This window comes from Chenopodium album, chromosome 7 (assembly GCF_948465745.1).
Source record: "Chenopodium album chromosome 7, dcCheAlbu1.1, whole genome shotgun sequence".
Lineage (NCBI taxonomy): Eukaryota > Viridiplantae > Streptophyta > Magnoliopsida > Caryophyllales > Amaranthaceae > Chenopodium > Chenopodium album.
In genome coordinates, this window is record NC_137840.1 from 70,354,868 (window position 1) to 70,412,571 (window position 57,704).

General features: G+C 34.6%; 7 protein-coding genes, 3 non-coding genes and 1 pseudogene across 12 annotated transcripts; 7 read left to right on the forward strand and 4 right to left on the reverse strand.

Moving 5' to 3' along the window:
- Nucleotides 1–3,036: 3,036 nt before the first annotated feature.
- LOC145641369 (small nucleolar RNA snoR20a) lies at nucleotides 3,037–3,123 on the forward strand. The gene has a single exon (XR_014115402.1). It is a non-coding gene; the product is annotated as a small nucleolar RNA snoR20a (small nucleolar RNA).
- A 134-nt stretch (nucleotides 3,124–3,257) lies between these two features.
- On the forward strand, nucleotides 3,258–3,341 carry LOC145641362 (small nucleolar RNA R38). The gene has a single exon (XR_014115395.1). It is a non-coding gene; the product is annotated as a small nucleolar RNA R38 (small nucleolar RNA).
- Nucleotides 3,342–4,176: 835 nt separating this feature from the next.
- LOC145641361 (small nucleolar RNA R38) lies at nucleotides 4,177–4,261 on the forward strand. Its single transcript, XR_014115394.1, has one exon. It is a non-coding gene; the product is annotated as a small nucleolar RNA R38 (small nucleolar RNA).
- Nucleotides 4,262–5,518: 1,257 nt separating this feature from the next.
- Nucleotides 5,519–6,997, reverse strand: LOC145640605 (uncharacterized). Its single transcript, XM_081691857.1, has one exon. It carries the CDS (start codon nucleotides 6,995–6,997, stop codon nucleotides 5,519–5,521), a length of 1,479 nt encoding a protein of 492 aa, XP_081547983.1.
- A 3,325-nt stretch (nucleotides 6,998–10,322) lies between these two features.
- Nucleotides 10,323–15,632, reverse strand: LOC145639362 (protein BASIC PENTACYSTEINE6-like). 3 transcript variants are annotated; one of them, XM_081690588.1, is made up of 4 exons: nucleotides 15,480–15,632; nucleotides 13,539–13,601; nucleotides 11,781–11,916; nucleotides 10,323–11,662 (listed from the first exon to the last, which is right to left on the reverse strand). In XM_081690588.1, exons 3-4 carry the CDS (start codon nucleotides 11,847–11,849, stop codon nucleotides 10,730–10,732), a joined length of 1,002 nt encoding a protein of 333 aa, XP_081546714.1. In that variant the 5' UTR covers nucleotides 11,850–11,916; nucleotides 13,539–13,601; nucleotides 15,480–15,632; the 3' UTR covers nucleotides 10,323–10,729. The 3 variants fall into 3 exon arrangements, with proteins under 3 accessions (XP_081546714.1, XP_081546715.1, XP_081546716.1); XM_081690589.1 differs by lacking the exon at nucleotides 13,539–13,601 and having other exon boundaries at nucleotides 15,480–15,625; XM_081690590.1 differs by lacking the exons at nucleotides 13,539–13,601; nucleotides 15,480–15,632 and adding an exon at nucleotides 12,039–12,118.
- Nucleotides 15,633–17,436: 1,804 nt separating this feature from the next.
- On the reverse strand, nucleotides 17,437–21,294 carry LOC145638288 (uncharacterized). Its single transcript, XM_081689254.1, has 3 exons — nucleotides 21,119–21,294; nucleotides 18,817–18,987; nucleotides 17,437–18,023 (listed from the first exon to the last, which is right to left on the reverse strand). Exons 1-3 carry the CDS (start codon nucleotides 21,218–21,220, stop codon nucleotides 17,940–17,942), a joined length of 357 nt encoding a protein of 118 aa, XP_081545380.1. The 5' UTR covers nucleotides 21,221–21,294; the 3' UTR covers nucleotides 17,437–17,939.
- An 11,621-nt stretch (nucleotides 21,295–32,915) lies between these two features.
- LOC145638289 (histone H3.3) lies at nucleotides 32,916–34,276 on the forward strand. Its single transcript, XM_081689255.1, has 5 exons — nucleotides 32,916–33,036; nucleotides 33,156–33,252; nucleotides 33,544–33,620; nucleotides 33,710–33,800; nucleotides 33,891–34,276. The coding sequence occupies exons 2-5, from the start codon at nucleotides 33,181–33,183 to the stop codon at nucleotides 34,059–34,061; spliced, it is 411 nt and encodes a 136-aa protein (XP_081545381.1). The 5' UTR covers nucleotides 32,916–33,036; nucleotides 33,156–33,180; the 3' UTR covers nucleotides 34,062–34,276.
- A 1,321-nt stretch (nucleotides 34,277–35,597) lies between these two features.
- On the forward strand, nucleotides 35,598–36,498 carry LOC145638290 (histone H3.2-like). Its single transcript, XM_081689256.1, has 4 exons — nucleotides 35,598–35,681; nucleotides 35,772–35,842; nucleotides 36,098–36,188; nucleotides 36,328–36,498. The coding sequence occupies exons 1-4, from the start codon at nucleotides 35,604–35,606 to the stop codon at nucleotides 36,496–36,498; spliced, it is 411 nt and encodes a 136-aa protein (XP_081545382.1). The 5' UTR covers nucleotides 35,598–35,603.
- A 2,059-nt stretch (nucleotides 36,499–38,557) lies between these two features.
- On the forward strand, nucleotides 38,558–39,545 carry LOC145638291 (histone H3.3-like). Its single transcript, XM_081689257.1, has 4 exons — nucleotides 38,558–38,641; nucleotides 38,722–38,798; nucleotides 38,940–39,030; nucleotides 39,137–39,545. Exons 1-4 carry the CDS (start codon nucleotides 38,570–38,572, stop codon nucleotides 39,305–39,307), a joined length of 411 nt encoding a protein of 136 aa, XP_081545383.1. The 5' UTR covers nucleotides 38,558–38,569; the 3' UTR covers nucleotides 39,308–39,545.
- A 1,725-nt stretch (nucleotides 39,546–41,270) lies between these two features.
- LOC145640606 (histone H3.3-like) lies at nucleotides 41,271–42,106 on the forward strand. The gene is made up of 4 exons (XM_081691859.1): nucleotides 41,271–41,342; nucleotides 41,498–41,574; nucleotides 41,755–41,845; nucleotides 41,936–42,106. Exons 1-4 carry the CDS (start codon nucleotides 41,271–41,273, stop codon nucleotides 42,104–42,106), a joined length of 411 nt encoding a protein of 136 aa, XP_081547985.1.
- A 2,826-nt stretch (nucleotides 42,107–44,932) lies between these two features.
- Nucleotides 44,933–46,573, reverse strand: LOC145638292 (aldehyde oxidase GLOX pseudogene; annotated as a pseudogene).
- Nucleotides 46,574–57,704: the final 11,131 nt, after the last annotated feature.

Below are 57,704 nucleotides of genomic sequence, written 5' to 3' on the forward strand. Positions count from 1 at the left end.
CAATATTCCCGAATTTTAGTAGTGTCAACTCGTTTCATAAACGAGCCGTACACGAACGGTTCGCGAACATGTAGTGTACTAAGTGAGCCAAGTTTGAACAAATTTTTGAGATCGCTTGAAAGCTCGAGATCGTACTCGAATTCGCCTAAGTTAAATGAACTTGAACTTGAACAAGGTATTACTCGACTCAGTTCGGCTCGGCTCATTTACACCCCTAGCTACACTTATTATCTGTGTATGGTTAATTTTAGGTTTTAACTATGAAAGCAATATCTTTATAAAAAATTAAAAAAAAAAAAAAAAAAAAAAAAAAAAAAAAAAAAACTATGAATGCATCGACTAAACACAAGTAATTAATATAACGTATTGTACAAAATAACTTTGTAAATAATTATGTGGATAATGATTAATGAATGAGTCTCGTAAAAAAAAATAATGATTAATGAATGAGGTAGGAGGATTGAGTAACCCTTTTATATATTTTCAAAGAAATAGATAACATTGTTTATATTTTGATGGGATTTTGACATTTTGTATATTGTGTAGGATGTATGTCATCGAATGAAGTTTGAGTATAAAATATTGAGAACGGCTATGTTTGTCATTTAATAATCAATATAAAAGTTTCCTACAAAAAAATAATTAATATAAAGTTTTAGTTTTATTGAAATGTTGACTTGTTAATAATTGTGGACATTACAAATTATTAAATTAGTGACACAAATTTTGGTTCAACAACCATTTGCATTATTATGAAAATCTATATCTATATCTATACTTAGTATTTAAAAACACAAACCATAATTTTTCATATGACACATGTCATCACAAGTCACTCACTACCACATATGACACATGTCACCCCTTTTAATCTTTTTGTTTAAGTCTTTATACATTCTATAACTTGCAAATTCAATTAAGAAAATGAAGTGTTTCATTTCCATCATAATAAAATAAAGTTGAACCAATTAATATACATCACATAAACATATGAATTGAATTATATTAAAATTGTCTTTTCAACTAATAGACTTAAAATATAACTTAAACCAATATGTCATTTCATATCCTATAATCTTCATGTATATATATGTAACTAAATTCCTTTATCTTTTTCCCCATTTCTACCCTCATTCTTTTTTTCCATTTAAGTTTTAGCAATGAAACAATTACTTCGTATTTCATATCAAAAGTTTCAACTATTGAAAAACATACCTACATATGAAATAACCTAAATATGAACTCGTGCATCGAACGGGCCAAAAGGCTAGTTAGTATAGAAACACGTTGAGCTAGCTTGACAATTAGGAGGCTAGTACAACGAATTACTGATGAATAATTGATGACTATCAACTACGGAGTATATAGCCATGAGCCCATGATCAAGGAGAATGGAGGCTATGTAACGATGGAATGGAATTAGAGGGGAGATTGATCTCTTCAACAATAGATAGATTTAGATGAATAACCGTTCATATTTCCTCTCCTCCCTTTTCCCTTCCCCTATCTTCCCCTTTTTTTCCATCCCTTTGTTTATACTAACACCCCGCAAAGATGAGATACCTCCTGACATCAATGACATGCTTTTACGTCTTAAGCCCCTCCCTACCAAGCGACTTATGTCTTGATGTGTTAAACCTCCATAATTGGAGATTATGGGCCTATTCACTTCAGTTTAATTTCAGTTCAGTTCAGCTCAGCTCCAATCAGTTCAGTTCAGATCCTACTTTCCTTTTCTCATAAAATATTTATTTCAGTTCAGTTTAACTCAGTTCATTAAATGTGAACAGACCCTATGTCATATTTATTACTATTATAATATATTTGTGTGGGGGCACATAATTAAGTTGGTACTTCGTATTATGTTTGTGATACTTGTACAAACAATTCAAGGAATGCATTTGACATAAGTAAAGGCTCAAGTTTATTTAGGCCAATAAAAACAATTTGTCAAGCTATAAACTAAATTGAATTGATTGGAGCTATAAACTATAAAAAGTACTAAGTATAATTTATTTGAAGTATAGATAAAGCTTGATGACCTAAATCAGAATTGACTTTCAAACCAATCAAGTAAACCGCTTTCAAGCATAAACTTATAATAAAATCCAACAGTTATACTAATATATAACTCATCATCAAAATACGACCCCAAACTTAACCAAATCTGATCAACTTGACTTCGACAAGTCCCACCATGGGTTGGCAATCCCTGACCCGACCCGATAACCCGACCCAAAGTTACTTAGAGAAACCCAAATCGAACCCAAACAACCCGAATTCAATCTGATTTGACCAAAATTTCATATTTCGTAATAAATATTAAAATTTACACTATTTTTGATAGTTTCTACACACAACCCGAAATTGATCCAAAATCTAACTCGAACCCAATTAACTAACCTAAATTACCATCCCTACCATACCGCCTATACAGATCTTGGACACACTTGAATAGTTGTAAGTTTTCGGGCCTTAAGAATCACCAACACCCTAAAAATACACAAGCCCAAATACCTTTTTTTTTTTTTTTTTTTTTTTTGAAGGAAGCCCAAATACCTATTTTATACAAATACCAAACACAAAAATTAAACTAAAATACAATTATTTTTCCGAATTTGGGCCTCAGCCCTTAAAAATAACACTGGCCGTCATTTTCCTCAAATTACAACTTTCTGAAAACCCTAATTTCCCAGAAAACCCCAATTCTCCCTCTCACCATAAATACCCTAAATTCATTCCAATTTTTCAAATATCATTCATCAACAGCCCCCAATTAGCAAATCCGCCGCTTTAATTTTATTAATTTTTCTGCATTTTATTGCTTTCTCTTATGTTATGAGGTCAAATGATGCGAAATTTTCATTGGAGTGATTGCTCAGAATCTTTCTGGGTGTATGATAATCACCATATTAGATAGGAAGATCTGATGCGTCCTCTCAAAAAAATTATTTCTTTTTCTCAAAATTTGCATTTTTTTTTTGTTTTAAATGAATTTAAAAAATTTGTTTTAATATTTTTTTTGGATGAAAATTAGCCGGTGATGATAGTATATTATTATGGTTGATAGCAGAAAATGCATTTGCATATTGTTGATAAATTTGTACTAGGACGGTCTGAGGCTAATTTTACTGGGTTAGAAATTTATTATCTTTTTCTAATATTTATTATTTTTGTTTTTAAAAATTATTTGTTTTGAGCAAATTTGATGAATTTTATTGTTTATTTTTGATTGCTAAATGAGCAGTGATTGAAATCAGTGTGAATGATGAGATTATATAAAATTCACAGTTATCCCTGTCTGAGAATTCTGTGCTGAACTTTTGTGATCTGACACACCATTTTAATCCACTCCCCATTTAACTGTATTTCTTGCGATTTTTTTTGGTTGCTTCAAAGTTCTTCTTTTAATTTGTTAAATTTAAAATTTATGTTTTAAGTTAGGAAAATTTGTCAGAAACAATCTTTTAAAGTGTCCACTTTATTTAAAACAACCTTTTAATTTTTTTTTGCAATTTCAGACCACATTATAAATTTTTTTTATCAAAGACAACCAAATGCTACTTTCCGGCGTTTGACTCTATTTGTCCCGATGTTAACCACTAGTGTGCAACGCACATGAACTCGTATATTGTTTAATACACCAATTTTCACTCCAATTCACTCGTACTAAAACAGGGATGAATGAGAAGCAGAGGTTTTAATAGGAGTTAATTGGAGGAAAAAAGGGTGTAATAAGCAATGTAGGAGGTCACGTGACTCGCACACTCGCGGTCAATATCGGCGAAAATTGAGTAACGCCGGAAAGTAACATTTGGTTGTCTTTGATAAAAAAAATTTATAATGTGGTCTTAAATTGCAAAAAAAAAATTAAAAGGTTGTTTTAAATAAAGTGGACACTTTAAAAGGTTGTTTTTGACAAATTTTTCTTAAGTTATTTGCCAAAAAAAAGTGTTTTAAGTTCAATTTTTTTTTTTTCATACTATAAAAAGTGAATGTGGTAAAATTTGCTAGTGGCTGGTTCTAAGTATAATTGTTATATGCATTCGGGTGCACGCGCAGGTGTAAGGTTTGCAATGATTTTAACTTGAGAAGGACCTTAATGGATCTTAATAAGATGATTTTTGAGAATTTTATTTTAGATTTTTTAAAAATAAGTTGGCAAAATGGTTGAAGTAGTGTGAATGATGAGAGTTGTATTAAAATCACAGTTATCCCTGTCTGAGACATCTGTGCTGAACTTTTGTGATCTGACACACCATTTTAATCCATTGTCCAAGGCTTTTTGTTTTGCTACTTTTGGACTATTTTAACACCATTTTCTAATTTTAAGTTAAAATCAAATTAATTTGACTTAAACATAAACATTTGGACTGGTCTTTAGTGCTCCCATAACTGAGCGGTCTGAGTCTCTGAAACTTGATAATTGCTCGTGTATGAGCCAATCTATGTAGGGCCTATTCTCATTAACCGAACTCAACTGAACTAAGCTGAACTGAAATGAAATTAATATTTCAACGTAAGAGAACAAGTCTGTAGTATATTCGGGTGCACAATACAGAGTCGAAGCTATGTATATTCAGGTGCACTATACAGAGTAGATTTAAAAGAAACGTAACATGCATTAGAGGGATTTTGGATGATGAATATTTTGTCCTGTTCAAAATGATTTTTAGTACTAATGTACTATTTTAAACTTAAGAATGACATTGTTAGTACTACGGAGTAATTTATTTGTACCCAAATGCCTATTTATGTCAATAACAATGTAGAGTTGCTAGAAAAAGGTTTTGGACATGAGAGACATGAATTGACACAGCATTTTTTTTTTTTTTGAAAACTATTGACACAATATATAATACTTCATATCATACTATATGAATCAAATGAAGTGTTACTATGGAGTTATTACTTTGATTGGTCATTGGTATTAGAGAAAAATTGAATACTCAATAATTTACAGTACTAATGGATTTAAGGAGCTAGCTTCCCTCTCCAACCCGGTTATATAACCACCTCAATAGTTTAGAGCATACACAATGGTTGCCCAACCCCATCTTGGTTATTGATTATTTTATTATTTTATCCATCTTCCACCTCACTTATAACCACTCTTATAACCATTTAATAACCAATGTATGCCAATAGTTAACCATAATATTTTGGTTATACATTTTCTCTCTCCTACTTTTACCCAACCCCACCACACAATTTATTACTTAAATTCTATTATTATTAAATAATGCATTTGGTAATAATCATTCAAAATTAATAATTATTTATTAGCATACATTAATTAGATAAAATCTCAAAAATTTAAAAATAATGCAATTTTGATATTAATTAGTACGTAATTAGTCGTTAATTAAGACACAAACAATAATTGTAACCCTACTACATTCCACAATAATAAAAATCATACATATATATTCTATCAAATGACAAAAGTCTTTGAAAGATAATAACGAACCGCGAACAAGTACAAACACAATGATATAATATTGCGATTACACATCTATTAATGCATATTATTGTCCCTACTTAGAACACCGAATTTGAGCCACATATGTTCAACTAAGTCTTTCTTCAATGCTTTATGCATAGCTTCATCACGAACACGTGCTCTATTAGACATGTAAGTTTCCAAACTTGCAATTCGGTTGTTGCTATTTTGGAACTGAAAAGGCTCTTCATTATTTTCATTACTTGAAGACGCATTTGTAGCTTGATCATATTCATTTGGATCGTAATACGTTTTATATGTATCTCTTTCATCCTCAACAATCATATTGTGCATAATAATACACGCTATCATTATTTTTCCTAACATTGATGCGTCACGAGCTAGCGCTGGATTCCGTATTATTGCAAAACGAGCTTGTAATACTCCAAAAGCACGCTCAACATCCTTTCGTTTAGCTTCTTGTACTTTGGCAAATAGACCTTCTTTTTCATTTTGTGGTAGTGATATTGTAGGAATGAATGCCGCCCATTTAGGATATATACCATCAGTGAGATAATATCCCATATTGTATGTGCGACCATTCACAACATAGTTAATAGAGGGTGCACAACCTTCAAAAACATCATTAAACAATGGGGATCTATCAAGAACATTAATATCATTACGACTACCTGGTGTCCCAAAAAAGGCATGCCAGATCCAAAGATCATATGATGCCACAGCTTCCAAGATTAATGTGGGTTTACCTGGTCTTCCAGAAAACATACCTTTTAATCGAAGTGGACCGTTTTTCCACCTCCAATGCATACAATCAATAGAACCTAACATGCCAGGAAATCCACGACGTTCACCAATCCTTAGTAGTCTTACTAGATCTTCTTCATTGGGCTTTCGAAGGTATTCATCACTAAAGTAAGAGACTATTCCTTCCACAAAATGCTGAAGTGAATCTCTTGCAAGAGATGCACTAATCCGAATGTAGTCATCCATAGAATCAGCGGAGGCGCCATAAGCTATTAGTCTCATAGCCGCGGTGCATTTTTGTAATGCAGAGGCACCAAATCTTCCTGTAGCATCTTGTCTTTGCTGGAAGAAGGGATGACGTTCTTCTAAAGTTTGCTTAATTCGGAGAAATATATGTTTGTTCATGCGAAATCTCCGACGGAATAATTGTGGAGGGAACACAGGATGGTCGGTAAAGTAGTCATTCCATAAACGACTGTGTCCATCCTCACGATCCCTTGGAACGGGAACCCTTGGTGGCCTTGGCACTTGATTAAACATTTGATATACTTCAACTGGATTGGACATAAAAACTTCATCCATCATTCGATCGAACTGGCGATTGGCTTGCCTTCGTCTTTCATATCGTTGGGTTTGGCTATTTTCTGAATTGGAAGAGGAATTAGAAGAGTTGGAGCTATCGTCAGATGACATGTTTTTAAAACCAAATTTGATATGAGAATGGAAGGTAGAAGTATAATAGGGGGAAATGGATGGTTGTTCAAGGGAATCCCACTCTGATGTATCCATCTTATAGAACAAGTGTGTATGATATGTAGTAATTTTTTTGTCTTATATGGTAAATTTAAAGTCTTGCATGCATGCAATGATTCATAAAGTAGTTAATAATTTTTAAAAGTAATAGAGATGCATGCCTTTGCATTGTCACTATCACCTTAACATTGTTATGTACGTCAAAGCATAGTGATGCATGCTACTATTTCCTTTTCAGTGTTAAGTACATCAGTGAACAAAATTCACTATTACGTTTTCAGTGTTAAGTACATCAATGTCTAGTATTTAATATTTGCTTTTCAGTGTTGGGTACATCAAATACTTTACAGTGTAATGTAAATCAATGTACATCTTTTGCAGTGATATATCAAAGTGAATCAATAGGTTTAGTCAGATCAATAATAATTATATGTTATTATATACAAACTTTAATGTATTGAATAATATTATTAAGCTTATAATACGATTATAAGAAGAGACATGTAATTTAACTTAATTTTTTTATTAATAATGACATTACAATATAAAATTCATTCACATCCTCAAACAACAACTTATTAAAAATATTCAAACTACAAATCAGACCTTAAGTACATAAAAAAGAACAATAAAAAAGGAATTATTTGAAATCAACCAACATTACGACAATAATCAACCATACACTAATACATTAGTCTGAGGGGAACAACTTCTTCAACAAAGTGCTCCTTAATTCTTGATCTTCCGAAGATAAGTTTGGCTTTGAATCGAGGTGTTTAAATAACTCCATATTAATTTTTCTTTGCTTCCTTGCTTCTTTCTCCCTTTCTAGTTGCAACCTTGTAAGTTCAACTTCATTTTCTGATTGCCTTATAAGGTTCATGTTCTGGGCAGTGTCCAACCATTGTTGCCATGCTCCACTTGGCATGTTTGGCACCTTGCTCTTTCCTTTATTTTTGCTAGATTCGTTGCTAGAAGGAAAGCCTGAATACCCAATATCACCACTGGTTGGTGTTTCTGGGTTTGATGAAGAGGAGTAGTTTCCAGCTTCATTGATACGAGATCTCTTTGAGTCACTTCCTTGAGTGGATGTCTTTTCCTTGCATTTTTTAACAACATCTTCACTTGGTTTCCATGCTTCATGTTGTTTTAAGATGTCCCAAACATGCTTGTCTTGAAAGGTTTTAGAGCATAATGAAGACTTTGTTTTGTCGTTAGCATATATACTATATGCTAATTTCATAACATCTTCATCATTCATACCACTTCCCTTTTTTGATTCAGCATGAGCATGTGAGCCACAAAATTTAGAACATGAAGCATTAATCCTTCTCCAACGGTTTCTAAGTTGCTCCGTACCCCTCATTTTCAACAAATCTTCTCGTGTTACCCGATCAGTACCTTCTTCGAAACACCTTTGTTTGTATAGTCTAACATTATTATACATTTCCTCAATTTTCCTCCAAAAAACATCCCCCTTTTGGTTAGTGTTAGTTTTTTTTATTTTGACTAACCTCAAGCCAAGCCTTCACAAGAACCACTTCTTCAGCTTTTGACCAAAAAATTTTCCTTCCATCTTGATTGCCTCCTTCATTACCTCTTTCATTACCTTCGCCTTCTTCAACTTCTGGTTCATTTTCGTCATCTGATGCATTCGATGTGTATGAACAATCGAAACTCGGAAATGCACCATCACCTTGTGACATAGAAAAATGTTGAGACATGGGAAATGTTGAATCAATTTGAGAGATTTGAATATTTTCAAAAGATGGGATAACATTTGGAGAATTTGAATAATTAGGATTTTGTGGTGGTTGAAAAGGAAACGGAGTGAAAGTACTTGGATTTGAGAAATTGAGATTTTGTGAACCGTAATTCGGAAAATTTTGAAAATTTGTATCTAAATCTGAGTTGAGATCAATTGGAAGATTAGAATAGTAAGGTTGAGGATTTGGATTATTTTGGGGCTGTGATGAGTTATGAGATTTTGTGGATTTTTTTTTTTCTGTTAGATTTTGGAATGTTCATCTTAACACAATTTGCTAATAAGAAAAGTAATTTTCACTTAAAAAAAAGTTGTTTCAAAATACTTCAATATTGGGCTCATTTTATAGAGAAAAATAAAATAGAGCCGTTGGTGTATTTTTTTTTTTTTTTTAGAATTGTATTTTAAAAATTATGGCCGTTACAAAAATTACAACGGTTATAAATTCAGAGCAAATCTCAACCATTGATATTTGTATTACGTGTCAAAATCTTAGCCATCCATGTCAACCAAAAAGCAAAAAAAAAATTGCATGACCATATACATAACCGGTTATTTGAATAACCTGGTTATTCAATTGATACCCCAATAATTTCTCTCTCCTCAATATTTTTATTAATATTTTCATTTTCTCTCTCTTAATAACCACCCAAATAGTTAATGGCTGTGGGTACTCTTACAGTATTAATGGACTAATGATAGGAAAAAAAAAAATCATTTCATTCGTTAATAAGGTCAAACAATTGGATCTAGCCTCCCAACCTTGAAGGTAGGGAGTTCAATATCCACTATGGGCACTTTCAGGGTAAGGATTTCATTTACCCTTCTCCCCTACTTATAAAGTGGCTAATCTACAAACTTGATCGGGTTGACCTGCAAAAGATTCCCGTCTGATAGGACAGTTCTTCTTACCTAAAAATAAAACCATTGAAGAGAAAGAAAATTTATAAATCTAGAATTCAAAGTTCAGCCATATACTAAGGAGTTTGCTGATCCTGCAGCCTTTCAGGCAGTTCTTTAGGCTTTAAGCCAGCAACATCAACACAGTATTAAAACAATAGACTAATGTTCGAAACTTTTATCAAACCCGAGCCTATTGGATCTTGTGATTAAAGACCTCAAAACACATTGATATAGGTATAGCTAATTAGGTACGACGATGGACTGGTTTTCATCACTTATCAAAGGAAGAGAATCATATAGCTTTGCATTCCGAAGAAAAACCGACATGTTTGGGGTAAGCTAGATGGTCTGCTAGCTTCGGTCCCACTCATGCCATGATTTAGGATTTGTTCTCTTCACCATTGACGGGAAACATCAATCTTACGTGGACTTTCTTTGCTAATACTGTCTTAGTGAAATCTATAGACTTTAAAATTCCTTGTAAAATATCCTAGCCATCATCTACTATCATGTGAAGCTCAACAAAACTCTGCAACAATGAGATTTTGCCAGATTGATTAAGCTTTCCTCAGAAAGTAATTCCCAAAGCTTAAGCTTTCGGCCTTACTGAAATCCTTTTGAGATGTATCATGCATATACCCTAACTAACATAGACAACAAAGTAAGGCAAATCCAGAAAATTAAAAACAAAAAGAAAGAAAACATGAACTTCAATTTTCCAACTAAGCCCTTTATAATGTTGACAAAGCAACTTTTTATCATAAAAGAAGGATGTTACAATTACCTTAACACTACGCCCACCATTACAGATACCTTCAAACACTAAATAGCTGCTTTACATGTACCACGTCACAAGAAGTGCCGAGTTGAAGGCCATGCTCTCTTACAATTGCATTTACCAGTTCATAAGCTCCACAGTTAGATCCCAAGCCAAGCAAGAGGAGGTAGTAATTTATGAACACAACCATGGGCCTCATGAAAGAGATTCAAGTAATGATAATTGTCTTTAAATCCGCCAATTCAAACCCTCACTTGTAGCTGGCATCCACTACTACATATAAATGGATCTAATCAATTCAAATCTCTAAATCTATATTGCACTACCTGATGGTGATGTAGCGATTTGTCCCATGTTTAGCCCAGTGATCTTTGAGGTCTACTGGAGTTGAAAGATCATGCCCATCGGCAGCAAGCCTACTTAGTAGTTTGCTGAAGGCACTACCACTCATCTTTCGACCACCAACTCGGGCATGCCGCTTGTTAGGTACTGCAGGTAATGGGTACACTGACATTGTTGTTGTGCAACATGAGGACTGCCATCCTCCATTGCCCCATTTGTAGCACTGCCGATAAACCCCAGTACAAGAGCAAACAGGTGGTGGCATAGTTGACTCGTCAAATGCTACTTGATTCAAGCCAAGATCTGGGCCCTTCCAGTCAGACTTGGGCCCACCCAGTTGCTTAAAGCCATCATCTCCATCCATGTCCGGCATTCCCTTCCACTCTTGAGATTTAGAAAACATAATCTTATTTAAGTCCTCACCTTCTCTCTTACCCTTGCGTCCAGATTTTGATGTTTTCTTGTTTGGGGATGCTGCATTAGGTTCTTTAGGCCGTTTCACTTTCCGGGGTTTTGCGCTCTCAGGAGCAACAGAAGTCAATGGTAGTGCATCTGGTACCTGAACTTCTCTCCCATCATAAGAAGCTTCACCCACATGAGGAGGATGCTGCATATGTTGCTGAGGATGGTGCATGTGTTTCACACCACGTGAAATTTGGCAACTGGGTGGGCAACTGTTACTACCGTTCATAGAATTTTGTCGAAACTGGAGTGTTGCTAGTGCATTATCCCGCTCCATAAAGGCTTCATTTCTTTCCTGCATAGCAGTATCTCGTTGCATAATTGCCATGTCTCTCTCTTCCAAGGCCTTGTTCTTTTCATTGATGGCCATATTTCTCTCTTGGATCGCAGCATCTCTTTCAGCCATAATGGACATTATATGCTTCATTGACTGTGGTTGTTGCATCAACCACTGGGGTTAAAACAAAAAAATTCACAGCCATCAGAAATGGTATCCGACAAAGGAAACAAAGTCTACAAGCAGAACTTGGGTAAAGAACTAGGAAGATGACCAATTTTCGTCACTGTACCTGACTATGTGGTGGCTTATACATTTCAGGCTTATGTCTACCGTTCTCACGATGCCCACTATCATCCATTCTAAAGCAAAAATTGAGAAATGTCACAGATCACTAATGTTGCTACCTCTATGCTTATTGCGACCACCTGTATAAAAAGGCCAGTAAAAACAAAATATAAGAAATCAAAAGTAAGAAAATTGAAATCCCAGTTGAAGGTAAACAAAAAAGTTTAACATAAAATTGAAAGGTAGCACCAAAAAGATATACCACAATACCCACTCTATAGCCTGACAACATAATCTCACATGAAACTAAGTTAAGGCTGAGCTGGAATGTAAAGGCTGTTCTATAAAGGATATTCAACTCACTTTTCACAAAAAAGCCACCCTCAACACACGTCTTATATACACAGCAACATCTGCTAGACAGTCATGTTAATTCAGCCATTACATGTATTGATATTAGTCAATTTCACATACATATTATAGTAGTTATTACAAACTTTAAGAACCTCAATTTTCTTCCAAAAATAAAAATCAAGGAGTACCTCATATAATTTAGCATATGATCAACAAAAATATCTTCAAAACCTATTGCATTACGATGAAGATGTTACTGACACGCAAATTTTTCAACTCGTAAACTCATGCTGTGAAGCAAGATGACACAGTGACTGTTGCACTTACTGCGATCTTGACCCATCCTAAGATAAAAACCTTAAGTGGGATCCAACATGAATAGAACGTTATTGCAAACTTATGACACAATTTATGATAACACAGAGAGTAATTACTAATTAGCATAGCTAAGTGGATTTCAGATACTTCTTGTGCTGTAGGAAAGGAGAACTTCTCCAAAAAAAAAACGAGCAGATACAAGGAATTACATTAACAATATATGAGCCATCTTTAGAACTCCGTACAATTCATCAGCTTTAAGTGGTCTAAGTTAGTTTTTTTTTTTTTTTTCCTCTCAGCAAACTCTTGGAGCTTTACTATTTGAAAAAGGCAGATGCTAACATCAACATAAGGCAACAGATCAAGAAATCATGTGCAATTGAAGAATTCCACTAACAAATCAATTACTTTTTAGGGTTAATTGCAACTGCTACTCTTAATTAAGAATGTACAAAAACAAGGATACTAGGAAAGGTAAGAAAAAAGGGGAAAATATTCCAGAAAGGAAAATGCAAGGAAAGGAGTCTTCTAAACAACTGCCACTGCTTTATTCCTTAATTGTGTCCAGGAAGAGCAAGAAAAATCAACTGGTCGCATTGTTAACTCCACTAAAGAGTACATTTCATAAATTAGCTGCTGGAATTGAAGATAAAATCAAGATGTTTACACAATTGTGGAAGCACAGAAGTACTAGCATGCAGTCCTATCCTCTACATAATTAATGCAATGCATCAGAATATCCCATAGATATAGCATAAGACAGAAACTTCCATTTGCCCACAGATTTCTATGAAAATTGTAGTAGAAGAACTGAAGAAGCCATGAGGCCATGACTATGATTTGCAAATTACTTTAAAAAAAAAACAACAGTAGAAAAGGCAAAATAAGTGAGAAAGCATAATTACACTATAGTGATTTAGCTGCGAGTTCAGAAGAGAATACCACAAGTACACAGCATAATCTATCAATAAGACTTTGAATATATATTTCTAGAAATCTAGATCCACAGCAGTCTAATAAACAGCAAATTTACCATGCTTCTGAAATAGCAATATATATTAGGAAGTGGTGACTGGTGAGGTGATATTACCTCAACTATGGAGGTGTTCTAGCATTAAATTTGCAGAAGAGAACATGTTGGTCAGCAAGGAATCTGCATTACACAAGCAAATCAATTTTTTTCAGAAAAATATAAAGATAAAAATAAAATGGAGCCATTATCATAGAGTAATCCACATATTTTCGGTAATATTAAGAAACATCTTTTTTACTGTTTCTATTATTTATTTTTCTGTAAGAAATGCCATTCAACTACTCGTTTCAAGCATAAATGGAGTTGCTGATTAGGTCTCCATGAAAATTCAAACAAAACAATTACAACAGCACATTAAGCTCTGGCAACACAGAAACAAACAAACAATCTGTTTTTATGCAGTTCAATTTAATTCTTATAATGAATTCAAAGAAAAATTTACGCAAAAACACAGTGTACAAGACATAAGATGATGACAATTATATGTGATGCAGCTTTAGCACATACAAAAAGAAACTGAGCGAAGGGAGGGCACATGTACTAAAACAAGATAGGGTTAAAAGAAGCGAAACTGATCAATTAAAAGGGAAATTAGGACAAGTGCAGAAGCATTAAAGATGAGACAGCACATACACATACACACACAAACACCTAAGGTGAGCATAAATCACAAAATACAAATTTCCAGAGATAAATAGTACATTGGATGAAAGCAACAAATAAGATATCACAATTCCAAAAGAACTTTGACGGTAGGATACAAGTTTGGTCTCCCGAAAGGAATGATGAAAATAATATAAAAAATCTATGAGATTTTCAAGCGGAAGATCTTTGAGAAAGATATTGAACCAGGACGGAAAGGGGGTAAAAGTCAAGTCTAGGCATACATAGCACAAAAAGACTTGGTTTGAATTTTAGTTTAATTATCGAGCCAAGAGAAAGACTAACAACCAAAGGAAACACCATTGAGCAGACAAAAAGTAAGTCAAATTCCTTGACAGTGGACATCCAAATTCCCCAAGTTCTACTCTTTCACCAACAAAGGGGGGAAACAGAAGACATCTTAATCAACCATGAATCACTCCAGCATAGAACAGCATTAATCATCAAAAAGAATAAGAAATTCCTCCTTAGCAATATGAGTAGGCTGTTTTTTTTAAGATTTTCTCACAATTCAACCGATAAGGGAGGGCAAGGAAGTTCACATAATCATGTACATTTGTACAGTATATCACCTTTGTTTCAGATAACATTTCTTTTAATCAACTTTGGTCAACCGTACATACACTTAACTTCATATCCTCTCTCATGCCTGTGACTTCCACAATATCATTTGCCATCTCTAATCTATAAACCTCGAAAAATCCGAAAAATTCAGTACCGGACAAGTGGCCACGCCACAGAAAAGGGAGAATCAGATTCCATCATAAGCCAATTGGTGATATGTTGCTCCTTTCAGGATATGAGATCACAAGTTTTTGATAGATTTGCACTATACGATGAGCAAGAAATTGAATTCTAATAGTATAATGTAACTAAATCCCCGGCAACTCAAGTATCCAATTGTCCAAAGCAGACCAATTTATACTCGAAACCGAAACAATTAAGCTTATCAACACAAACAACACTACACATACAGAGCCAATCAACCAAATACTCAATTACTTCAATTTCTACAGAATTCACCAAAATGAGCTCAAGTCAAACACCCCCAAACAATCAAAAACCCCAAAAACCCAAAAACCCCACAAAACCCAGTCAACCCCAGAAAAAAATAATCCAAATTAACAATAAATCAACCATATAAACAACCCCAAAAAACTCAAAAAACAGAAATCAGCAATCAAATTAAGCAAAAATCAACCAAGTAAAACACTAGTAAACATAAATTCAAGCAAATGATGAAAACTATGCTGATCAAAGCAAACAAAAAACACCCAAAAAAAGTAAAAATAAAACAGATAAAATCAAATGCAAAGAGTTCAAATTGAAGCTTACCATAGCAAGAGGAAAAAATGGAGGAGAGAGAAAAAAAGAGTGTAAGAAAGAGAGAGAGAAACCCTAAATCGGAGGGAATATAGTAAATGAGAAATGTGGGAGGAACAGTTGGGGGTGGGGGATGGGGAAGAGAGAGAAAAAATAGGTGATGAAAATGATAAAAATTAAAGTAAAATTAACTATAGTAGTAGAAAATAAAAAAGAATTTCTTTAGACTTTCTTTGTCTGATCACTGTAAATTATTTTTTTTATATAAAAAATAAATTTTGAGATTGTCTTTTTTTCTTTTTTGATTTCAAGCTTTTACTGTTTTCAGACTTCAGTGGACTAATTCAGCGGCTTGGTAAAGAGAAATGTTTTAGAGCGATTTCCATAGATAGTGCTAATTTCTCGACTTTAAGCATACTTATAAAATACCTATAAGCGATTTTACCGATTTTTGTGTTCTTATAAATATATGAATGTTTTTCAAGTATTAATTTAAGATACATAAAATGTATATGTACAATGTATTTGTATATTTTTTACCATTTATAAATGATTTTAATAACTAAAACAAATAAACAATAGGTCTTTTAGTGTATTGTGCATATATAATCATACATCAATTTTTTTTGGATAGTAAAGCTCTCCACTTAATCATAATGAGGTCAATAGGTAATTTTGCCTATACTTTTCTGTCATGAGGAAGGTAATTATTGCCTTTCAATAATAATTACTATGTCTATGTGTATTAATTTCAATGATAATTATTGTTTTTCAATATAAATTATTGCTATTAGGCTTTAATAGTAGTTTCCTTTTATTTTCGTAACATAATATATCATCTAATTTTTGTCAAATATGTACTATGTACTACATACTACATACTATATTGGTCGATGAAACCGTGTACATAAGTACATTGTTATTAAAACTCAATGACAATACGTGACTTCCAAGTATCCCACCACGTGTCACTTTTAGTTTAAGATAAAAATGTTAACAACAATTGTCATACTAACATGCGTGTATATATTTTTTTTATAAAAATAAAAATAAAAATAAAAAAATAATAAAAAAAAAACCTTGGTACAATGATACATAAAACATAACTAATATTTAAATTCATGGTTGGAATGATTAAAGTGTTCACCTTATATTTAATTAGTACAAAAAATTGTAATTGGTTTGGAGTATCATTAGGAAGTGTAAGCCTATGAGCCTTTAATTTATCATCCTAGTTGAAATATTACAATTCACATTTGTTACCGTGAGGTTAATTGTGCTACGGATTGACCCATAACTATGAAATTGAGTAAGACTAAACATTTTTTTTAGATGGTTTCAAACTTTCAATTGGACTTTTGTAGCATTTAATTGAGGACTGTAGCGAAGTGACTTGCTAAAAAAGTGTCAATGTGACAGTTTAACTAATTTGTCTTTTCACTTATTTTGTGCTTTAGTTTTGCCTTTTTGTATGCCTTTTTACTTCATTTCTTGCTTTTATTAAGGGGTTTTGCCAATTTGCCCTCTCTTAAAAAATGTAATTGTGTATGGATCATCATGATGTACACCTTTATTTACATTTACCAAAAATCAATGAATGGGTAAATTTTTTTACAATCGCACAAATATTGCCATATACATTTTTTAATTTTATTTGACAGGAATTATGCCATATATTATTGATCTAAATATATACAAATCTTAAAGGTCAATATCATTGATCTTTATTAATTACAGTGACATAAAACCTCCTTTGACTAAATAAAAGGGGGGAAATTATTATGACCAGTTAATACTCTAATTTCCCAAATAAAGTAATTGCAACAAACTAATGGGGGTCACAAAAATAGTAGGATACGTCTTACATATGCTAAGATTAAAGTGGTTTCCATTTTAATTGAAATTAGTGTCAATGTGACTCATTTTTCCTTTTAGCTGTGCTTCACTTGCTAATCTTATACTGGTAAGATTAAAAGAATCATATTCTGCACTTTATACTTTCACTTAAAAAAGATTCACAACAGTGACATGCCACAATTTACTTGAGAATATACAAATCATTGTACCTGATAAAGTAAAGGAAGTTATAGAATAACAAGCTAACAACATTTCCGAGGGGGACTTCTACCTAAAAAAAATCTCGGAGAAGTAGAAGTTCATCAGAGGCAGAGCAAAGCGTGACATAAAGCGTAGCATCAAGATTTATGGGCGGTCTGATATTCATCTTCTTTCCCAAAGGCTGAATCGACACAGGCTTTGTGCAGCATATTCGAAACTAATGGTGCAAGTGCTAGAGCAAAATTTGGCAAAAATATCTGATTGATTGCACCTGACTAGCTGTCTACAGCAATATACTAGGAAGCTGTTGCACAAGGCCATCAGACAGAACTACAGAAGTAATTACCAAGGCTATTGATCTCTGATGTGCACCCAAACATGGAAGCTGTGCACAAAGCCATTAGATGCAAGCATCTAATCGGTGTTTGTTTTCTTCTCTATGCTTGATTTAGTGAGTATGAATACACCGACTACAATCAGTAAGGCACCTGCGAACCACTGTTGCCAGAATTGAGAATTACAGAGTTTAAATTAGCATGGCAATAATAAAACGCATTGTACGTGTATCATATGTGTATATGATGATTGACAAGATTTAATATGGACAAAGGCATGGAACTATGGACAAAGACATGGAGCTGTGAAAAGGAATCTGGCTAGAGCACTAGACACTCAAAAGAAATTGTAGCACAAGTAGTAGATTAAGACTCTGAAAAATACAGCTCACCACATTATAACATGTACTAATGATGATAACTAAGATGTGTGGCTTTTACTTTGTTCTCAAATGTGTAACTATGCCAATGAGTTCTCGGGGTTAAGAGTCTTAAGAACAAACTTCAAAGTGTGGTTTTTACTTAGTTTTACATCTGTCCAGCACTATACAAAAATTTAATCTCATTGATCGACTCAAATAAACAGCTTCAGTCAGATGGGAAAACAAATTAATGCCTACACAATTCCAATGGAACTATAAGACCAAGCAAGTACATATAGATATAGTTCATATTAATCTTTAGTTTATCTAACAAGAGTTTATCAGATAAAGCCTTTCGTATTACATCTACTTTTATATGTTAGTTACTTTCCAAGAAGAAACTCATTTGTAAAAGAGAACTAGGATACCTTAGCTTAACATGAGGATTGAGGAAAACATTGAACATCAATAAATCATGGTCAAAGTTTTCAAACTAAGGCCATAACATTGACCAATATGGTTTGTCCAAATATGCAATGCACAAAAGAATCTATATAGAAGAAAGGAAATTCACAAGAATGAGACTTTCTTTACCTTGGCTGATAATGTCTCTCCAAATAAAAAGAAACCAGCCAGACCAGAGGATAGGAAATTTGTAGCAAAGTTTGTCACAGTAGCTTGTAGAGATGAAAGTGCTCTAAGGCTGTTGACGTAGCATCCCCACATTGTCACATTAAACGCAATTACAAGGCTGTATTTGACAAGCTGATCACAAAAAACATATCCACATTAGTTACTGTTTAAGTTACCTATGCATAACATACTTGGGTCCAGGAACAATGCAATGCTCAATACACAAACATAATTTCACCATGATAACAAAAATGATACCCCCGGCCCAAATACCCATTACCCAACACACACTCGACAAAAAAAATATCCCAGTGAAGGCTGTGAAGCTTTAATAGCTGCAAGTATTACACACAAGACTACAGGGGGATCGTCTTGCTTCATTCCCTTGGCTAAAACAGGAGAAAATTAACCAAAAAAAAAGTTCCATAAAAGATGATGTTGGAAACTAAGGGTGTTGTTCCAACATGCCATTCAGACCAATGTGTATGATAAGCACATATACAAGACTACATCACATGTCAGGAAATATCAAACCCCATTGTTATGTATCTTCGCTCATCAGGATAAGAGCTCTATTATTGCAGTAAAATAGGGTTTACATTGTAGTTTCGTTACAATGCATGAATGCATACAGTAACAGAAATGTGGGCGTAAGGGAGCTCTTTCCGTAGAAAACAGAAGAGAGAGAGAGAGAGAGAGAGAGAGGGGAAAAAAAGCCTAACTGATTTTTTAAGCTAATGAACTCCAGAGCTTAGAAAAGAAGAATCTAACTGAAAGTTGTCAAATCCACAAGCTGAGCTGGCGAGTGGAGATTAGATTCATACAGAAGGAAATGTAAATATTGAGGCAACTTGAAGCAGAACCCAAAGAAGTATCATAGGGTTCAAAAATCACTAGCAAGCAGGAATTCAAGACCGTTAAATAAAAGTGTACCAAAAAGTTTTGGAGCTAAGATAGCAATAAAAGCCAAAATGAAAAAGGGAGAAAGCTTGGAATAAAGTATCCAATGAAGGATTAGAGTCAACATCTGGGTTGGTAACATACTAATATTGGAATCGTGCAATTCACAATTACTAAGCCTAACTTAGGTTCACTTCTAACCATTGTCTTAAAAAGCAAACAGAAGCAACAATACATTAATATTTAATACCCATCAATTTGCCAGAGTATCAGATAGATTCTAAATTCTAACTATTCATCCTTCAATGATTCCTGTTCCCTTCTAGCTAGGTTATAAAAGATAAGCAAGTAAACTCCAATTACCACCATATGCTGTCTCTTCATCTATGTCATTTTTAGTTTTTTACATCGAATTATCCATAATTTACTCACTTCCAGCTTGATTTAAATTGTCTACGGAGACTCAACTTCTATGGATTCTACTCATATTCTCTTTCCACCTTCCCATCATTATATAACACCATATTACATAGAAGATCAACATACTTATCTTGCCATATTCACTACTACTATCAATGGCATACATTTAACATGTATGACCAGTTACCCAGTATGTTGCCTGTGAATGTATGATACCAATGGTTCACATTTGCCAGGCACTGCTACGCATAGCCTACACCAAAGGCCGTGTATGGTACTGGCAATGGTACTTCCCATATGGTATTTTGCCTTGCAACTTGTTTCGTACGGTGTAAATTACCGACTTTTGTGACATCACATAAAACAATTCTTGTTTGTCCATTACAGTGCATCTTAGCAAGGTAACAAGCTAAACATAGCCTACACCAAAGGCGGCGTAGAGCACCAACAGGCAAGATCCTAAACTAAAAGACAGAGATCGATCTTCGAGTGCATCACCACAACATGTCGAATCTCTCACCACAACAAACTCCAATCAAAACCCTCACAATCAAAGCCCTTTCCATGTCAAAAAAGCAGCAGCATTTCCAAATTAACCAGACATTATTCATGATGTCTACTTAACAAGGTCAGACCAAACATCAAGCTCCAACATGATCTTCATTGCTCAATTAGATCCTCAAAAAAATCCAATTTTTCCCAACTTAATCAATCCCAGTTCATAAATTTGCTTTTAAACAGAATTCAGGCTAAATTCAAATCTAATTTCCATGGATGACAAAATTTCACCTACCAAATTCAGCAACTTGATTTGTTCAATTTTTCTCAAAAACTAATCTAATTAATCAAAACCCCATTTGAATCCCCATAATAAAATCACAAGAAAATAAACTGAAGAGTAAATTATGACAAAAATGAGTAAAAGAATGAAAGAAATTAGCACCTGAGAAGAGAAGAACTTTGCAGAAATGGCAGCTAAGGCTGCGGTGAAGCCCGCTGCTACTGCCCATGCGTAACCTTTACTCTCTCTCTCCTTACTTCCCATCTCTGTCTCCGAGCTGCTGGGATGCCTCGATATGTGATCCCGTCAACTCATAGTGTGTTACTCGAAAACTGACCCATATCAGATTACCCGACTCGAAAGTCAAAATATATGAATCACCCAACTCTATTCAAACCAAGAACCAACTTGACACGACCAAAATGGCATACAGAGTAGCACAAAATGAGCATATTAACCCGACCCAAACTACTAGTTAACTCGAAACAGTTTGACTCAGACATATTTCGAACTGAATAGAACCAATTGGAACATAATTTGATTGTTACCTCCCCTCAATATGACACATTTAATTTCAAAAATGATATTTTGGTACCTTTTGATTTTTGCTTGTGAGCTTGAGGTTAAGATACATTTAGGGCGTGTTCGGCGTCAGCTTTTGCGTAGCTTTTAGGTAGCTTTTACCACTATTTAACAAAAAATGTGAATGTTTGATAAAGTAGTAGTTAAAGTAGCTTTTGGATGTATATTTTATGAAAAGTTAGAAATATTAGCTTTTAAAGTTAGAGGTAGTTTTTGAGGTAGCCGTTGAAAATTTAATACTACCTACGTTACTTATTATGTACAACTTTGGAACATTATATATCTCACAAATAATACCCCAAATTTGCATATAATAATTAACGGAGGTAGTATATAGTTTTAAAAATAAAATACTTATTGATTTTTATATATAACAGCTAGGGAATCACTACTTTACCGAACACTCATACCTTAATTATCTATATTCACAGCTAATAGCTTGTTGACAACTAAAAGCTACTTACACAGGTAACAACCACCTTCACATCTAATAGCTATATTTTATCGAACACGCCCTTATACTTAAATTATCTATCTTTACAACTAACAGCTTGTTAACAGCTAACAGCTACCTACACAGCTAACAGCTACCTTTCATAACTGTATTTTGTTGAACATGCCCTTAAACACAAGACTATTTTCAATATATATATTTTTAAATAATTTTTTAATATAATTAATTGAATAAAGTTGTACTAACCACACCCTTCCCTCCCTATTATTGCCTTATGGCCAATATTTGGGTCAAATTTTTATAATATTGAATTCAAATTCTCAAAGATATATAAGAGTTAATTTAGTCATGTACAATCTTAGGCCTTGTTCACTTTACCTTAAAAAAATAATATTCAGTAAAAATAACTTCAGTTCGGTAAAAATAAGTTCAATTTAGTAAAAATCAGTAACTTTAAAGAAGAAATATAACAAAAAAATCAGTGTAAATAATTTCAGTTCAGCAAAAATAATTTCAGTTCAAAAAAAAAATAAAAAAAAATAGGTTCAACAAAAATAATTTTAGTTCAACAAAAAATAAAATAAAATCAGTCCAGTAAAAAAAATTCCAATTCAGCAAAAAAGTGAAGTAAACGGGGCCTTATTGGATTTGTATTATATATTTTATTACAATAGTTTTAAATTATTTTTTTTTACCATGTACTCCGTATGAAAGATAGAGATACATGCGTTTTAGAGACATAAATGTCAAATGGGATTAAAAAAAATGGATACATAGAGAATTAGGGTCTGTTCTCATTGACTGAACTGAACTGAACCGAACTGAACTGAACTGAACTGAAATGAATATTTTATAAGAGAAGGAAATTAGGAGCTGAACTGAACTGAACTGAACTGAACTTCAACGTAAGAGAACATACCCTTAGAGAGTACTCTTAGCTAGTAAGCTAATTCAAAACAGTTGGGCTATAGTTTTTTTTTTATATATATTTTTTTTATTGCATTCGATAAAACTACACTTGTTTGGGGGTAAAAATACCCCCTATATATGTGGACCAATGCCACCTAGACACGTGTCCGCAAGCTCAGCGCTCAATGAGCCAATTAGAGCATGACACATGTCCCTCAATGATAGAAGGGTGAAAATGGGCTCTAAGTCCACAACCCTAGAAACCGTAAAACGGTGGGAAGCCAATCTACTTAGGTTAAATAACCTAAGAGGCACATATCCCAATGCTCTATAAATACTGATTATTACATTAGTTTTAGGGGATCCAATTCTCTCTCCAAGGGCAATGCCCCCCACATTTACTCTCCCTTTTCTCTACTTTCTCTCTCTAAAATACATTATTTCGGTCACTGACTTGATCGTCGGAGGCGGACCTCCGGCCCCCCCGGGGTCCGTTGTTTTGCAGGTGATCGGGTCGTTCGAGTGTTGCATTACAGATCTGTCTCCCGAGGGACGTACACACCCTCCATTCGGGTACGTATAAAAAAACCCCAAAACATTTGGCGCCGTCTGTGGGGAGACACATCTGTAATGGCACAACGGTAGTGGATCGCCGACTCAAGAGGGGAGCCTCCTTTGGGAGGCAGCAGGCATCATGAGGCCGGATGTCAAGTACATCAGGCGTCGTGAGGTTGAATGTTGAGAGTCAGGCGGCCAAAAAGGCCTGTCAAACTAAGTCATGCCTATTTGAAGGTTAAAGGGCAATGCCGTTTAATCTAAATTTTATTAGGAGAGAGACGGCTAAATTGGCCAACTCTACTACTTTAATCCGACTCATTTAATGAGCCGGCCGCATGCTCAGGCCACCCAGCCGGATCATACAGCCGGCCTTCATGCTATCTTTGATTGATAGTTTGATACTATCAACATCACACCAATTGTGTTATTATATACATAATATTATATAATTGATTTTCAAGAGAAAACTCTTGTAATTAGTGGGGTATATGCATGCGGCAAGTGTACTCATGCATTTCAACATTCCCAAATTTTTGACAGCCATCAAGTTTTATTTTGTTAAACTCCATACTCTACTCTTGAGTTGACTCAAGAGATTAATATAGGCGGCATTGATGGGTGTAAGACACGAGTTTGCATTTCCAGAGCAAACAGCAAGCCCACTAAATCACAATTTTATATTCATAGTACCTATATTATAATTATAAAAGTCTTACTTTTATAATTATAAAGGTAAGAGCAAGTTTAAGCTTCCTTCTTGTGTTAACATACAAGCGGCCAAGCAGCAAAAATGCCGCCACATAAAATGGTAGTCAGGAGGCACTTAGAAAGTGGATGCCTGATTAATACAACCGGCCTTGCAACTAATATAGCAGCTGCACAAACTCCACTATTATTGTAGCAGCCGCACGAATTTCATAATGCATATAGCCGGCCTTAGAGAGTGAATGTCGAGTTGGGTCGTGCCGAGGCATCGTGCCGAGAGCTTGCACACAAGCGGTACACAACCATGGTCAGCCCAACACAACTGTAATGCAGGTGGCACGGAGCAGCTTCGCTCCAATGGTGTCAGCCGGTGGTCATTGTCAATGGTGGCAGCCGGTCAGAGCTATGAACGGTGCCTCAATTAAGCCGCTGCCATGGCTCAATTGCTCATCAACTTATCCCGGCTGTAAGGGCAACTTTGCTAATCAATTAAGCCCGCTTGCAGTGCTGCTTTATGCCTCTATTAAGCTCGGCTGTGGGCTGCTTGGTTCATTCTCAAGACCGAAGGTATCCTTGGCTCATTGAACTTGATGAAGGGATGCTTTGTTCATTGATACCTGCGGCTGACTCCAATCAAACCCGGCTGTAGCGGTTGCTTTGAACAACCTCAAAGCCGGCTGTGATGTGAGCTTGCAATGGCAGATATAATACTCATCATTATTATGATTCAAAAAAAATAATAATAAATAAATAAAATATATATATATATCAGCCGGTCGGCATTATCAATGGTTATCAAGCATGGCAGCCGATCGCTGTTATTAATAGTGTCAGCCGGTCAGCATCATCAAACATATCAGCCGGTCAGCATTATCAATGGTGTTAGCTCGCCTGCGTTCGATTGTAATCTTGAACAAGCGGCAAGAAGTGTTTGGTGTATGCTTGGCCTAAGTAGTAATATCAAGGCAAACGGCTATGAGTATCAATAGGGTAAGCCGGTTACAATCATCAATGTTATTAACCCGGATGAAGCATTGGCTCATTGAGCTTGAACTGACTCCAAACCGGCTGGGTCGTAACCAATCAATTTATAATTTTTGCACTCCAAACCGCCTGGGATGTAGACAACAAAATCCGGCTGCAGGAGTTGCTTTATTCAAACTCAAAAACGGCTATGATGTGAGCTAGCAAGAGAGCTCGATTGTCAAGGGTATTTAATCACCCATATCCGTATGTAGGGGCTGTCTGTGGTCGCATTTTCATTCAAAATCGGTCTTCTTTACCGGCTGTACCGCTCATGAAGCAACTTTATTGCGTGAAGTTAGTTGGGTTTCATGCAAAATTATAATCAATCATCAAGCGGCACCATTGAGTTCATCACTATCATTACTCAATCATTACCAATGATTGAATTTGTCTTTTGTTATTCACGTGGATGACAATAATATGCATACGGTTAAAAGCTTGCTTGAATTCTCAAGCATGATTGATATTTTAAGATGTATTATCAATGCGGCAGTCGGCACTTGATTATTGAGGCAGCCGACACTTGGTACCCTGATGATCATGAAGGATGAGAAAGTTAACTCACCTTGTGTGAGTAGCCAAGCGGCATTATACAGCCAAGTAGCTTCTCCATTAGTCAGGAGTCCAAGCTTACTCTAATACAAGCGGCAAGAGTGTACTCACGCACTTCCTACATTCGGCTAACGAGGGTGTAAAGCTCTTAAAGTTAGACGGCCATGAAGCCGGATGTAGGGGCTGCTTTGTTCAAGCGGCTAACATTACATAATAATCCTCGAGCATATGGTGTCAAGTGGCTTTGGGGCTGCTTTGTGCCTTTATTAAGCCAGCTGTAGGCTGCTTGGTTCACACTCAAACCCAGCCGCAGGGGTGCTTTATTCTTCATTAAGTCTGGATGTGCCATTAGCTCATTGAGCTTGATGACGGGCTATTTTGTTCACCAACACACCCGACTGCTCTGATCATCATTATCATTATTAGCTGCTACTCTCATATTCATCCTTGAGAATATGGCACCCCGCAAGTACAAGCTATTTGCTGAAGAATATGTGGGGCGGCAACCGTAATGGAGGCGGCACAGGGGAGCTTTGCTCACCAATTAAAGCCGGCTGCGTGGCTGCTATATTCATCACTAAGTCTAATTGGCTGCATGCGTTTGTTATGGTACGAGAGGTACCAATATGGCAAAGCTTGTAAGCTTTATTCTTCTTATCATATCATCATTATGATTGTATAAGGAAGGAAATAATTATTATGATAAATATTATTATATCATTATCATATCAAGCCCCTCCACTATTTCTTTAATTGGAGGGCCGCATGAGGCTTTGTTTATCAACACATGTGGTTGTTTTGCTCATCATTATCATTATTCAATCATTATTAAAGGAAGAAGAAAGTGGGAAAGCCGCCTACCTAACTGATGTTCTACCTTTTTCTATGTATATGCAACTCTAGTGGAAAAAGGCAAGTATATTTCCAATAATTTACAAGAGCCGCATGTTGACTTATATGTGTTAGGTTTTTATAATCATTCTGTAAAAAAAATGCAAGAAAGCATGCAGCACTACTTCAGTATATATTATACATGAGTAGCATATTACTTGCCATACAAGGGTCAAACGGTATTGAATCTCGGCTACACACAAGCGGCTTTAATGCCAAGTTGGATGTGTTCATCAATTAGGCCCGGCTGTGGGGCTGCTTTTTGCCTCTATTAGGCCCGGCTGTGGGGCTGCTTTGTGCTTCAACCAAGCCCGGTTGTGTGGCTTCTTTGTGCCTCAATAAAGCCCGGCTGCGGGCCTGCTTTGCTCACCACTATTAAGCAAAATAACCGACTGTGTAATCAGTTATCAAAGTCATTCTTCAAGCTCAGTTGCTTGACATCCCAAAGTCGGCCAACCTTCGAGAACTTGTGTTCAAGAGTGTATAAGCTAGCACAGGCGGCAAGTTAAGTTCAAGGCAAGCGACATGAAATGACAAATGCCGCCTGGCACTACAATAAGGAGCCTGCAATATCTCCGGTTCCAATTCTTAAGCTTTCAAAGCAATTCAAAGCTGCACGCATCCATAGTCCTACTCAACTGTAATGCAGGCGACATAAGTATCGAGCACCTTTCGCATTCGGTTAAGCTCGGCAGCCGGCCTTCCAAGGTTCTTCAAGGGCTAAGCTACCCAATTACATGGGTTAAGCATCAAGCATTGAATATTTGAGGTAACAATTGACTTACTCTCCTCTAAATAATGTTGATGCATTAAAATAAACTAAGTTAAAAACTTAGTAGCTACTAAATTAACGTCCAAGTGACGTGAGGCCAATGGCCGGATAATAAACTAAGTTTGAAACTTAGTAGCTAAACTAACGTCCAAGTGACGTGAGGCCAATGGCCGGATAATAAACTAAGTTTGAAACTTAGTAGCGATTTCAACGTCTGAGTGACATGCGGCCAATGGCCAGATAACTAAACTAGGCACAAAACCGCTCAGTGGCTATACGGCCGGTCTCAACTTAGACCAGAGGCCAATGGCCGGATGGTTGCTTTTTTCATAAAATCGTTTGTCCCAACATGGACAATGGCGTCCGACGACACCCCTCCGGGTGCAATCGTCGCAGAGAGCAGCCTACTTGCTTGCTCTACGTACCTATGCAGACGACAAAGATTGAACGACCAAATTGGTCAACTCATAGCCGTCTGACCAGAACAGTCTAAAGAACGACTAAGTTTTCGGAACACCGGATGTCCAAAAGACATCAACCGGTGATCGACCAAAGTTCTAACCTAGATTACCTTCCGAAATTATACAAGTCCTCCCAATGGGGTAGAAAGACATTGAAAGTATAATTGGATTACAAGCACCCCAGGCGGCCATTTGCCTCCTGCCCTGTGAATAGTCAGGCGGCCATTTGCCTCCTGCCCCCCAAGGCGGCCATTTGCCTCCTACCCTGTGAATAGTCAGGCGGCCATTTGCCTCCTGCCCCCCAGGCGGCCATTTGCCTCCTGCCCTGTGAATAGTCAGGCGGCCATTTGCCTCCTGCCCTGTAAATAGTCAGGCGACCATTTGCCTCCTGCCCCCAAGCGGCCATTTGCCTCCTGCCCTGTGAATAGTCAGGCGGCCATTTGCCTCCTGCCTTGTGAATAGTTAGACGGCCATTTGCCTCCTGCCCCCCAGGCGGCATTTGCCTCCTGCCCTGTGAATAGTCAGGCGGCCATTTGCCTCCTGCCCCCCATGGTTGCTTTTTTCATAAACCAGAGGCCAATGGCCGGATGGTTGCTTTTTTCATAAAATCGTTTGTCCCAACATGGACAATGGCGTCCGACGACACCCCTCCGGGTGCAATCGTCGCAGAAAGCAGCCTACTTGCTTGCTCTACGTACCTATGCAGACGACAAAGATTGAACGACCAAATTGGTCAACTCATAGCCGTCTGACCAGAACAGTCTAAAGAACGACTAAGTTTTCGGAACACCGGATGTCCAAAAGACATCAGCCGGTGATCGACCAAAGTTCTAACCTAGATTACCTTCCGAAATTATACAAGTCCTCCCAATGGGGTAGAAAGATATTGAAAGTATAATTGGATTATAAGCACCCTAGGCGGCCATTTGCCTCCTGCCCTGTGAATAGTCAGGCGGCCATTTGCCTCCTGCCCCCAGGCGGCCATTTGCCTCCTGCCCTGTGAATAGTCAGGCGGCCATTTGCCTCCTGCCCCCCCAGGCGGCCATTTGCCTCCTACCCTGTGAATAGTCAGGCGGCCATTTGCCTCCTGCCCCCCAGGCGGCCATTTGCCTCCTGCCCTGTAAATAGTCAGGCGACCATTTGCCTCCTGCCCTGTGAATAGTCAGGCGGCCATTTGCCTCCTGCCTCCTGCCCTGTGAATAGTCAGGCGGCCATTTGCCTCCTGCCCCCAGGCGGCCATAGCCTTGTGAATAGTTAGGCGGCCATTTGCCTCCTGCCCCCCAGGCGGCATTTGCCTCCTGCCCTGTGAAGAGTCAGGCGGCCATTTGCCTCCTGCCCCCAGGCGGCCATTTGCCTCCTGCCTTGTGAAGAGTTGGGCGGCCATTTGCCTCCTGCCCCCAGGCGGCCATTTGCCCCCTGCCCTATGAAGAGTCAGGCGGCCATTTGCCTCCTGCCCTATGAAGAGTCAGGCGGCCATTTGCCTCCTGCCTTATGGGATGTCAAACGTCTCAAAAATATTCTAAATCTCCCAAAGGTCATATGACCACCATAGTGGGGCTAAAAGAAATAAAAGTCGTCATCTGTGTAGTTCAGGCGGCAATCATTATTATGATTGATTAACTTAGAAAATATCATACCATTTAAGGTATCAGATTTTCCAAGTTAATCAAATCCCTCTTTTATTGAACTAGACATATGCCGCCCATAGAGCTTTTAAACAAGCGGAAAATAAAGCCTTGATTTCGAAAGGAGTAATTCCTCTTGAAAGAGAAATTACCCCTTCCGAGGGGCTAATGTTTGGGGGTAAAAATACCCCCTATATATGTGGACCAATGCCACCTAGACACGTGTCCGCAAGCTCAGCGCTCAATGAGCCAATTAGAGCATGACACATGCCACTTAATGATAGAAGGGTGAAAATGGGCTCTAAGTCCACAACCCTAGAAACCGTAAAACGGTGGGAAGCCAATCTACTTAGGTTAAATAACCTAAGAGGCACATATCCCAATGCTCTATAAATACTGATTATTACATTAGTTTTAGGGGATCCAATTCTCTCTCCAAGGGAAATGCCCCCCATATTTACTCTCCCTTTTCTCTACTTTCTCTCTCTAAAATACATTATTTCGGTCACTGACTTGATCGTCGGAGGCGGACCTCCGGCCCCCCCGGGGTCCGTTGTTTTGCAGGTGATCGGGTCGTTCGAGTGTTGCATTACAGATCTGTCTCCCGAGGGACGTACACACCCTCCATTCGGGTACGTATAAAAAAACCCCAAAACAACACTTTTTGAAGGTATTTTGTATCCTTTATAGTGAGTTTGAATTTAGTAAGTGTAGGGAATATTACAAGCATTAACCCCTAGCTTGAACCCCAATGTGATCATACACTAAAGTACGGTGGCGTCCAAAGGGAAAGAAGATATAGCAAAAGAGTCGCCAACAAGTTTTTTTAGGAACTTGTAAACCGTTCACGAGGTGAAGGTTACACCCCTTAACGATCCATAAGATCGTCAACTCCAATAGGTCTTGAACCATGACTGGTAGTTCGGGGATGAAGGTACAAATCCAACCTAAAAGAGATTGAACCTGCCCTAATAATAGGCCTCTACTTTATTCTAATCGTATTAATGTGCGCTTTCTGAATAACATACAATCAATAGGATTAACCCTAAACCTGTTTAATCTATGTTGGTTGAACATTAATGCACAAACAAAAATATTATTGGCGATCACTTGAATTATAATCAAATTAGCCATAAACAAGATTATTAATTATCTTATTAATCGTGATTAGCAATACCAATTCCCTTTAAACATGCATAAAAGGTGTGATCAAGCAATAACAATAAAAATCAAGCAACATAATAATCATCAATAATAATAATAATAATAATAATAATAATAATAATAATAATAATAATAATAATAATAATAATAATAATAATAATAATAATAATCATGTTAAAGCATAATAACAAGATCCTAGGCATGATACTAACAAGATTAATAACAAACCCTAACATGTCACTAAGCAATAAAAATCATATATTTAGCCATAACATGATACTAACAATCATAAATATTAGGAAGGCATCATACTTTTGATCATATTTAATATTAAAGTTACCCTAGACATGATACTAGGAATATCCTAATAACAACCTAAGCATGAACTCTATATAATAACATCAATAAAAACCATTAAAGTACTTACTTGGATGCCTCGTACCTCTTTCTAATAACAAAATACACACGTTAATAACTTCAATGAAAATAATAAACAACAATTAAATTAAATAATTGAAATAGATATTTGGGACCAAACCCTCAAAAATTAAACCTTTCACGTCTAGGGCGAAGACAACTTTGAACTTGGCTAGGTGTGTCTAGTGCCAATGAATGCGAATTTTTTATATTTGAGAGAAGGCTAGTTTAGAAAAAAGAGAGAGAGAGAGAGAGAGAGAGAGAGAGAGTAATCAAGAGAATCTTGATGAGAAATGGTGAGAATTGGTGAATGAAACCGAATTTTTTAGAAGACTATTTATAGAGAAAATCAGCCAAAAAGATAAAAAAACAAAACAGAGTTCTGACGCGTAAAACCAGGTTAGCGCCAAACGCTGACGTTAGCGCCAGGCGCCAAGCGTAGCGTCGGGCACTAATGCTGGCGTTTGGCGCTGACTAAGTTTTTGACGCGTTTTCTTAAAATCAGATAGAAATTGCCGTAGTGGAGGATAAAATCGTATTTTCCTCAAAAACGTTATTTTATTCTGATAAAAACTCTAAAAAGTCAACAAAAGTCAATTTATCAATGCTAATTAAATTAGGAATGAAAAGAACCTTCTAGAAGAATCTAGAAGACTAAAACCATTCCTAATTGCATTAGGAATGATAAATCCATGTTAGGCCCTCCTCTAGATCATTGGGCCGCATATAAGGCTCAAACCAGGCTCAGTTCAGTAATTTGGCCATAACTTCCTCAATATTCATCGGAATTGGGCTTATAATATATCGTTGGAAAGCTCTTTTCATGCCCTATCCAACTACACTACTATTGGACCCATATCACGGACCAACAAAACTAGATTGACTGTTTTCTTAAAATAGGTTTTCAAAAACAGAGAGTAGAGAAAAGAAATTAAAACTATCCGCAACACTAAACTTTCCACACTTTTACTTCATTCGATTATGATTCGACGTGAAAGACACTCATCATTGGGTTTGGTTTTGGGGAGACACAAATGGGTGTCTACAGTAAGTGCCTCTGTGGTGGGCTTTGTTCAATTATTTATTTATGTATATATTTTTTTTAGCGTAGTATAGTACAAGTTGTTTAGGAGTTTAGAAATGCATAGGGGAGGGGGTGAAAATCAATCCCAGGGTCTCCTGGAATCAGAAGGAAAACTCCAAACACTCAAGCTATCCGTCATTTTCATAATGTAAATTGTTTTATGGGTAAAGATTTGTGCATGATTTAAAATGAAGATAATCCTCTGATTACAATCAGATAAATCAACACAAAAAAATTCTACACGATTATAACAAATCAATAAACCCTCTCATCGAATAAGGTTGTAATTCATATCGATATATAATAGGGTATGAAGAATGTATAATTTACGACTGTAACTTTGTTGAAAAATATATGATTTGCAACATAGATGGTATATGTAAGAGTACTTTTAGCTAATTCGAAACACTTGGGCCTATGGGCTATCCAATTGAGATGTAAATTGGAAATATTAATTTAAAATGAACCTGGCCCAAAGTTCATAATTTGGTCCATACAATTACGTAAATCATTTACCAATCTCACAATTACCGACCTACTAGAGAGTAATCAAAAGATAATTACTCCGTATTTATTTAATTATTAATTAATCAGATAAAAGAAACACAAAAGATGTTACTAATCCACTCACCCATAAAACCAACCAATCAGAGCTCAGTATCTCAAACAACAGGATCGATGACGTGTCAAAATAGACAGTAACGATTACGTGTCCATGCCCCCCACTTTCACCCCCTTCATATCCTACCAATCCGCACCCATTTATCTCTCTCTCTTATAAATAGGCTCCCAATATCAAATTCCCAAAAACCATCCAATCAATTTAATTAATTCCTGCTTCTTTCTCTTCGATTCAAAAACCCTAATCCTCGATCTCCAGGTACAATCTCTCTTCTATTCTGCTCAATCTCTTTTGTTCTGATTGATTTCTTTGATTTGATTATCTTGTTTGTTTGATTTTTGGCTAATTTTTATTAATTTCTGGGTTTTTTTCTGCAGTTTTTTCGATTGAATTTGATTTCCAATGGCTCGTACTAAGCAAACTGCTCGTAAATCTACCGGTGGTAAGGCTCCCAGGAAGCAGCTTGCTACCAAGGTATTTCATCTTTCTAATGGTTTCCTCTGATTAACTCGTCAAATTATTTGGGTTTTTTTCGATTCAATTCTATTTGTTAAATAAATTGGGGGTTTTTTCGATTCAATATATTTTGCTTTGAAATTGGGGTTTGTTTAAATTCAATTCAATTAAGAAATTGGGGGTTTTTGTTTCAATATTCAATTCAATTTGTTCAAATTTTGGGGTATTTTTTTCGATTCAATTCTATTTGAATTAGAATTTATTTCGATTAATCTCGTTTAATTCTAATTGATTAATTTGTTAATGAAGGCTGCTAGAAAATCTGCTCCAACTACTGGAGGAGTCAAGAAGCCTCATCGTTACCGTCCTGGAACTGTCGCTCTTCGGTAAATATTCAATTTTTAAAATTAATCTTCAATCATTATTTGAATCAAATTACAATTGTGCTAATTATTTGAATTTTTTTTATGATCAGTGAAATTCGCAAATACCAGAAGAGTACTGAGCTTTTGATCCGCAAACTCCCCTTCCAGCGTCTTGTTCGTGAAATCGCTCAAGATTTCAAGGTAAAAATCAATTACAATTTAATCAAAATTGTTGTTTGTGTTATTGGGAATTGTTGCTGATTAGGGTTTTGTGTTGTTGATGATGAACAGACTGATCTGAGGTTCCAGAGTCATGCTGTATTGGCACTTCAGGAGGCGGCCGAGGCATACCTTGTGGGTCTGTTTGAGGACACCAACTTGTGCGCCATTCACGCTAAGAGGGTGACCATCATGCCCAAGGACATTCAATTAGCTCGTCGTATTCGTGGCGAGCGTGCTTAAGTTGATTGAAGAAGGATGATGAGTAGCAGTTTTTAGGATGAGTTTGATAGATTTAAGTTAAAGAAAGATATAGCAGCATTTAGTGGGTCTGTTGGTGTGGTGGTGTATATACTCTATACCTACTTGGGTGATATGTTTTGAAATATATTGGATACTTGTTTTATGGTTTTCGGATTTGTTTTGAATCAATCAATTGAAATGCTTTAGTTATTGCATCTGTCATCTGAATTCATCTCTTTTCTTTCTGTTTGCGCTGTTGTGTTTTGTTGTTTGATTTATTCACTACGTATCTCATCTAATGCTATGTTTTGTTGTGGTTATTCAACGATTTTGTGACATGGTTTAGATATTGATTAAGTAAGATGGCCTAATTGTTTGATTTGATTCAAATGTTGAGTAGTTCTTGAATCATTAAAAGTCTTAAAGCTACTCTGGGTATGGGTGGTATGTACAAATTACTAAGCAGTAAGCTTTGATGTCAAAAAGAATGATCCATTTGTTTTTCCCAACATCTATTAAAGGAAGGAAATCTGATTTTATTTACCTTCCATTTAGAAGTGCCATGGCTAATAAAGTATGACATAGATTAGTGCATAAGATAAAGAAAAAAAACCAAGGGTTTTGTCTTACATCTAAGACTTTCTCTCTCTAAATATTAGTTGCAAATGATTGCTAATTTATATTTTCTATATATTTGTACTAACTAATTAAGTTTTTTAATACCCGTGAAATCAACCCAATTGGGTCGTTCTTTTGGGGACGGAGAGAGTACAATACAAGTGATACAACCAAGCAACCTCAAAACTAACAACAACCTAAATACTCCAAGTAACCAATGAATGACTAATGAAGTTCTTTAATCACAATCGTGAAATTCTTAATGTAGATTTGAAGTGTTGTTCTTGGATTTAAAAATTACTCATACTAATTGAACTTGTAATTGAAATTTGAAACTCAACAAGTCTCACAAAATAAACCTCAGCTCAAAATCCACATTGAGCTCCTTCATAAACAACCCAAAAGATGAAAAGAAACACAAATGGTAAAAAAAATAATCAAGTAAACAAGCAATCAAAATTGAGAACAAAATGTTCTACTTTGGATGACTGACGTGTCACATGAATTCAGTTATTAGTTTCTTATAACAACCACGTCCACGTCATCTTGTTGCACTTTCCCCCAATTCAACACCCCTGTTTTATACTCCCATGCAGAGAGCTTCTCAACTCCACCAAACATTCCTGGCCTCTGTCTTTTTAGAACCCTAATTTCTGATTTCCACTTCTCCTCATTTGGTAATTACGACGATAATCTTTAGATTTTATTCATTAAGGAGTGGTTTTTTAATCGATTTCTTTCTTTAATTTCTTTGTTAGCCCTTCAATTAGATTTCATTTGCTTTACTTCATTCTATTTTTTTTCCTTAGGAAATTTGCATTTCTTTGAGTTTTTCAGTTTGAATACTATGACACCAATTAATTGATATACAACTTGTTAATTTTCTGGAATTTGTGCAGTTGTTGTAGTTGAATTCGACTCGAAATGGCTCGTACTAAGCAAACTGCTCGTAGATCTACCGGTGGCAAGCCGCCCAGGAAGCAGCTTGCTGCTCTAGCCACCGTAATATATATATATTTTTTAAAGAAAATAAATCTCGATTTTGTTTAAGTTATTTCATTGTATCTATTTTTTTTTTTAATCAACGAGTAGGGGGGAGGAGAAACAATTTCAGGAAGAGTGAAGAAACGTCGTCGTTTCCGTCCTGGAACTGTCGCTCTTCGGTATATTTCCGATTCTAATTAACTTTTACATTGTTTTTCAAGAATTTCATTAGATTTGACATTAAATTTTATTTTTTCCTTTTTTCTTTTTTTTTTTTTGGGAATTTTAGCTCAAAAATTACGATGGTTTTAGCATGTAACTTGAAATTTGTAGTAATTTAGAAATGTTTGAATTTATTTTGATTTAATAATTTCAAGAATTCAGTAGTTATATACTCATTCAACTTTGATTATGATCCAATTTTGATTATGTAGTGAAATTCGCAAGTATCAGAAAAGCACTGAGAAATTGATCCGCAAAATTCCCTTCCAGCGTCTTGTTCGTGAAATCGCCCAACAATTTAAGGTTAAATTCATTAACATTTTTTTTAATCAGAAATTTGAATTTAATCATTCAGAATTAATTGAAATTTAAATTGTGGAATATTTCTGAATTAGGGCTTTTTTTTTTTTTTTTTTTTTTTGGTGGTTTATGGTATGAGCAGATTGAGCTGAGGTTCCAGAGTGAAGCAGTGATGGCACTACAAGAGGCGGCCGAGTTGTACCTAGTGGGTTTGTTTGAAGAGACTAACTTGTGCGCCATTCATGCTAAGAGGGTCACCATTAAGCTCGAGGATATGCAGTTGGCTCGTCGTATTCGAGGCGAGCATGCTTAAGAATGAAGATTGAACAAGGATAGATGTAATGTCTAGCAGATTTAAGGAGATGGCAATAATAAGGGTGTGTTGAACTTTGTAGTTGCTCTGTTAGTGGTGGTGTATATACATTCATAAGTACATACATACATATATACACTCGATGTATAGGTAGCTAGTTGTATATGTTTTGGATATTAATTTTCGAATTTTATGTTATTGATATTGTAATATTGTATTAGCTAGGAAGTCTGCATTTGTTTTGAACAATTCAATAAAATTGTTTCTTTGTGTAGTGAATTCTGAATATATTACTTTGTATCGTGTTTGCAATATATATTTTGTTGTTTGGTTCGTTGATGTTTACTTTTATTGATTTTATTAATTAATTGATCGATTTAGGTGGTTAACTTGAGAAGAAGTTTACAGATTGTTTGATATATACAAGTACTTAATGACTGATTTTTTCAATTTTAATTTACCGGAGTAATGTTACAATGTTGCCTTGAATTGATTATTTCAAAATCGATTTTCACTCATTTAAAGAAAGAGGTAGTATTGTTGCCTAATTCATACTTGTTGGCTGGTTACTTCGTTTAATTTGATTTCGTATGCAACAATATACAAGGGAAGTTTGGGTAAGGTACTAAAGTTATAAGGAGAGAGGAAATTATAATGGCCGTCTTACCGAGTGAAATTCAAAGGTTTGTTATTTGAACTACGTATGTCTTTACTCTTTAATGTCAATTTTAAGAATGTAGTAGTCGTTTGATATTTTAAATGATCGACCTAGCTAATTAATGTCAATTTTAAGAATGTAGTAGTTGTTTGGTATTTTTCTTATTTGTTTTTTTCTTTGATGATTTTTTATTTCTATCCTAATTTTCAATTCAGTTAGTTCAGTTAAGCTCCAATCAGTTCAGTTCCAATCAGTTCACTTCAGCTCCTAATTTCTTTCCTTCATAAATTATTCATTTCATCTCAATTCATTTCATTTCAACTCCAATCAGTTCAATTCAATTAAGTTCAGTAAATGTGACTATGCCCTTACTCGATACTATATAGTATATGTTATCATTAAATTCCATTTTTTTTTCTTTGTTAAAAGTCTAATTTTAGAGTTACAAACAAATGAATGACTAAAGAATTGTAATCACTATAAAGTGCTCCAAAGTTCTAGTATTGTCAAAACAAAGATCAAGTTAAGACGATCCTAAAATGAGGAGATATTATCTAAATTAATTCACGATAACATCAGTAGTATTTGTAGTGTTTTTTTCTTATCATTAGCAATTACTACTTGGGTTTGTACATTTAAACACAACAAAAAGATAAGAGTCTCACAAAATAAACCTCATCTCAGCCCAAAACTACACATTCAGTTCCCAAACATTTCAGTTACACCGTTAACTTCCTCCACACTCAACCATACTAACAGAAAACCAGACAAAAGAAACACAAATCGTAACAAACAATCCTCAATTCCACCACCATTAAATCCAGAATATTCTAATTCCTTGAATCACTGACGTGTCACATCAATTCAGTTAAACCCACGTCCACGTCATCTTCTTGCTCTTTCTTCCAATTCAAATCATTCTCTCTCCCCCTTTAAATATCAAAATACCCCCAACATTTTACACCAGAATTTCTCAACTCAAGCAAACATTTCTCTGTAATTCCAAACCCTAATTCCTCAATTCCAGCTCAATTTCTCTCTCCTCGGTAATCCATTTCTTTCTTTACTTCTTCGATTTGTTTAATTTCATTCAATTGTTTTTTCTGGAACTTTGCTCTGTTTTTTTGGTAATTGTTGAATCACCACTATAATCTTTAATCTTAATCAATTATTTAACTTCGAATGTTAATTAGTTCTTCAAATTGAATTCTACAACCGATTCGTTTCTTTATTATTCCTTCGATTTATTAAACTTGAATTTTGCTCTGTTTTTTTTCGTAATTGTTGAATCATTACAATAATCTTTAATCTTAATCGATTACTTAACTTTGAATGTTAATTATCATTTTATAACTTGAATTAATTGATTTAAAACTTGTTTAAATTCTTTTGCGCAGTTGAATTCGAATCGAAATGGCTCGTACTAAGCAAACTGCTCGTAAATCTACTGGTGGTAAGGCTCCTAGGAAGCAACTTGCTCAAAAGGTACATCATAATCTTTAATTTCTAGGGTTTTTCCGATTTAAATCGATATTTTTAATTGATTATTTTGTATTATTTCCAAGGCTGCTAGAAAATCACTTCCTGAGACTGGTGGTGTTAAGAAGCCTCATCGTTACCGTCCCGGCACTGTCGCTCTTCGGTAATTTTTCTTAATTTTTTGAATTACTAATCTTGATGATTTTTTCTAAGAGTATTTAATTTGTTACGTAATAGTAATTTAATGTTTGTTCTTCGATTTTTTTTTTTTTTTTTTTTTTTTTTTTTTTGGGTGATAATACAGTCAGATTCGCAAGTACCAGAAGAGTACAGAGCTTTTGATCCGTAAACTCCCATTCCAGCGTCTTGTTCGTGAAATCGCCCAAGAATTTAAGGTAAATTACACTGAACAACTTTATTGATTTTAATTTAATGATGTAAGTATTGTTTAATTGAAATTGATTAGGGTTTTGTGTTGTTTTTATCTTGGATGAATAATAGCATGATCTGAGGTTCCAGAGTCACGCAGTGTTGGCACTCCAGGAGGCGGCCGAGGCGTACATTGTGGGCTTGTTCGAGGACACTAATTTGTGCGCCATTCATGCTAAGAGGGTCACCATCATGCCTAAGGATGTTCAGTTGGCTCGTCGTATTCGAGGCGAGCGTGCTTAAGAATGAAGATTCAACAAGCTAAAGGATCGATGTAATGTTTAGCAATTAAGTGTAATGTTTTGAATCAACTTTGTAGGAGTTGTTCTGTTAGTGATAGACTCGATAGTGGATGTGTTATAGCTAGTTGAATAATGTTTTGGATATTAATTTTTGCATTTTATGTTGTTGTGATTGTATTAGGGAGTCTCTGTGATTGTTTTGAACGATTGTTTTCAACAATTTAAGTCAATCAAATTGCTTTTAGTGTAAAGAATTCTGAATATATTACTTTGAGTTGTTTTTGCAATATTCTTCCTATTTTGATGTTTGGTTCGTTATTGTTTGATTTTATATATATGTTTATTGATTGTTTTATTAGGTGGTTAAATAACTTAATTTAATTGGGCAAAAGTTTAAATAATGTTTGACATGAATATAAATGACTGATTTTCTCAATTTTACGGGAATAATGTTACAAACTTACAATGGAAGTGTGATGTTAAATTTGAGTTAAGATTTGCCTTGAAAATTGACAAAAAGTTGTGATGGTAATGATATAATTTTTACTCATAACACCTTAGTAGTAAGGTTTGAAAGTTCTTATTGTACATGGCTAAATATATGTTCATATATATAAATTAATGAGTTGGAATTAGTACAACTTTGTATTTTTTTGCAAATATTTGCATTTCATGATGGTTTTGATCCTAAGCCTTAGGATTAGACAGAAGCAAATACTTGTTTCAAAAAAAAAAAAAAAAAAAAAAAAAAAAAAAAAACCTTACTAGTAATGAGTAATGAGTAAACCTTACTACATTGCACCTCGTTGTTTTGATTTAATTTTAATTTTTTTTTTGATCAATTTTCAATGGCTACAAATTTAATTTCTTGTAGCATTATAAGTGGTCTTTCGATCTTAACCGTCAAAATTCAATAAATAACCTCAATCATTGGTAGGTTTGATTACATGGTAAAGACAACTAAGCATGTATGATGTATGTATAAGATTATTTTCAATTAAGATCGATGATCAACAATTCAAGTTTCGTTGGCAAATGTTGATTGTATGGTAATTCGTCTGCCACTGTTGAAACTTGGAATCAACAATGGCTGGAGCGGATTCTGATCATCTTTCTTTCGCCTTTCTCCTCTAATGCCGCCCAAACTTTGACTGCCCTAGTGGTTTAATTTATGGTGGCCATTTGGCCAACGAATCTCTATCCCAACGAAGTATGTTATTATTTTAGAGAAATCATAAGCAAGTAATGATCTTATTTGTTATGAACGGTATAGATTGATCAGAGATAATTACCATGGCACACGAACGGAAGACTTTATTTGTTATGGAGGTGATCACACCATCTAAATCTTCAATGGTACTGATTACCATGTCACTTTACGATTGAATGAAATAATAATAATCATTTGAATGAAACATTACAATATAACATAATGAAATCGAACCAAATTCAATATCTAACCGTTACCTTGCTCCTTACTCAACCAAGAAAATAGACACTACCCACAAAAGAAACACAAAACCATCAACAAAAAAACCTTAATCCGTGTCTTCCATAAAACCAACCAATCAAAACTCAGTAATCAGAATTAACTTAATTATTCGGATTAATGACGTGTCAAAAATTACAGTTACTATAGCCACGTCAGCCTCTTTCTCCAACCGCCTTACCCCCCTCCATTTTTCAGTCTCCTATAAATAACCCCCAAACTCCATACTCCCATGCATTCTCATTCTCAACTGCACCAAATATTTCTCAATTTCCTCTTTCTTTCTTCAACCCTAATTCTCCGATTTTAGGTATTAATAATTTCTCTCTTCCCTCTAATTCTTCCCATTTTCTTTTTATTTCGACTATAATTTTACGATTCGTTTATTCATTTGTTCTTAGTTTAATTTATCACGAGTTTAATTTGTTTTGTAAAAACTTGTTTGAAGTTCTTTTGGTGTTGAATTTGAATCGAAATGGCTCGTACTAAACAAACTGCACGTAAATCGACTGGTGGTAAGGCTCCTAGGAAGACACTTGCTCAAAAGGTACATACATTCATTCATCATACATCATAATCTTTGATTTTTAGGGTTTTCTCAATTAATTTTACTTGATTCTTGTTTGATTTTTTTTTTATTTGTTCTTTGTAATTGATCATTACTCGTTTATGATTATTTTGTTTTTTTCTTTTGAATTGAAGGCTGCAAGAAAATCTGTTCCTAGGTCTGGTGGTGTTAAGAGGCCTCATCGTTACCGTCCTGGAACTGTTGCTCTTCGGTAATTTTATTCTACTTGAATTTTATTTACTAATGTTGTTGATTTTTAGTTTTTTATATTTTTGGTACGTTGTAGTAATTATTAATATAAATAAAAAATTAAATTATTTTGATATTACATTAATGTTGATAATGAAAGATGATTTCTAAATTTTGATCATTTTTGTTCGTGATGATGCAGTGAAATCCGTAAGTACCAGAAGAGTACTGAGCTTTTGATCCGTAAACTCCCATTCCAACGTCTTGTTCGCGAAATCGCTCAAGATTTCAAGGTAAAATATGATGAACAATAATGGTGTAATTAAAGTATAATGTGAAACTGATTAGGGTTTTGGTGTTTGTTATCTTGGGATGATGAATAGGTTGAACTGAGGTTCCAGAGTCACGCAGTGTTGGCAATCCAGGAGGCGGCCGAGGCATACCTTGTGGCTTTGTTTGAGGACACTAACTTGTGCGCCATTCATGCTAAGAGGGTTACCATCATGCCCAAGGATGTTCAGTTGGCTCGTCGTATTCGCGGCGAGCGTTTCTAAGAAGATCGTGGATGGATGCATGATAGACAGCTTTAGGGAGGGCTTATAATTAAAAAAAAAAAAAAGTTTTAGTTGGTGTGGTGTGAATATAGTATTTAACTTTATTATCAACTGTTAGAATATTATGTGGTACATTAGGTACTTTCTAGTTTAATGTTATCTTTTATAGGTTTTTAATTAGGGTAATCTAGAATAAATCATAAATGATTTAGGTTGTAAGAAGTACTTAATGAAGTAATTTCTAATGTTTCGATTAATAGTAATTTATGATGTTTTTTTTTTTATTTGTGCTTATGTTTTGATTAATGAGTAATTTCTTTTTGTTAAAAAATTAAGATGATTGGCTTTGTAACTTTGCTGGTTAAATTCTTTATCAAATTGGTATAAATGAGACAAATGGTAAAAATTGGTGCATAAGTGTAAAAAAAAAGGGGGTTGATTTTCAATTCAACACAAATCAATTCAGATCCAGGTTTCAACCCAAATGCCGGCCTTTATGATTACTTGGAAGTTGGAACATTAACCACAAACTAAATATTTTATATGGTCAAATTTCGAAAAGAATTGTTTTCAATACAACATTTTAAATTAACAATTCAAAGAAAAGAATTGTTTTCGATATTACATACATAAATACTTTTCACTCATATGTCTAAACTTAATTGTATCTATCCAAACTTATTTGAAATTATCTAAACTTGTTAACTTAACCTAGTTATTATCTAAAATTGGCTGCCCCTTATTAGCCTCGTATCATCGTTTATCTCTATTGAGCTTGTGTAGCAATGTAGGTACTAGGTAGTTGTTTCTTGGTAGGTTGATAGTAGTACCATGAGTAGGATGGACTTGGGTACACTTAAGTTCTTAATTCTCCTCACTCCCTTCACTTCTTTTCTATTGAAATCATCTCTACCCGCAATCACGCAAGTGAACTTGTTAGTTGTTACATACCATGTCAAAATGTTTTAAATATTTACGGACAGTAGATATCTTCATATTTCCCCCAAAACAAAATTTCAAAAATAAAAATATATTTCCAGTCAACGAGTTCTTTTCAAATAAAGTCAAAAATTGCTTGGTGTATTTCATATACGAAGTATATACTACGAGTACTTCCTGTACCTTTTAGTTGTAACAATAGAATTTTTTATTTCATAAAAAATGCCTCTTTGCTGCATCAAAAAGTATTGAAGGTAGTAAATTGTTCACCGTGAGAGAAGTTATATATGGACTATAGAGTGTGTATCGCAAGACCACTAGATTATGTGATGGTTTTTCGCTATTAAGTTAAGCGGGCGTGTCCAATTTTAATTTTCACCACCTATTAACTATAACTATAATAAAACATGCTGACCTGATATCATTAATGGACCATGTCAACTTCTTACGAAAATTTTTTCCCGTAAAAACAAACTATTTTGGACATCATTATTTGTTTTTCCTATATTTTTTTTATTCCTAAGTTCTAAGACTACATAATACAACACTTTTTTCATAATTAATTAATGAGATTATTATTATTATTACACTTTTTCGAATAAACAATATTGACAATTATTTTAATCAAATAATATCTATATAAGCTATGCAACGTACTGAACTAAACTAGTACAATAATAAAGTGGGGACTGGTGAGGCATAACATTGTAATTTTATTTTTAATCATATACTTCTACCAAGCATATATCAAGATTATTGGTATAGAGGTGTTAATTTGGGTCATCGGTCAGTTGAATATAAATTTGTCTAAACTATTATATCTATGCTTCTATAATTTGGTTTATCACTTTTGCATAGGGTTGGGTCTATACTAGTAGGGTTTGGTTAGTTTTTAATGAGACCGCATCTTGATTGGATCTAATATGAACAATTTATGATATTATTTGTCATTTTTGACTGGCAGGTCGGCATTGTTTCATGATATGTGCATTCCTCGATATGGTAGACCGTAGACGTCAAACAATTTTATGTACAAAAGCAAGTAGTTCCCCTCAATAAAATAAAAACAAATTTATAAGTTGGATTTTGTATGTCATTGATTCACGGGTAATACAACCAATCTTTTTTGTTAGCTTCTTAACGATTCAATTCACGGACTGTCCTGAGAGCTCTAGTTTGACACGGGCTAACTCTAATAGTCCATGTAGAGTGAGTCTAAAATGCAAAATTGTATCAATTATTAGTCGATTAAAACTAAACAAAATGCGCCCTCAAATTAAAATATTTAGTCGTGTGAATAGTGTAATTTAAAGAAGTAAAGTGACAATGTCATAACTAATACTTCATCTTTCATAGAATTTGTATACTAGATATTCAAAAAAGAATTCATTTCTTTTGAAGTTATCATAAATTCATAATATCATGAAAGAAAGAAGGACCTTGTATGAGCTTATGAATGTCACCTTCACATGTGTCATGAATATTGCAAGCAGCATATTTTGGGATTGCTAATTTCTTGTTTGTTCATATGCGCCAAAATATGTATTCACATGCATAATTTTGTGCTATATACTTCTATATTGTACCAACTATATTGTACGTCTATGAAGTATTTTTTAGGTAGATAAAGGAAAAATACCCCATTAAATCAACACATCTTGCATGTTAATTGTTTTTAATTTGTACTACAACTTTAGTCAATGAAACCTTGCTTGGTACATCTAATAAGTATTAGGGAGATCTATCTCACAAATATAAACAAAAAAAAAGAAGTTAATTTGGCATTGTATCTTAATTCTGTTCTTGTAGCTTTATACAAAATTATGAAGAATTACTATGTAACAATCGAGTTAACAAAAAAAAAGAAAAAAAAATAAAAAATCCTAATCACATAAGTTGAACCCAAATGCCTACGCTAGGAACACTTTGATGAACCACAAATAACATATAAAAGCCCGGAGGAGCAATGTTAATAGATCCGGGTGTTCTAACATTGACTTGAAATCGACCCGAATCCATACGCATTGCGGGCGTTGTATTGGTTAGCACCAACAATCTTTGGCTCATTGAGAAGGAATGTGTGTTAAAAGGTGGACTAATCATGGTAACCTTAATTGAATCTAGGTCAATAAACTCGGTAATTATGAACTTAACCTCTAAGAGCTTTCCATATTGAATCTTAGAGCTAGAAGCTGGGGTGACAATAATGGGTCGTAACTTAATTTTGGAGGGATCTAAATATGGGGGTGAAAATGCCTCCAAGCTAAGTTCGGTAGGATATAGCACATTGGTGAAGTTGTTGAACTTATGTGGGTTACTCCCTCCCACTAAAATTCTCCCATCGCGTAACAAAATTGCACTTGAATGGTACATCCTTGGGACTTGAGATTGGTTAAGAAGTTCGAATCTAGATCCCAAAACACTATTTGGGTGATAGATTACTGGGCTAAGTACAGGGTCTCGACCCAGCTCCCACCCAGCACTACCTGATCCTGCCCCGTTTATTAGTAATATATCCTCGTTGGGAAGGATCACCATGTCACTCATGACACGAGCCATTGGCATAGTCTCAATGGCCCAAATAGGATTAGGATCATTAATCTTAATTCTGGCACACGTGTTTAGAGCTGGCAAAAACTGACGCGAATGTGCCTTCAAGTATGAACCTAGTGGTGCACCCCCACATATTAACACCTCCGCTTCCACATTCAACCCCAACTCCAAATCCTTCAATGGTAAAAGAACCGCGGACCCCGAGCTCGGGTAGCTACGCGGGTCACCACCCGGGATAGTTGGATAGGTCCGAACAACAACATTTTTAACATAATTAAGCAAAATAGCTCGATTGTTAGCAAAAATAAACAAGTTTCCATCTACATGGAGAAACACAAAAGGGTACAAGTTATTCTCCACATTATGAACATTAGTTTGTGCTAGAAACGGTAGCTTGTAAAGTTGAGAAGTAGAACGTGTTGTTTTTGGATAAAACTCATAATTGAAGGCTCTTCTACCTCCTATGACAATTATACGACCATCAGGCAAAATATGGTTGGTAGCGTACCATCTTCGGATTAGTAGTTTGTTGGGAAGTTCTACCCAATCACATACGCCACAAGATGGTTGAAAAGTTCTAACAACGCGCTCTCCATCGTTGTAACCACCGGTTTGAACAAGTGTACCGTTGGGGAGGGTGGCTCCGGAGGAGCACCACGTGTCGGTTAACACGTTGAGGGGACGGAAGGTGTTTGAAATAGAGTCATACTCAACCGAGTGAGCCGTGCAATCGGTCTTCAAGGCCAAGTCATGAGGGTTCTTACGACATAGACCGTTAGGAAGTGAGACATTAGAAGGGCCAAAGTCGGTCCTATCGAAAATTAAAACACGGTCATCATTTAAGAGTTGCATGTGCATGGCAGAAATGCCGATACTTTTTTGTAGGAGCTGCCATTGGCCATCCCCCGCAGCATATATGCTGCGGGGGAAGAGGATGAGGAGGAGGAGGAGGAAGAAAACGGGAATAATTGACATGAAACGGGATAATGTACTTATATAAATGATACTTGATTTTTTTATTTGTGGTTTTGGTTATAGGAAGTATCTATAACTAGCTATGAGCAAATTTTTTGGTTGATAATATTTGTATTTTTGTAAAGGAATTAGGAGGGGACACTATGTTGGATTATATAGACATGTTGTGAAGTTGATGTGATGAGGAGACAAACTATGGGCTTTGTCTTTGAGGAATTGCAATTATGACTGTTTCTTGCACAAGTAAGCGGCACAAACTAGTCAACTACCAAGGGCATGTAATTGGCAATGTAAATAAAGTCTACTACATTTACGTAACATGTTAAAGACGTATTTTTTGATTATGACTGCGGAACTAATCGAATGCTAATTAAACTTTGATACTTTTTATTTTTATTTTTATTTATTTTTTTCCACCGTGGTATATAATTAATTCTGTGAGTAGCACGTAATACAAATTAGGACAAGTATATTAATCTTATTGAAAAAGTAACCCCAAATATTTTTGTATTTATTACTGTATTATTTACTCTTGATTCTCATAAATGGTAACTTTATTAAATTGGACATTGTTTTTGGTGTTTATTGTCTAAGCTTTGGGCCATAAGCATTTTTCAATCAACACAATTAAGATCAAGCTAGGGTTCAATCCCCTCAAAGAAAAACTCAATAGTAGTTATAATAAAATAGAAGAAAAAAGAAAAAAGAAAGGAAAATAAGCTAATATAGACCTTGATGTATAAGTTTGACACAATGCTAAACGTCTTAAACATTACACAAATGATAGTGTTTTATGCTAATGTGACATTATATTACACATCGTCAATTTGACCATGAAAAGAGATAAGATAACAGTAGGAATGAACTAGGAAGAAGAAAAATTAACAAAATTAATTGATTTAGAACTTTAGAAGGAGTTAAACGCATAGATTAATTTAATATGGTAATTTTATAGGTTAGATCTGTACCTTTTATAGATTGTGTAAAGAATTAAGAGGAATTTGTAATCAAACCTAATTAAACAATGCGTTACTAAGGGTGCATATTTACTAATCTAATCTAAGATTGTATGTCGTTATCAAAACTTGGGATTCGATGCGTATTGCCAACGAATTTACTTTACAAGGGTTATTTGGTTTAACACTACAAAAGAATAGTCAATAAACCAAAATAAATTGATTGATGTGTTGCAAATTCACTAGCACCCAAATTACAAATGTGAGTTCTCATGTACGTATTTGGAGAAAGAACAGAAAAAACCACCTTATAAACTAGAGGAGTAAAAAATCTTGGTAGGTCGTAGAGCTTGTATGTGGATCAAACTCTCCTACTAATTCAACAAAGCTAGATGGGGTGTCCTTCCTAATACGATCAAAATCGTATTACTAAAAGTTTCTTTTCTTATCCCGAGTTTGTGTTGATAATAATCTTATTGTGTCATTGTCTTTCACATACTTGGCGTTTAATGATACATGCAGCATAATAAAATCCGTGTAATGCTTGCTTGCATTTAGGCTGATTTTAAGAATTTATAAGAGTTGTCACCATAATTAACTTTTGGTCGCTTTTAACTAGAGCTGTCAATTCGGTAAACGGGTCGGGTTTTGGTCGGGTAAAAGTGGATCGGGTCAATTCGTCGTGTCAATTCGGATTAATTTCATAACCTATGCTGGTCGGGTTTGGGTTGGGTCATGCTTGAGTCGGGTCACGTCTGGTCATAATTCTTATCGGGCTTGGGTCGGGTTAATAACAGGTCGGATTACATTCGGGTCAGGTGAACAATAGGTCAGGTTTAATTCGGGTTTTCACGGGTTAGGGTAATTCTCGGGTTCAAGTCGGGTTTGGTTCAAGGTAATAATTTACGGGTTAGTATCAGGTCGGGTCATTCTCGGGTTTGAGTCGGGTTCGATTCAAGTCAATAATTTGCGGGTTATAATCAGGTCGGGTCATTTTCAAGTCGGGTCATTCTCGGATTCAAGTCGGGTTATGTTCAAGTTAATAATTTGAAGGTTACAATCTCAGGTCATTTCCAAGTCAGGTCATATTCAAGTTCAACTAAGATTTTAGAGAATACATCTCGGGGTCATATAATGTCGTTTGGAACCTTAAATGATCATTATATGTTGTCATAAATGTTCGTATTAGGCTTGAGTTGATGAAATCGGTGCAAGTTACACTAGTAGAAAAAAGGCATTAGGCAGCGGTTCAAACCCGATCTAAGGCACCGGTTTGAACCGCTGCCTATTTGAGGGGTGCCAAAAACCTGCTATTTGGCACCGGTTCAAAACCGGTGCCATAGGGTTTAATAGGCACCGGTTAACCGGTGCCATAGGGTGAAATAGGCACCGGTTAACCGGTGCCTAAAACTGCTCTCCCGCCATTTTTTTTTTGGGTGGTGGATAGTTTAGGCACCGGTTCCTGCCTAACCGGTGCCTTTTGTATAATTTTTTTTTTTCGTTTTTTTTTTCAATCGTGCAATAATATTTTTTAAAAAAAACCTGCAATAATAATAATCTGTAATTCCAGCAATTATATTAAATATAATAATTAATAATTTTATTATTATAATAACTAATAATAATATTATTAATTATTATATACAAAAATAATATTAGATACAAGAATTCAATTTTATATATATATATATATATATATATATATATATATATATATATATATATATATATATATATATATATATATATATATATATATAGATATAAATATTCCCAAACGCAATACAAAAAAAAAAAAAAAAACAGTTGCTTACATATACAAATAATAGTAAGTACACATATATAATGAATAATAAGTTATATATAGTTCAAAAGTTAACATAAATAATTTACAATTACAATGCATGCCATTTACATGTTGAAGGTGATGAAAGACGCCAACATGTCACGAACTTCATTAAGCTCCTTGATTGTCAACGGACCATCCTTTTGGACCTTGCAAAACTTGAAATACAAAAACATTATTTTAAAAATAATTAATTAGGCAAAAAATATGTATTTTTATCAAATATTACCTATACGACTTCTATATAGCCCATTTACTACATTACTTATCAAATGAACTATTTCTTTCTCATAACATGTCAATATTGGATAGTTGTATGTGTGTAAGCCCTAAAATTGTATAGGAGAGCATTTTGTTAAGGTTTATGACGGTTTTTACCCAAAATGACCCGAATATGGCCTATATGACCTTACTTTGCCTATTTCCTACATTTCTTATTAAATGAACTTTATTTATCTCATAACATGTCAATATTATCTAGTTATAGGTGTATAAGGAAAGAAATCACATCAAAAGAGCATATTAACACAAAATGGCTCTAATATGGCCCATATGACTTCTATTCAGCCCATTTTCTACCTTTCTTGTGAAATAGCCTTTTTGTTTCTCATAACATGTCATTGTTGGATAATATTAGGTGTCTAAGGCTAGAAATCACATCAATATAGCATTTCAAGAAGTTTAACAACGCATTTTACTCAACATGGCCCAAATAGGGCTTATATGACTTCTATGTAGCCCATTTTCTACATTACTTATCAAATGAACTATTTCTTTCTCATAACATGTCAATGTTGGGTAGTTGTATGTGTGTAAGTCCTAAAATTGTATAGGAGAGCATTTTATTAAGGTTTACGACGCTTTTTACTCAAAATGGCCCGAATACGGCCTATATGACCTTACTTTGCCCATTTCCTACATTTCTTATTAAATGAACTTTATTTATCTCATAACATGTCAATATTATCTAGTTATATGTGTATAAGGAAAGAAATCACATCAAAAGAGCATATTAACACAAAATGGCCCTAACATGGCCCATATGACTTCTATTCAGCCCATTTTCTACCTTTCTTGTGAAATAGCTTTTTTGTTTCTCATAACATGTCATTGTTGGGTAATATTAAGTGTCTAAGGCGTGAAATCACATCAATATAGCATTTCAAGAAGTTTTAGGACTTACCTCATCAAGCTGTTGAGTGTCCGTACAATGAGTCACAATGTCAAGCATGAATCTCATCACATACAAAGCACAATCAAGTCCATTCTCTTGTTGTGCGCACTAGCATATGACAAACAAATCACATCAGTGAAACATGCAAAGGAAATGAGCAAATATTTACTACCATAGATTTTCAAGATAATCACAATAATATCATGTAAATTACCAACGGTGTCTTCCATGTTGGACCCTTTGGAGCATGACAATGTAGCTTCTTCATAACACTGTAGTATAAAAAAATACAATCAAATTTGATTAGTCGTATGGTTACTAAATTAGTTATTATTAGCAATAATCATCACTATAGGTTGCTATATATATTTACTTTTGCAATATAGACTTCACGAGCCACTTCTCCGATGATCGAGCTGAATCAAGGTGATAAATTGTGTTAGTGGAATTACAAATCACCATGAGGCTCCAATGCTCCCTACATGTAATGAGGCCAAATCTATATTTAGGAGTCAACATATAATGAGGCCAAATCGATTGAATTTGACATGGTTAGACTTACTCTCTATAACATGGGGCGAATATGAACTTGTCTCCCGCACGCGCTGATTCCCTTATACTCTGTTCAACATAGTACAACACGTCATGGGGGTTGCCTATGATTTAGTAGTGGATAACTGCTCGGGGCATAACCACCCAACTTTACAAGGAGAATCAGTGTCAGTTAAGTGCTCCTGTAGTGCTCTGCGTGCATGAACATTGATTAATTTATCAGATGTAGGATAATCACCATCAATTTGAATAACTTGAAAAAAGTATAGATTATGTGGGCATTGAAGTACCTCATGAATGTTTGAATGAGGGAAATGTTAAGTTTTGCACCACGTAGAAATTCCTTCACATCTTCTTTGCTGATCCATGCAATTGCATCCTCATCATAGTGGAACATTGCCTTAGGAAGTGCAACTTCCATGGGATCGAACAAATGACAAGCACGGTTGTGAAGAAAGGTCATGTCAGTAGAGAGCGATTGAAGAACAATGTCTTCAACAAGTGGAGTAGGTGGCATGGGTGAACCTTTCGAAGAATGCAACTTCGACGGTTGTTCACTCTTGGACTGTTGTTCACTTAGCTTCTTCTTATGTTGATCAATTCTTTTAAGCTTCTCCACCCTCTTTCTCTTTGAAGTTTTGCTTCCATTGGAAATCTGAAATAGTTTTAGAAATAATAAGTTTCAACTCACAATCACTTATAATAGCCAAGTGAGTAGCCATTTCGGGTCAAAATGGCTTTTTTGATGAATTGGACCCAAAAACTTAGAACTTGGCGATTTTTATGTAATTTCAAATTACAAAAACTTATAAATATGTGATTATGAGTTGTTTTGAGATGCAAGGAGTTTATAAGTTGAGAAATGAAGAAAATAGCCAAGTGAGTAGCCATTTCGGGTCAAAATGGCTTTTTTTTTTATGAATTGGACCCAAAAACTTAGAACTTGGCGATTTTTATGTAACTTCAAATGACAAACACTTATAAATATGTGATTATGAGTTGTTTTGAGATGCAAGGAGTTTATAAGTTGAGAAATGAAGAAAATAGCCAAGTGAGTAGCCATTTCGGGTCAAAATGGATTTTTTTTGATGAATTGGACCCAAAAACTTAGAACTTGGCGATTTTTATGTAATTTCAAATGACAAACACTTATAAATATGTTATTATTAGTTGTTTTGAGATGCAAGGAGTTTATAAGTTGAGAAATGAAGAAAATAGCCAAGGGAGTAGCCATTTCGGGTCAAAATGGCTTTTTTTTTTATGAATTGGACCCAAAAACTTAGAACTTGGCGATTTTTATGTAATTTTAAATGACAAACACTTGTAAATATGTGATTATGAGTTGTTTTGAGATGCAAGGAGTTTATAAGTTGAGAAATGAAGAAAATAGCCAAGTGAGTAGCCATTTCGGGTCAAAATGGCTTTTTTTTATGAATTGGACCCAAAAACTTAGAACTTGGCGATTTTTATGTAATTTCAAATGAAAAACACTTATAAATATGTGATTATGAGTTGTTTTGAGATGCAAGGAGTTTATAAGTTGAGAAATGAAGAAAATAGCCAAGTGAGTAGCCATTTTGGGTCAAAATGGCTTTTTTTGATGAATTGGACCCAAAAACTTAGAACTTGGCGATTTTTATGTAATTTCAAATGAAAAACACTTATAAATATGTTATTATGAGTTGTTTTGAGATGCAAGGAGTTTATAAGTTGAGAAATGAAGAAAATAGCCAAGTGAGTAGCCATTTTGGGTCAAAATGGCTTTTTTTGATGAATTGGACCCAAAAACTTAGAACTTGGCGATTTTTTAGTAATTTCAAATGACAAACACTTATAAATATGAGATTATGAGTTGTTTTGAGATGCAAGGAGTTTATAAGTTGAGAAATGAAGAAAATAGCCAAGTGAGTAGCCATTTCGGGTCAAAATGGCTTTTTTTTTATGAATTGGACCCAAAAACTTAGAACTTGGCGATTTTTATGTAATTTCAAATGAAAAACACTTATAAATATGTGATTATGAGTTGTTTTGAGATGCAAGGAGTTTATAAGTTGAGAAATGAAGAAAATAGCCAAGTGAGTAGCCATTTCGGGTCAAAATGGATTTTTTTTTATGAATTGGACCCAAAAACTTAGAACTTGGCGATTTTTATGTAATTTCAAATGAAAAACACTTATAAATATGAGATTATTAGTTGTTTTGAGATGCAAGGATTTTATAAGTTGAGAAATGAAGAAAATAGCCAAGGGAGTAGCCATTTCGGGTCAAAATGGCTTTTTTTTTATGAATTGGACCCAAAAACTTAGAACTTGGCGATTTTTATGTAATTTTAAATGACAAACACTTGTAAATATGTGATTATGAGTTGTTTTGAGATGCAAGGAGTTTATAAGTTGAGAAATGAAGAAAATAGCCAAGTGAGTAGCCATTTCGGGTCAAAATGGCTTTTTTTTATGAATTGGACCCAAAAACTTAGAACTTGGCGATTTTTATGTAATTTCAAATGAAAAACACTTATAAATATGTAATTATGAGTTGTTTTGAGATGCAAGGAGTTTATAAGTTGAGAAATGAAGAAAATAGCCAAGTGAGTAGCCATTTTGGGTCAAAATGGCTTTTTTTGATGAATTGGACCCAAAAACTTAGAACTTGGCGATTTTTATGTAATTTCAAATGACAAACACTTATAAATATGTTATTATGAGTTGTTTTGAGATGCAAGGAGTTTATAAGTTGAGAAATGAAGAAAATAGCCAAGTGAGTAGCCATTTTGGGTCAAAATGGCTTTTTTTGATGAATTGGACCCAAAAACTTAGAACTTGGCGATTTTTTAGTAATTTCAAATGACAAACACTTATAAATATGATATTATGAGTTGTTTTGAGATGCAAGGAGTTTATAAGTTGAGAAATGAAGAAAATAGCCAAGTGAGTAGCCATTTCGGGTCAAAATGGCTTTTTTTTTATGAATTGGACCCAAAAACTTAGAACTTGGCGATTTTTATGTAATTTCAAATGAAAAACACTTATAAATATGTGATTATGAGTTGTTTTGAGATGCAAGGAGTTTATAAGTTGAGAAATGAAGAAAATAGCCAAGTGAGTAGCCATTTCGGGTCAAAATGGATTTTTTTTATGAATTGGACCCAAAAACTTAGAACTTGGCGATTTTTATGTAATTTCAAATGAAAAACACTTATAAATATGTGATTATGAGTTTTTTTGAGATGCAAGGAGTTTATAAGTTGAGAAATGAAGAAAATAGCCAAGTGAGTAGCCATTTCGGGTCAAAATGGCTTTTTTTTATGAATTGGACCCAAAAACTTAGAACTTGGCGTATTTTATGTAATTTCAAATGAAAAACACTTATAAATATGTGATTATGAGTTGTTTTGAGATGCAAGGAGTTTATAAGTTGAGAAATGAAGAAAATAGCCAAGTGAGTAGCCATTTTGGGTCAAAATGGCTTTTTTTGATGAATTGGACCCAAAAACTTAGAACTTGGCGATTTTTATGTAATTTCAAATGACAAACACTTATAAATATGTGATTATGAGTTTTTTTGAGATGCAAGGAGTTTATAAGTTGAGAAATGAAGAAAATAGCCAAGTGAGTAGCCATTTCGGGTCAAAATGGCTTTTTTTGAGGAATTGGACCCAAAAACTTAGAACTTGGCAATTTTTATGTAATTTCAAATGAAAAACACTGATAAATATGTGATTATGAGTTGTTTTGAGATGCAAGGAGTTTATAAGTTGAGAAATGAAGAAAATATCCAAGTGAGTAGCCATTTCGGGTCAAAATGGCTTTTTTTTTATGAATTGGACCCAAAAACTTAGAACTTGGCGATTTTTATGTAATTTCAAATGAAAAACACTTATAAATATGTGATTATGAGTTGTTTTGAGATGCAAGGAGTTTATAAGTTGAGAAATGAAGAAAATAGCCAAGTGAGTAGCCATTTCGGGTCAAAATGGATTTTTTTTATGAATTGGACCCAAAAACTTAGAACTTGGCGATTTTTATGTAATTTCAAATGAAAAACACTTATAAATATGTGATTATGAGTTGTTTTGAGATGCAAGGAGTTTATAAGTTGAGAAATGAAGAAAATAGCCAAGTGAGTAGCCATTTCGGGTCAAAATGACTTTTTTTTATGAATTGGACCCAAAAACTTAGAACTTGGCGATTTTTATGTAATTTCAAATGAAAAACACTTATAAATATGTGATTATGAGTTGTTTTGAGATGCAAGGAGTTTATAAGTTGAGAAATGAAGAAAATAGCCAAGTGAGTAGCCATTTTGGGTCAAAATGGCTTTTTTTGATGAATTGGACCCAAAAACTTAGAACTTGGCGATTTTTATGTAATTTCAAATGAAAAACACTTATAAATATGTGATTATGAGTTTTTTTGAGATGCAAGGAGTTTATAAGTTGAGAAATGAAGAAAATAGCCAAGTGAGTAGCCATTTCGGGTCAAAATGGCTTTTTTTGATGAATTGGACCCAAAAACTTAGAACTTGGCAATTTTTATGTAATTTCAAATGAAAAACACTTATAAATATGTGATTATGAGTTGTTTTGAGATGCAAGGAGTTTATAAGTTGAGAAATGAAGAAAATATCCAAGTGAGTAGCCATTTCGGGTCAAAATGGCTTTTTTTGATGAATTGGACCCAAAAACTTAGAACTTGGCGATTTTTATGTAATTTCAAATTAAAAACACTTATAAATATGTGATTATGAGTTTTTTTGAGATTCAAGGAGTTTATAAGTTGTGAAATGAAGAAAATAGCCAAGTGAGTAGCCATTTCGGGTCAAAATGGCTTTTTTTGATGAATTGGACCTAAAAACTTAGAACTAGGCGATTTTTATGTAATTTCAAATGACAAACACTTATAAATATGTGATTATGAGTTGTTTTGAGATGCAAGGAGTTTATAAGTTGAGAAATGAAGAAAATAGCCAAGTGAGTAGCCATTTCGGGTCAAAATGGCTTTTTTTGATGAATTGGACCCAAAAACTTAGAACTTGGCGATTTTTATGTAATTTCAAATGACAAACACTTATAAATATGTGATTATGAGTTGTTTTGAGATGCAAGGAGTTTATAAGTTGAGAAATGAAGAAAATAGCCAAATGAGTAGCCATTTCGGGTCAAAATGGCTTTTTTTTATGAATTGGACCCAAAAACTTAGAAATTGGCGATTTTTATGTAATTTCAAATGAAAAACACTTATAAATATGTGATTATGAGTTGTTTTGAGATGCAAGGAGTTTATAAGTTGAGAAATGAAGAAAATAGCCAAGTGAGTAGCCATTTCGGGTCAAAATGGCTTTTTTTTATGAATTGGACCCAAAAACTTAGAACTTGGCGATTTTTATGTAATTTCAAATGACAAACACTTATAAATATGTGATTATGAGTTGTTTTGATATGCAAGGAGTTTATAAGTTGAGAAATGAAGAAAATAGCCAAGTGAGTAGCCATTTTGGGTCAAAATGGCTTTTTTTGATGAATTGGACCCAAAAACTTAGAACTTGGCGATTTTTTAGTAATTTCAAATGACAAACACTTATAAATATGTGATTATGAGTTGTTTTGAGATGCAAGGAGTTTATAAGTTGAGAAATGAAGAAAATAGCCAAGTGAGTAGCCATTTCGGGTCAAAATGGCTTTTTTTTTTATGAATTGGACCCAAAAACTTAGAACTTGGCGATTTTTATGTAATTTCAAATGAAAAACACTTATAAATATGTGATTATGAGTTGTTTTGAGATGCAAGGAGTTTATAAGTTGAGAAATGAAGAAAATAGCCAAGTGAGTAGCCATTTCGGGTCAAAATGGCTTTTTTTTATGAATTGGACCCAAAAACTTAGAACTTGGCGATTTTTATGTAATTTCAAATGAAAAACACTTATAAATATGTGATTATGAGTTGTTTTGAGATGCAAGGAGTTTATAAGTTGAGAAATGAAGAAAATAGCCAAATGAGTAGCCATTTCGGGTCAAAATGGCTTTTTTTGATGAATTGGACCCAAAAACTTAGAACTTGGCAATTTTTATGTAATTTCAAATGAAAAACACTTATAAATATATGATTATGAGTTGTTTTGAGATGCAAGGAGTTTATAAGTTGAGAAATGAAGAAAATAGCCAAGTGAGTAGCCATTTCGGGTCAAAAAGGCTTTTTTTGATGAATTGGACCCAAAAACTTAGAACTTGGCGATTTTTATGTAATTTCAAATGAAAAACACTTATAAATATGTGATTATGAGTTTTTTTGAGATTCAAGGAGTTTATAAGTCGAGAAATGAAGAAAATAGCCAAGTGAGTAGCCATTTCGGGTCAAAATGGCTTTTTTTGATGAATTGGACCCAAAAACTTAGAACTTGGCGATTTTTATGTAATTTCAAATGACAAACACTTATAAATATGTGATTATGAGTTGTTTTGAGATGCAAGGAGTTTATAAGTTGAGAAATGAAGAAAATAGCCAAGTGAGTAGCCATTTCGGGTCAAAATGGCTTTTTTTGATGAATTGGACCCAAAAACTTAGAACTTGGCAATTTTTATGTAATTTCAAATGAAAAACACTTATA

What these genes read in the sequence shown, in the direction of transcription:
- LOC145640605 (XM_081691857.1), bottom strand. Translation starts at nt 6,997, where the DNA reads ATGGATACATCAGAGTGGGATTCCCTTGAACAACCATCCATTTCCCCC.
- LOC145639362 (XM_081690588.1), bottom strand. Translation starts at nt 11,849, where the DNA reads ATGGATGATAGTGGGCATCGTGAGAACGGTAGACATAAGCCTGAAATG. An exon ending in ATAAGCCACCACATAGTCAG is followed by an intron (nt 11,663 to 11,780) that starts GTACAGTGACGA and finishes TTTTAACCCCAG; the next exon opens with TGGTTGATGCAACAACCACA.
- LOC145638288 (XM_081689254.1), bottom strand. Translation starts at nt 21,220, where the DNA reads ATGGGAAGTAAGGAGAGAGAGAGTAAAGGTTACGCATGGGCAGTAGCA. An exon ending in CAAAGTTCTTCTCTTCTCAG is followed by an intron (nt 18,988 to 21,118) that starts GTGCTAATTTCT and finishes TTTTGTGATCAG; the next exon opens with CTTGTCAAATACAGCCTTGT. An exon ending in GAGAGACATTATCAGCCAAG is followed by an intron (nt 18,024 to 18,816) that starts GTAAAGAAAGTC and finishes TTCTGGCAACAG; the next exon opens with TGGTTCGCAGGTGCCTTACT.
- LOC145638289 (XM_081689255.1), top strand. Translation starts at nt 33,181, where the DNA reads ATGGCTCGTACTAAGCAAACTGCTCGTAAATCTACCGGTGGTAAGGCT. An exon ending in GGAAGCAGCTTGCTACCAAG is followed by an intron (nt 33,253 to 33,543) that starts GTATTTCATCTT and finishes TTGTTAATGAAG; the next exon opens with GCTGCTAGAAAATCTGCTCC. An exon ending in AAATCGCTCAAGATTTCAAG is followed by an intron (nt 33,801 to 33,890) that starts GTAAAAATCAAT and finishes GATGATGAACAG; the next exon opens with ACTGATCTGAGGTTCCAGAG.
- LOC145638290 (XM_081689256.1), top strand. Translation starts at nt 35,604, where the DNA reads ATGGCTCGTACTAAGCAAACTGCTCGTAGATCTACCGGTGGCAAGCCG. An exon ending in AGCTTGCTGCTCTAGCCACC is followed by an intron (nt 35,682 to 35,771) that starts GTAATATATATA and finishes ATCAACGAGTAG; the next exon opens with GGGGGAGGAGAAACAATTTC. An exon ending in AAATCGCCCAACAATTTAAG is followed by an intron (nt 36,189 to 36,327) that starts GTTAAATTCATT and finishes TGGTATGAGCAG; the next exon opens with ATTGAGCTGAGGTTCCAGAG.
- LOC145638291 (XM_081689257.1), top strand. Translation starts at nt 38,570, where the DNA reads ATGGCTCGTACTAAGCAAACTGCTCGTAAATCTACTGGTGGTAAGGCT. An exon ending in CCCGGCACTGTCGCTCTTCG is followed by an intron (nt 38,799 to 38,939) that starts GTAATTTTTCTT and finishes GTGATAATACAG; the next exon opens with TCAGATTCGCAAGTACCAGA. An exon ending in AAATCGCCCAAGAATTTAAG is followed by an intron (nt 39,031 to 39,136) that starts GTAAATTACACT and finishes GATGAATAATAG; the next exon opens with CATGATCTGAGGTTCCAGAG.
- LOC145640606 (XM_081691859.1), top strand. Translation starts at nt 41,271, where the DNA reads ATGGCTCGTACTAAACAAACTGCACGTAAATCGACTGGTGGTAAGGCT. An exon ending in GGAAGACACTTGCTCAAAAG is followed by an intron (nt 41,343 to 41,497) that starts GTACATACATTC and finishes TTTGAATTGAAG; the next exon opens with GCTGCAAGAAAATCTGTTCC. An exon ending in AAATCGCTCAAGATTTCAAG is followed by an intron (nt 41,846 to 41,935) that starts GTAAAATATGAT and finishes GATGATGAATAG; the next exon opens with GTTGAACTGAGGTTCCAGAG.